The 64,972-nt window shown below is 47.0% G+C and overlaps 2 protein-coding genes and 1 non-coding gene across 23 annotated transcripts; 2 read left to right on the top strand and 1 right to left on the bottom strand.

Annotated features, from left to right (window-relative positions):
* Nucleotides 1-13,887: 13,887 nt before the first annotated feature.
* MGME1 (mitochondrial genome maintenance exonuclease 1) lies at nucleotides 13,888-25,761 on the bottom strand. Of its 6 annotated transcripts, none has more exons than XR_016216029.1 (5): nucleotides 24,403-24,536; nucleotides 23,252-23,867; nucleotides 18,389-18,608; nucleotides 15,413-15,545; nucleotides 13,888-15,030 (listed from the first exon to the last, which is right to left on the bottom strand). XR_016216029.1 is itself a non-coding variant. In XM_089307354.1 (5 exons), the coding sequence occupies exons 2-5, from the start codon at nucleotides 23,831-23,833 to the stop codon at nucleotides 14,872-14,874; spliced, it is 1,023 nt and encodes a 340-aa protein (XP_089163480.1). In that variant the 5' UTR covers nucleotides 23,834-23,867; nucleotides 25,648-25,761; the 3' UTR covers nucleotides 13,888-14,871. The 6 variants fall into 6 exon arrangements, 5 of the variants coding, with proteins under 5 accessions (XP_089163480.1, XP_089163477.1, XP_089163478.1 ...); XM_089307354.1 differs by lacking the exon at nucleotides 24,403-24,536 and adding an exon at nucleotides 25,648-25,761 and having other exon boundaries at nucleotides 23,323-23,867; XM_089307351.1 differs by lacking the exon at nucleotides 24,403-24,536 and adding an exon at nucleotides 24,551-24,682 and having other exon boundaries at nucleotides 23,323-23,867.
* On the top strand, nucleotides 24,712-48,456 carry SNX5 (sorting nexin 5). 16 transcript variants are annotated; one of them, XR_016216022.1, is made up of 15 exons: nucleotides 24,712-24,838; nucleotides 25,076-25,158; nucleotides 33,025-33,402; nucleotides 34,406-34,510; nucleotides 35,141-35,251; nucleotides 37,768-37,889; nucleotides 39,043-39,166; nucleotides 39,814-39,909; nucleotides 41,042-41,147; nucleotides 41,236-41,311; nucleotides 42,127-42,166; nucleotides 42,254-42,340; nucleotides 42,647-43,576; nucleotides 46,283-46,368; nucleotides 47,720-48,456. XR_016216022.1 is itself a non-coding variant. In XM_089307346.1 (15 exons), exons 3-15 carry the CDS (start codon nucleotides 33,142-33,144, stop codon nucleotides 47,768-47,770), a joined length of 1,425 nt encoding a protein of 474 aa, XP_089163472.1. In that variant the 5' UTR covers nucleotides 24,712-24,838; nucleotides 25,080-25,158; nucleotides 33,025-33,141; the 3' UTR covers nucleotides 47,771-48,456. The 16 variants fall into 16 exon arrangements, 9 of the variants coding, with proteins under 9 accessions (XP_089163472.1, XP_089163471.1, XP_069908222.1 ...); XR_016216024.1 differs by having other exon boundaries at nucleotides 42,085-42,166; nucleotides 43,417-43,576; XM_089307346.1 differs by having other exon boundaries at nucleotides 25,080-25,158; nucleotides 43,417-43,576.
* On the top strand, nucleotides 29,659-29,892 carry LOC127491239 (small nucleolar RNA SNORD17). Its single transcript, XR_007919825.1, has one exon. It is a non-coding gene; the product is annotated as a small nucleolar RNA SNORD17 (small nucleolar RNA).
* Nucleotides 48,457-64,972: the final 16,516 nt, after the last annotated feature.

The raw sequence follows: 64,972 nt of genomic DNA, 5'->3' as shown, positions 1-64,972 counted from the left end.
CTCAGCGCTGGTCCCAGAACACATTTCAAATCTAGCACCTTCCTGGCATCTCCTTTGCCATTCCTCTAGGCCAAGCCACTTCATCACTCATCTGGACCAGGAGCTGATGAACTTACTCTGTAAAAGTCCAGATAGTAAATATTTTATTTGCAGGTCACACAGTCTGCATTGCAACCACTTAACTCGGCCACTATAGGACAAAAGCAGCTGTGGACAAACGAGAATGAGTGAGTGATCCTGTGTTCCAATCAGACCTTATTTATGGGACGGGCATTGCAGCAGAGGAGGTTAAGTCTCCACTTGTGGCCCTGGCATCCCATAGTGGAGTGGCAGTTTGAGTCCTGGCTGCTCTGCTTCTCATCCAGCACCCCGCTAATGCACCCGAGAAAGCAGGGGAAGAACGTCCAAGTGCTTGGGCCCCTGCCACCCATGTGGGAGACCAGGATAGAGTTGCTGGCCCAGCCCTGGCTGTTGCAACTTTTTGGGGAGTGAAACCAGCGGATGGAAGATCTCTTTCTCTCTCTCTTTCTGCAACTCAGCCTTTCAAGTAAATTTGTAAATCCTTTTTAGAAAGGTAAAAACAATTCTTAGCTTACAGACTGTACAAACACAGGCAACGGGCTGGGTTTGGCCTATAGGCCATTTTTTGCTGAGCCCCGATTATGACTCTCATAAGAGACGTCCACCCTGTCCCTCTCTATCAACTCTTGCCCCCTGCAAACTGCTTTTCTTGAAAGGGGATAGAGAGGCCGGCACTGTGGTGTAGTGGGTAAAGCTGCCGCCAGCAGTGCCAGTATCCCACATGGGCTCTGGTTCGAGTCCCGGCTGCTCCTCTTCTGATCCAGCTCTCTGCTATGGCCTGGGAAACAGTAGAAGATGGTCCAAGTCCTTGGGCCCCTGCATCCACATGGGAGACTTGGAAGAAGCTCCTGGCTCCTGGCTTCAGATCAGCGCAGCTCTGGCTGTTGCACCCATTTGTGGAGTGGACCAGCAGATGGAAGACCTCTCTCTCTGCCTTTCCTTCTCTATGTAACTATTTCAAATAAAATAATTATTAAAAAAAAAAAAGAAAGGAAAAGAAAGGGGAAAGAGTGACTTTTCTTCCCTGATTACCTCCGTCTTCCCATCTTACTTAGAGTAGAATCCAGCCTCTGCCATGGCCCACAGAGGGTGGCACCCCCTGGCTCCCGCAGTCTGCAGTTCCCTTCCTCACTGCTTTCTGGCCGCTCCCATCCCTGTCTGCTGGGATGTGGTTCCTGTGGTCCATCATGATGCTGGCCACGTTTCATCCATCAGCTTTAATCTTACATGATTTTACTTCACAAAGCTCATGGAAAAATGGAATTAGAAGTATGAGTTTAAGAGCGGGCACTGTGATGCAGTGGATTAAGCTGTGGCTCAGAATGTGTGCATTCCATAGGGCAGTTCTGGTTCAAGTCCTGGCTACTTCACTCCCCACCCCCAGCCCAGCTTCCTGCTAATGCAATCCTGGGAGGCAGCCGATGATGGCTTACATACTTGGGTCCTTGCCATTCATTTGGAAGATCTGGCTGGAGTTCCAGGTTTTGGTCTGGCCCAGCCTTGGCTGTTGCAGGCATTTAGGAGTGAACTAGTAGACAGAAAATTCTGCCACTCTTTCAAATAAATAAAAGGAAATTTTTTTTACAAGAAGTATTATTTAGGGGTGGTGTTTGGCATAGTGCTCTTAATGCTAGTTAAGATGCCTACAACCCACACTGGTGTGCCTGGCTCATACCCAGCTCTGGCTCCTGATTCCCGCTTCTTGGACAATGTAGATCCTAGGAGGGACTGGTGATGGCTTGAGTACTTGAGTCCCTGCCACTCACATGGGATACCTGGATGGAGTTCCCCAGCTCCTGGCTTTGGCCTGGTGCAGTCCTGGCTATTGTGGGTATTTGAAGACTGAAACAGCAGATGGGAGCTCTCTCTCTCTCTCTCTCTCTCTCTCTCTTTCAATGTGTCTTTTGAATTAAAAAAAAAAAGCACGAATTTACTTTGGTACAACAAAATTGGGGATGCAAATTATTTTTTTCATAATACATGGGAAATGCCTATTTATGAAAAAGCTATGAATAGATTGCTAGGGGGCCAGCGCTGTGGCGCAGTGCGTTAAAGCCCCAGCCCGTAGTGCCAGCATCCCATGTGGACGCTGGTTCTAGTCCCAGCTGCTCCTCTTCCAATCCAGCTCTCTTCTGTGGCCTGGGGAAGCAGTGGAAGATGGCCCCAAGTCCTTGGGCCACTGCACCCATGTGGGAGACCTGGAGGAAGCTCCTGGCTCCTGGCTTTGGATCGGCTCAGCTCTGGCCGTTACTGTCATTTGGGGAGTGAACCAGTGGAATGGAGGACCTCTCTTTCTCTGGTTCTACCTCTCTCTGTAACTCTGTCTTTCAAAGAAATAAAATAATTCTAATAAATAAATAAAAACAAATATTTAAAAAATAGATTTCTAGAAAATTTTGTACCAAAATAAACTCATATTTTAAAATGTGTTTATTTATTTGAAAGGCAGAGAGAGAGAGAGAGAGAGGAGAGACATACAGAGAAAGATATCTTCCATTTGCTGGCTCACTCTTCCATACACACAGGGCTGGGCTGGGCCGGGCTGCAATCAGGAGGCTGGAACTTCATCTGGGTCTCCCACTTCAGTGGCAGGGACCCAAGTATTTAGGCCATCATCAGCTGCCTCCCAGGTGTATTAGCAGGAAACCAGATCTGAAGCTTTGGAGTAGCTGGGACTCAGACCAGGCACTCCAACATGGGATGCAGACATCTCCAGTGGTGGCTTAACCTGAAGTGCTGCAACACCCGTGCCAAGCTCTTATTTCAAACTCCATTTTTGTTTGAACATGCTGACATACCATCGTATGTCATCCTTGGAGGAGCCCCCTCTGACCCACAACCCAGACTTGAAATTCCCCTCGCTGGCTCAGTGAGTCTCCATTTCTTCAGGGCAACAGCCATTCTGCGACTTTCTTACTCATTTCTCCCTTGTTAGTTGTCTGCTCTCTTCTGGATGATGACCTCCCCATCTGTCTTGTATCCCCCGTGTTCTGCACAAAGCTAGCTCACGACATATGCAGGCACTTAAGTTTAACGTTTGTTGGGTGATAAAATGATTTAGGTGGCAGATTCATTGGATGGAGGGACACCGAGACAGCTGGTAAAGCTGCGATGGCCGGAAACTGGCATTTGGATCTGTGGACTAAGAAGGAAGACCCGCTCTCACCCACTGGAGCACCACCCAATCAGCTGAGGACCTGGGTGGAGGAACGGTGCCCTTCCCTCTGTCTCTCTCCTGAAGCCTGGAACATTATTCTCCTCCTCCTCCTCTTCCTCCTCCTGGAACATTATTCTCCTCCTCCTCATCCTCCTGGAACATTATTCTCCTCCTCCTCCTCCTCCTCCTTCTTTTAAAAGACTTATTTATTTATTTGAAAGTCAGAGTTACACACAGAAAGAAAAAGAGCCAGAGAGAGAGAGAGAGCCAGAGAGAGGTCTTAAATCTGCTGGTTCACTCCCTAATTGGCTGCAACGGCCGGAGCTGAGCTGATCTGAAGCCAGGAGCCAGGAGCCAGGAGCTTCTTCTTGGTCTTCACATGGGCACAGGGGCCCAAGGACTTGGGCCATCTTCTACTGCTTTCCCAGGCCACAGCAGAGCTGGATTGGAAGAAGAGCAGCCAGGACTCGAACCAGTGCCCATATGGGATGCTGGCACTGCAGCCAGTGGCTTTACCCGCTGTGCCACAGGGCCAGCCCCACTTTTTTTTTTTTTTAAAGATTTATTTTATTTATGTGAAAGAATTACAGAGAGAGAGATTAGAGAAAGAGATCATCCATCCACTGATTCACTTCCCAAATGGTCACAACGGCCATGACTGAGCCAGGCTGAAGCCAGGATCCAGGAGCTTCTTCCAGGTCTCTCACAATGGCGTAGGGGCCCAAGCACTTGAACCATCTTCCACTGCTTTCTCAGTCGCATTACCAAGGAGCTGGAGCGGAAGTGGAGCAGCAGGGACTCGAATGGGTGCCCATGTGGGATGCCAGTGCTACGGATGGTGGCTTTACCCACTAAGCCATAGCACGGGCCCCTGGAACACCCTTCTTTTCCTGCCCTTGCACATCAGAACTTGCGGTTCTCTGGCCTTTGCACTTTGGGACTTAGGCCAGCGGCCCGCTGGTTTTTAGGCCTTTGGCCTCAGGCTGGGACTTTCACGACGTGCCCTTCCCTTCTTCTGAGGCCTCCAGACTCAGACTGAGCCACGCTCCCTGCTCCCTGCAGTCTGTATTCATGGACTCTCTGGGGAAACCGACACAACTAACCCCCAATCCCGTGATTTTCTCAGCATCGCCTCCCCGTCCTGCCTCACAGCCCCGTTTCACAAGCCTTGGCTTACTGACTCCGATCTCTGCACTCACCAGGGAGCCCGCAGCCTTAGCTGTTCAGCACTAACCACCCCGACTCTGGTGAGCCACTCTGATCCCCCACTCTTTTTCTGCTGTTCGTCCCATCGGTGAGTTCTCTCTCTCTCTCTCTCTCTCAGATTGATTTATTTGAAAGTCAGAGTTACACAGAGAGAGAAGGAGAGGCAGAGAGAGAAAGAGAGAGAGATAGAGGTCTTCCATCCACTGGTTCACTCCCTAAATGGCTGCAACGGCCAGAGCTGGACTGATCTGAAACTAGGAGCCAGGAGTTTCTTCTGGGTCTCCCACGCGAGTGCAGAGGCCCAAGGATTTGGGCTATCCTCCACTGCGTTTCCAGGCCATCGCAGAGAGCAGGATTGGAAGTAGAGCAGCCAGGACTCCAACTGGCACCCATATGGGATGCTGCCACTACAGGCAGCAGCTTTACCTGCTATGCCACAGCGCTGGCCCCGACCTCTCTCTCTTAGAACATTCTTCGGTGGCTTTTGTCTACATGTTCCTCTTTCTTGACTTGGAATTCAAGGTGCACCCAATTCTCTCAACTTGTGACCACCTGTACCCTGTATCATGTTCTGCAGTTACTAGCCGAGCCTGGGATTAAGAAAAATACCCACATCTGACCGCTGATTGCAGTCATGGAAAATAAAGTGGTGGCCTGTAGGACAGCTCATTTAATAAGCAGTGTATAGGCATGCAAAGCATATGTACTGGGTGTTCCACGTCTGCCCAGCACTGCAGGTGTTTCCCATGAATGGGGACAGTGATGGACAGGTAGAACACAAATGTGAGTCAAAGTGGGCGGGGAAAACGATGGCACCATGGCGCTCAGGAGCTCCTAGGAGGAAGGAGTTACTACTTGCCTGGTGCCTACACCATGTGCAGCATTTGTCACACATTTTCCCACGTTAAATGTCCAGCAACGCTTAGGTCAGTACTCTCCCCAAATTACGGATGAGGAGACAGGTGTGGAGAGTTAACATGACTCACCTGACATGGCTGGGCTGGGATTTAAACCCGTGTTTATCTTACTCTGAGCCCCTGCTTCCTGCACTCCACCATCTTGTTTCCTGGGAGTAAGCGGGCAGGACATAAGCTGGACATCAGTAGGCTTGAGTTCAAGTTCAAGTCCTTAGACAATTCAGACATGGCTGAACAAAGGGAAGAAGGGAAGTTATTTTAGGCAAAGGCACCAGCATAAGCAGCAGCTTAGAAATGCGTAGGAGGGGCCGGCGCTGTGGCATAGTGGGTAAAGCCGCTGCCTGCAGCATCCCATATGGGCGCTGGTTCGAGACCTGGTTACTCCACTTCCAATCCAATTCTCGGCTGTGGCCTGGGTAAGCAGTAGAAGATGGCCAATTAGGGAGTGAACCAGTGGATAGAAGACCTCTCTCTCTCTGCCTCTCCTTCTGTGTGTGTAACTCTGACTTCCAAATAAATAAATATTAAAAAAAAGTTTTAAAAAAAGAAATGGGTAGGAGCTTGGTGCTGCAGGCAGGTGGGCCCAAGTGGATGCTTCTAATTAGGTGACCTGTGCTTGCGTTCTTTAGACTTCTTTTTTTTTTTTTTTATAACTTTTACTATCTCATTAGCTTTAGCGACAGTGTTTAAGCCATATTAGATAACAGTTCAGCAGCATTTTCCTTTTAAATTCTTATTTAAGGCAGTGAGAGAGAGATAACTTCCATCTGTTGGTTCACTCCCCAAACACCCATAACACCAAGGTTAGGCTGAAGTCGATAGCCAAAAACTCCGTATGAATCCTCCGCCTGGTGGCAGGGACCCAACCACTTGAGCCATTATCACCTGCTGCCTCTTGGGGTCTGCATTAGCAGGAAGCTGGACTTGAACCCAGCCCTACAATATGGGTTTCAGGCATCGTAAGCCGTATCTAAACTGTAATGCCGAATGATCACCCCAGCAGCATTGTTTTTTGATACCCTTTCATACGTATTTTTGTACATATCTTTTCAAATAGCTGTCTTTGAAGATTAATACATAGCATTTATGCACTCCTAAATCCTTTTAGACCATGCTTTTAGAAACATTCACGGCAGACTGTCCAAGGCAGCTTTGTTGTTTTTTAAAAATGTATATACATATGTATGCAAATATATATATTTATGTATACATATTTTTTCTTTCTTTCTCTTTTTTTTTTCTTTTTTACAGGCAGAGTGGACAGTAGGAGAGGGAGAGACAGAGAGAAAGGTCTTCCTTTGCCGTTGGTTCACCCTCTGATGGCCGCCGCGGCCGGCACGCTGCAGGCAGCGCACCGCACTGATCCAAAGCCAAGAGCCGGGTGCTTCTCCTGGTCTCCCATGGGGTGCAGGGCCAAGCACTTGGGCCATCCTCCACTGCACTCCTGGGCCACAGCAGAGAGCTGGCCTGGAAGAGGGGCAACCAAGACAGAATCCGGCGCCCCGACCGGGACTAGAACCTGGGGTGCCGGCGCCGCAAGGCGGAAGATTAGCCTATTGATGATACGGAATACTGGCAACCCAACGGGCAGCTGAACCTGCTGCACCACCCCCACCCCCTTTTTTTCCAAAGCAGATTTGGAGGGATTTTTTTTTTTTTTTTTTTTTTTTTACAGTCAGAGTGGATAGTGAGAGAGAGAGACAGAGAGAAAGGTCTTCCTTTTGCCGTTGGTTCACCCTCCAATGGCCGCCACGGCCGGCGCTCTGCGGCCGGCGCACCGCTCTGATCCGAAGGCAGGAGCCAGGTGCTTCTCCTGGTCTCCCATGGGGTGCAGGGCCCAAGCACTTGGGCCATCCTCCACTGCCTTCCTGGGCCACAGCAGAGAGCTGGCCTGGAAGAGGGGCAACCAGGAAAGAATCCGGTGCCCCGACCCGGACTAGAACCCAGTGTACCGGCGCCGCTAGGTGGAGGATTAGCCTATTGAGCCGCAGTGCCGGAGGGACTTTTAACTGGAGCTCCTGTAAGCACTTGGTTCAATCCTGTGTGGGGAATGTGTGATGGGACTGGGGGGTATCCATGTTGCCTCTCTCCCGCTGATGTGGCACTGCTCAAGAAAAGCCACCAGGCTGTAGCTACAGTCTCCTGCCAGTTTGCTAAGTAGGCTTGTTCCTGATTTATGTCTTCTCTTCTGAGCCAGTGACCCAGATGCATTTTTTTCTTGGGCTGTGCATAGTTTTCCTTCATCATGGACTTAGAGGAAAGGCAGTATTGTTGTAGAAAAAATGGGAAGGACAAACTGCCTAAAATAGGGATTAGATAATGGGAGAGTTCTCGTGTAGTTGAGCTTATTATTATTTTTAAAAAATATTTATTTATTTGAAAGGCAAAGTCACAGAGAGAGAGAGACAGGTCCTCCATCCACAGGTTCACTTCCCAGATGGCTGCAACAGCCAGAGTTGAGCCGATCCGAAGCTAGGAGCCAGGAGCTTCTTCTGGGTCTCCCATGTGGGTGCAGGGGTCCAAGGACTTGATCCATCTTCTACTGCTTTCCCAGGCCATAGCAGAGAGCTGGATTGCAAGTGGAGCAGCCGGGATTTGAACCGGTGCCCATATGGGATGCTGGTACTGCAGGCGGTGGCTTTTTACGCGCTATGCCACAGTGCTCTCCTCTTAGTAGTTGAACTTATTCAAGCTAGATCTGTGTTAACGACCAAAACGCCCAAATCATTCCAAAAGACAAGGTCTGCCCACTTTTGGCTTCTGCCCCATAAATGCAGTGCTTGCGCTTACCACTAGATGGCAATCCTGTTCTAAAGCAGATTGTATTCAAGGACTAAACTGATCCAAATAAAGAATGAATTTTTTTTTTAACCCATCAGGCCGGAGAGGCCAAAGAGTCTCAAAATTCTGTGTAAAAGACCATGTAGAAAATCAGGGCATTTCCTGACTGTTGATGAACAACTTAATACTTTATCCCTTCTAGTATTTTTTGTTTGTTTGTTCTACTTAATACAATTGGTTGAATTCTGTAATTAATACACAGTTATTCTTTAGTGTTGAAACTTAACTGAAAGGTGATCCCTGTTAAATATAAGAGTGGGAATAAGAGAGGGAAGAGATGTACAATTTGGGGAAAAAAAAAGAAAAGAAAAGAAAATCAGGGCATTTAAGATACCACCTGGGAGTGTATAAGCTGAAATCAACATTTCGGGGAGGAATTTGGTGGTGGTGTTGACGCGCGTCATCCAGCAGCAGGTCTAGGTCTGATCATTTGGTAATTGCAATGAAGGCAAACATTTTGTCCCTACTGTGCACCAGACACTGCTCTAAGTGCTTGCCTCATTGAATCCCCACAACTCCAAGAAGCAGGTGCTATTATGTTCCACCAGATTACAAATGAGGAAATCAGGCACAGGAAGGGCAGGTGACTTGGCCAAAGTCACAGAGCTGGTAGGTCACAGAGCCATGCACGTGCCTCATGTGTACTGGGAGACACATAGCGGTGTTCAGTGCAGCCCCATGTGTAGCAGTGAAACGCCGTTACCCTAACGGTCCCGGAGCATGGCAAGAAAGAACGAGGGAACATCGCAGAGTGGTAAAACCAATGCGTGGGGCTTTGGGGTGGTCACCTTGGGTATTTCTCAAAATCAGACGCCGAGACAAAGCAAAACAAACACTAAAAGCAGAAAGCAAAGCTGTGTTATTCACGGAGCCCAGTACATGGAGTCAAACTATAAAAAGGAGACACACCCAATTTATGATGGTGGCCGTCTCAGAGGGAAGTGGGATTAGGGAAACAGAGACAAAGGCTTGATCTTTAATGGTCTATTTATTTCATATTCTATTTATTTCATATCTGTCTATTTTTCTCCCTAGAGATTCCTCTTGAGCAAAAAGAAAAAAAGAAACAAAACCTCAAACCCTAACCCAGAATGGCATTTTTGATTGAATCTTCATAAACGTGTTACTCAAATCTGACAACTGTTATTGTCCAGGTGACATCCAAGCCTTTTGCTCAATCAGGGGGCTCTCCCCAGAGATTTCCTAAGGTCCCTTCGGTAGTCTCAGTAACTTCAGGGGATCAGAAGGTGAAACTTCCAGCAGTAGCATGTGTTTGCTTAACTTTTAGGCTTCTGCTGCTCCCAGAGTCAGTTCTGCCTTTTATTTGTCAATTGAACGGTTTATTTTAAGGCTGTTTTTCTTTATGCACCAGATAGAAACCACTTATGTGTTTCTTTAAAAATAGAAGCTCCAACTACTCCCTCGCTTCACTTACTGGTTGAGGGGGTAGGTAGGTTATAATCAAATGTTTAATTGCTCAGGTGGAAAGTCCCAGTTGTTAAAACAAATTACCCTTCCGGTTGAGTCCTTGTAAAGCCAGTAGGCAAACTGGTTACCTAGAAACACAATGACTTATGACTAACCCTTGTTCTGTATTTACTAGGTCAACACATATAAAACCTTAGGCCCTATGCTGACAAGTTTTCCTAGAAAGATAGTATGTTTACAGAGGTTGATGTTCTCAGACTATCAGAGCCTAACGGCTCCAAAGAAGAAGCCAGGTCTAAGCAGAGAAACAGCCCATCATTTTTGGGGAAAGACTTTTGAAAACTGGGGAGGCAGGTGTTTGGCACGGTGGTTAAGATGGGCGAGAACTGTAAGCTGATATGCCTGCATCCCATATCAGAATGCCAGTTTGAGTCCTGGCCACTCTGTCTCTGATCCAGCTCGCTGCTAATGTGCCTGGGAAGCAGCAGCTGATGGCCCAAGTGCTTGAGTCCCCGTCACCCATGTGGGAGAAATAAATGGAGCTGTTGGCTTCTGGATTCACCCTGGCCCAGACCCAGGTGCTGCAGGAATTTGGGGAAATGAACCATCAGATGGAAGATGTGTTACTCTCTTTCAAATAGAAACAATTTTTTTTTTAAGATTTATTTTTATTTATTTGAAAGAGTTCCAGAGAGAGGTAGAGACAGAAAGAGAGGGGTCATCCATCTGCTGGTTCAGTCCCCAAATGGCCACAATGGCCGGAGCTGGGCCGATCTCAAGCTAGGAGCCAGGAGCTTCTTCTGGGTCTCCCACATGGGTGCAGGGGCCCAAGCACTTGGGCCATCCTCCGCAGCTTTCCCAGGCGCATTAGCGGGGAGCTGGATTGGAAGTGGAGCAGCTGGGACTTGAACCTGCACCCATATGGGATGCTGGTGCTGCAGGCCAGCGTTTTAACCTGCTACAACACAGTGCTGCCCCTCAAATAGATAAAATCTTAAAAAAAGAGAAAGAAAGAAAAAGAAACTTGCATCCCATTTCAGAGTCCCTGGGTTGGAGTCCCAGCTCTGCTTCCAATCCAGCTTCCTGCTGATGCACACTTGCAAGGCAACAGGTGATGGGTCAAGTACTTGGGCCCTTCTACTCACCTGCGAGACCTGTATTGAGTTCCAGGCTCCTGTTTTCAGCCTGGCCCGGCCCTGGCTGTTGTGCATATTTGGGGAGTGATCCAGTGAATAAAAGATATTTCTGACTTTTTTTTTTTTTAAGATTTATTTATTTATTTGAAAGTCAGAGTTACAGAGAGAGGAGAAGCAGAGAGTTAGAGAGAGAAGTCTTCCATCCGCTGGTTCACTCCCCAAATGGCCGCAACAGCTGAAGCTGTGCCGATCCGAAGCCAGGAGCCAGGAGCTTCCTCCGGGTCTCCCACGCAGGTGTAGGAACCCAAGGACTTGGGCCATCTTCTTTTTTTTTTTTTTTGACAGGCAGAGTGGACAGTGAGAGAGAGAGACAGAGAGAAAGGTCTTCCTTTTGCCGTTGGTTCACCCTCCAATGGCTGCCGCTGCCGGCGCGCTGCGGCCGGGGCACCGCGCTGATCCGATGGCCGGAGCCAGGTACTTCTCCTGGTCTCCCATGGGGTGCAGGGCCCAAGCACTTGGGCCATCCTCCACTGCACTCCCGGGCCACAGCAGAGAGCTGGCCTGGAAGAGGGGCAACCGGGACAGATTCTGCCGCAGCGCCGGCCTTCTCCTTCTTCTCCTTCTTCTTCTTCTTCTTCTTTTTTTTTTTTTTTTTTTTGGTCAGGCAGAGTGGACAGTGAGAGAGAGAGAGAGAAAAAGGTCTTCCTTTGCTGTTGGTTCACCCTCCAATGGCCGCCGCGGCTGGCGCGCTGCGGCTGGCACACCGCGCTGATCCGATGGCAGGAGCCAGGTACTTCTTCTGGTCTCCCATGGGGTGCAGGGCCCAAGTACTTGGGCCATCCTCCACTGCACTCCCTGGCCACAGCAGAGAGCTGTGGGCCATCTTCTTACTGCTTTCCCAGGCCATAGCAGAGAGCTGGATTGGAAGTGGAGCAGCCGGGACTCAAACTGGCACCCATATGGGATGTCGGCGCTTTAGGCCAGGCGTTAACCCGCTGTGCCACAGCACTGGCCCTAATATCTCTTTTAAATAAGTTTTTTAAGAAACTGAAACTTGGGGGTTTTATGTTGTAGCATAGCCAGTTAAGATGCTATCTACAACGTTGACATCCCACATGGGTGCTGATTTGAGACCCTGCTGCTTCATTTCCCATCCAGCTCCCAGATAATGTGCTTGGGAAAGCAGCAGAGGATGGCCCAAGTGCATGGGTCCTTGCACCCATGCTGGAGACCTGGAAGAAGCTCCTGGCTTTGGCCTGGCCCAGCCCTGGTCATTGCAGCCATTTGAGGAGCGAACCAGCAGGTGGAAGATCTCTGTGCCTCTCCCTCTGTCTTTCTGTTGCTCTTTCAAATAAATAAATTTTAAGCAAATTAAAAAAAAAAAACCCTGAAACTTGGTTCAGTGCCAGCATGGTTTTGTGAGCTGTGGAATGTATCAGGAATGCAGAGGAAAAGGAATGCGGTTTGCTCTGAATCTTAGTTCATCTCTCCAGACTGTAGGGCTGTGCTCTGCTCCAGAAAGGAAGCAAAAATCTTCACTAGCCTTAATCGGACAGACTTGCCTTACTGTACATCTGCAGTTGCTTTTCACTGAAGTTTAGTGTGCTGTGTATCACTTAGGGGGAGGGGTGGTACCCCAAAATCCAGTAACACCTTGTCAGTTCTTGGAAAACTGTCTTTTTCTTCTCCTATGTCTTAGGAGTGCTGGTGACTTTTCATTGTCAATCCCTCTCGGGACTGACACTGCTGTTAATGGGTGAGATCCAAGGAGTGTGGGAACTGGTGAGCCCTTGAGTGGTCCAAAGAGTGTACCTGCTTTGTTCTACCGACCACAGCACCTCCCTGGGGCTCCTCTGAGGGCCCAGCTAATGGAACTCTTCAGGTCCCCGTTAGTTTGAGAGACTCCTGGGATGAAGTGATGGCTCTGAGGTGAATTTGGATTAACCCAATTGCAGAACTATATTAAAATGCTATTTTGCTGGGTCTAGTCTCTTAAATTCTGAGATGAGACTTTAACATGTCGCTCCCCCTCTTCATGGAGGAACGACACTAAGCCCTGCCTAGGCTTCATATCCGAGTCACGGCACCATTATGTCGCTCCCCGTCTTCACGGAGGAACGACACAGGACCCTGCGCTGTTCTTTCGTCTGCTCGGCCCTCCCCGGGTTTGCTGCTGGTTCTTCCCGGGTTGGCTGCCGTCCCTTCCACCTCTGTGGAAGGGCGGTTCCCCCTGGCCACTTTCCCCACTTCCGCAGGGGAGCGGCACACCGCCGGCCGGCTCTCTCAGGGCTGCACAAGGTGTTCCCCTTAGATGTTCCCCTTAGATGTTCCTGGTGCATGCCGTCTCTCTCCTCCTTTATAGTCCTTCTCTGCCAATCCCAACTCGGCTGCCCACACGCCGAGTACGCTGCTCTCCTCCAATCAGGAGCAAGTCCTACAGTTTATTGGCTGAACTGGAGGCAGCTGTGTAGAAGCTGTTTTCTCCTCTCCCAGCGCCATATTGTGGGAGAGCAGATGCATAGAATAAGTCTTAATTCCTGTAACTTAGTCTAGTCCGAGTTGCTCCCAGTTGCTCCCCACATAACAGAACAGAGTGGCAAAAAAAAAAAAAAATCTGTTAGTAGAGGCTTTGTCTTTGGCAATCACAGGGCCTGAGGGTGTATGCTGAAGGGTACTGAATGAACCCAAAGGCCTCCCTCAGTCCTCTCTTGTCTGAATCTTCTTTTTTGTCAGGGGACCATGGTGGAGAGCTCTTCTTCTTCTTTTTTTAATTAAAGATTTTATTATTTATTTATTTGAAAGCGTTTTAGAGAAGGGGAGAGACAGAGAGAGAGATCTTTCAGCTGCTAGTTCACTCCCTAAATGGCCGCAACGGCAGGGCTGTACCAGGCCAAAGCCAGGAGCCAGAAGCTTCTTCCAGGTCTCCCATGTAGGTTGCAGGGTCCCAAGTACTTGGGCCATCTTCCATTGCTTTTCCCAGGCTATTCACAGGGAACTGGAAGGACTCACCAAAGCTACTGGGCCAGTGGTCAAATTTTGAATTTAACAACAAAGTCCGAATAATTTCCCAGTAGACAGAATTAGCCTATAAACACAGATTTAAATAAACAAAAGCAAAAGCCTCATTGCTCATATCTTGTATTTTATTTCTTATAAACAATGACTAACAAAAGAAAAAAAAGTGATCATAGAAGTCTACTATTTTAAGGTAGCAACAGTAACTTAAATGCTAACAAACCCACTTCATAAAATAGGAAACCCTACCCCAGGGCTACAATGGGCACTTATTAGGTTTCCAAAAACCTAATAATGACTACCAATGACTAGCAATACTTCTTATTACATATCAAACACAGGCTTAAAAGCTAATGGATTTCTTTGTTCCTCTAGTAGCTGAAAAATGTCAGATGGCAAATTTCCTGTGTACACAGCAGAAACTGTCACTAAAACACCCACAGTGGCCTTCTGCAGACTGAGCCCTGGACACAGCTGTGGTCATTTGAGGGTGTGCCAAGGGATACTGCAAAGGAACACAGCAAATATGCTCCGTCTTTCTACACAGCAGCACTTACTCAAGGCGAAGCAATCACACGCAGAGTTCTTTTTAAAATGTTTTTCCCCTAGTGGAAATTGGAGCAAGCCCCACGTTTTGGGAGAGAGGAAAGGCAGGGCTGGTTGGCTGATGTGCGTTTGCCCTCCACACACACCCTAAGGGGTACTCGGTGCTTCCCTCCCTGTGAGCCCTGGGGAAACGCTAGGCACGCCAAGCCTCACTGCCTTCCGATCTCAACTCAAAGGCTGGGCATCCTGCCCGGGAGACACAAAGACATCAAGGTGACCGCCAATCAGACTGGCCCTCTCCTCAGGTCAACAACAGGGGTAGCACAGTTGGTACTTAAAGTACTGAACTACAGCTCTCCAAATCTAGGCTTTTCTGTCTTTTTGGTAGCAATAACTTTCAACAAATTAGTACTTCTGCTTACGTTGGTGTAGCTCTGGGCTCCGGCGGCACCTCCATCTTTAGATCACAGTAAACAGCAGTGTATCTTCTGGAACTACAGGAATGTGCTGCAATGTTTCCAAATGGCGCCCTGCCTCCTGCCCCCTAATCTGGCTTCTGAACATTCTGGTTCTTCTTTTCTGTGTATTCTTCTAGTCGAAGCAGCCACTTGGCCCAGTACTGGGCACAGAGTTCTGCATCCATGAAATGTGGGTGGGCAGGGGATCCGTCCTTGTAGGCCACCACAATCAAGCCACACTGAACCTAGGAGGAAACACAGGCAATTCCACAGTTCTCCATCAGGTTCATTTCCTTCTTACCCCAGGGCAAACTCAGTAGAGAACAATTGGCAGGAATATCTCCTACCCGATTTCTAAGGTGGGTTGCTGAAAGACTGCACCAGGATACATGAGAACAGAGAGGACAGATAAAACAATGAAGAATGGGCTGTGATCATTAAAGGAACTATTTTTAAGAAGCCAGGAAGAGGCAGGAAAAGTGTTTTAAAGTGGGAGAAGAAAAACAAAAGGGGTGGGGTGGGGTGAGAACAAGAAATAACAGAGTCAGCAGTGGGATAAGAGCAGAGCAAAGACCCCAGGGTCTTAGGTAGGCATAAATAAGCACTGAGCAAAGCCTGAGTCCTGACCTGGAAGCTATAGTTGGCGTCATAGTTTATGGCTCCCACATATGCCACAACTTGCAGTGGGTTGTCAAATGTATTTCGGAGAAAAGGCTTTGGTTTTTCTGATGTCTTCCAATCAATCACACACAGCTTGCCCCTAAGGAGAAACCAGAAGTCTCAGCAGATGATAGTTCAAACTGAAAAGTTCACGAGGTGAACTCTCCTCTTATGTATCATGTCTTTACTTGTCACCCGACTACCATTGCTTCTATTCCCCGTTTTCCAAACAGGCCATTAAAGGACCTACTGGGGGCTGGCGCTGTGGTATAATAGGTAAAGCTGCCACCTGCAGTGCCAGTATCCCATATGGGCACCAGTTTGAGATCCAGCTATTCCACTTCTGATCCAGCTCTCTGCTATGGCCTGGGAAGGCAGTAAAGATGGTTCAAGTGCTTGGGCCCCTGCACCCACGTGGGAGACCTGGAAAAAGCTCCTGGTTCCTGGCTTCAGATCGGCTCAGCTCCAGCCGTTGCAGCCAACTGGGGAGTGAACCAGTGGATGGAAGACTTTCTCTCTCTCTCTCTCTCAGCCTCTGCCTCTCTGTAACTCTTTCTTTCAAATAAATAAATAAAACTTAAAAAAAAAGACTCCATCGGGGGTAAGATGGAAAATGCATCATGAAAGGCATCCATGAGAGCTGCAGATGTGGGCCAGTGAGAGAGCTGAGAAACCACCTTTGTAGTTCAAGGTTCTAAACTTTCATGTAATTCTTTTGGACTTCCATGGCCTCCTCCCCTTTACCACTTGACAGGGAAACTGAAAACAGATCTACTGTTGTTTTGGCTGATTTCCTTTCAAGTATCTATGAGAATGAAAGACAACACATCAGTAGCAAAGTCCTCATAATGAAAGACTATGAATTTTGGCAGTTCAAATCAAAGTGGGGTTCAAACCCTCAACATTCAACAGACACCAATTTTATGCAGAAACATAAATAAGTTATTATTTTGGATCCTGCAGCAGTGAAGATGGTTCATGTCTTTACGAATTTAAAACCTGGGGGCAGCGCTATGGCATGGTGGGTGAAGCTGCTGTCTGCAGTGCTGGCATCCCATATGGGCGCCAGTTTGAGTCCCGGCGCTCCACTTCCAATCCAGCTCTCTGCTGTGGCCTGGGAAAGCAGTAGAAGATGGCCCAAGTCCTTGGGCCCCTGCAACCACATGGGAGACCCGGAAGAAGCTCCTGGCTCCTGGCTTTGGATAGGCGCAGCTCTGGCTGTTGCAGCCATCTAGGGAGTGAACCAGCAGATGGAAGACCTCTCTTTCTCTCTGCCTCTACCTCGCCATAACTCTGCCTTTCAAATAAATAAATAAATAAATCTATCATAATAGTTAAAAAAAAAAACAACTAAGATAGAGACATCATACTTCTTGACTGGTGGTGCAGCAGGTTAAGCCACTGCCTATGACATTGACATCCCACATTGGAGGGCTAGGTCGAGTCTTGCTTACTCTGCTTCTTATCCATCTCCTTGCTAATGTGCCTGGGAAAGCAGCAAATGATGGCCCGAGTGCTTGGGCCCCTTCCACACATGTGGGAGACCCAGATGGAGCTCTGGGCTCCTGGCTTTGGCCTAGACCTGCCCTGGCTGTTGTGGCAATTTGGGGAGTGAACCAGTGGATGGAAGATCTCTTTGTCTCTCCTGTCACTCTGCCTTTCAAAACAAATAAATATTCAAAATATATTTATATGATTGGAACAAAATAGCACATTATGGGTGTAATAGCAGACACACTGATCAATGGAACTGAATAAAGAGACCAGAAATAAACTCATGCATTTATAGTTATTTTCTTTCTTTCTTTCTTTCTTTCTTTTTTTTTTTTTTTTTTTTAACAGGCAGAGTGGATAGTGAGAGAGAGAGAGACAGAGAGAAAGGTCTTCCTTTTGCCGTTGGTTCACCCTCCAATAGCCGCCATGGCTGGCGCGCTGCGACCGGCACACTGCGCTGATCTGAAGGCAGGAGCCAGGTGCTTCTCCTGGTCTCCCATGCAGGTGCAGGGCCAAGTACCTGGGCCATCCTCCACTGCCTTCCCGGGCCACAGTAGAGAGCTGGCCTGGAAAAGGGGCAACCGGGACAGAATCCAGCGCCCCGACCGGGACTAGAACCCGGTGTGCCAGTGCCGCTAGGTGGAGGATTAGCCTATTGAGCCACGGCACCGGCCAATATAGTTTTCAACAAAGGTGTCCCAGCCTGTTAAATTTCTGGGTCCACAGGACTCTTGTCAGGTAGAAGCCAGTGATGGCACAAAGCTGTTAGGTTGTGGTCTAAGTGGTTTCCAGACTAATGATTATTCCATTGATCTTTTAAATTTAAACTACTGCTCCAAGGCTTACCCACAGATTTCCCCACCTCAACCTGTTCTTACTGCTCACACGCTTTATGTGGAATGGGGGTACCTGCAGTCGATAGCTACCCTTAGAGTCCAGAGTCACCGGGAAAAAATGAACACAGCAGCAATATGAAAACTGCAGGAAGCTTTACTAAGTTCAGAGTTCCTGTCTGTGTCAAACATTGCCTGGAAGCCAGGAAGTTGATTTTCAGGGCCAAGAGATCACAGTGCTATCTCTAGGAAAACAGGAAAGAAAGGCAGGAATCTCATGGTATGTGTCCTCCTGGGGGAAGGGAAAGAGAAATGCGGGTGGGAAAGCAGGCCATGCTACGGATATTGAACAGTACACCACTTCCCCACCAAACAGTTGACTTGGGAATACTAGTTGATGTGGAGTATGTAGGTGCTTCCCTCTGTATCTGTCTTCAACTCCTGGCCCACATCCAGCTCTTGGACATCACGTAGTTTTTGACTTTAAAGAGGCAGAGGCTTCAGTACTTATTGGCACACCCCGAAGCAGGAATTGAAAGAACCTTTTGATGGGCACCATCTGTCCCCGCTGCATTAATTCACTCCCAGCCTATGAGGAAGACAAAGTCACACTTACTGATACTCAGCCACACAGTCCAGCAGACCCGCGTACTTCAAGGTCTCATGTTGAACTGCACTTTCCAGAGCTCGCACTCCACTGACGTCTTTCAGAACATGCTGGACACTTTCGATGTAGCCACATTCGAGGAGATCCTCACCTCTCCCTTGGGAGTTCACCTGGGGTAGAAGTATGCTTTCCAAGGCTTCATGGAACCGTCTCCCTTGCAAGAAAATGTCTAAAAAGGAAATCAAGAGAAAAAGATAGTAAAAAATAATTCTAAAAATGATAAAATTAAAATTATACAGAAATTTCCTTTAAGTGACAATCTTCAAGACACCAAATTTCAGGGCCGGTGCTGTGGCTCACGTGGCTAATCCTCCACCTGTGGCTCCAGCATCCCATATGGGTGCAGGGTTCTAGTCCCGGTTGCTCCTCTTCCAGTCCAGCTCTCTGCTGTGGCCAGGGAGAGCAGTGGAGGATGGCCCAGGTGCTTGGGCTCCTGCACCCGCATGGGAAACCAGGAAGAGGCACCTGGCTCCTGGCTTTGGATCGGCACAGCGCCAGTGGTAGCGGCCATTTGGGGAGTGAACCAACGGAGGGAAGACCTTTCTCTCTCTCTCTCACTGTCTATAACTCTACCTGTCAAATAAAATAATAATAATAATAAAAAAAGACACCAAATTTCAGCCTCTTTTTTTTTTTTAAACAGGCAGAGTGGATAGTGAGAGAGAGAGACAGAGAGAAAGGTCTTCCTTTTGCCGTTGGTTCACCCTCCAATGGCCACCACGGCTGGTGTGCTGCGGCCGGCGCACCTCGCTGATCCGAAGGCAGGAGCCAGGTGCTTCTCCTGGTCTCCCACGGGGTACAGGGCCCAAGCACTTGGGCCATCCTCCACTGCACTCCCTGGCCACAGCAGAGAGCTGGCCTGGAAGAGGGGCAATCAGGACAGAATCCGGCACCCCGACTGGGACTAGAACCCAGTGTGCCGGCACCGCTAGGTGGAGGATTAACCTATTGAGCCGTGGCGCCGGCCTCAGCCTCTTGTAAAACCACAGGATGCACTTTGAAACCAAAGGGATAGAACAGTATATACAATAAAATGAATTTTTTAGAAAAATATTTATTTATTTGAGAGGCAGAATTACAGACAGAGGGACACAGGGAAAGAAGTCTTTCATCTGCTGGTTCACTCCACAAACGGCTGCAATGGCCGGAGCTAGGCCGATCTGAAGCCAGGAGCCAGGAGCTTCTTCCAGGTCTCTCATGTGGGTGCAGGAGCCCAAGCACTTGGGTCATTTTCTACTGCTTCCCCAGGCCATTAGCAGAGAGCTGGATCAACAGAGGGGCAGCTAGGACATGAACCGGTGCCCATATGGGATGCCAGTGCTGCAGGTGAAGGCTTAACCTACGCCATAGCTCCGGCCCCAGTAAAATGGCTTATAATGAAGTATTTATAGTAGAATTAGGACAAAGATCCAGGGGCTAAAGGTCCACACTTGTATTATCCCACTTGTATTTAACTGTAAACTTCAGTAAGTTAACTGATTGTGAAAAATAAAACCATTAAAACTTAGGGAACTGTGCTTCTGCTTAAAGTTCTTTTACAAACAAAAACTTACAATAACAATAGATGGGGGAATCCTTTAACAAACAGGATTAGTGACTGACAAGGAATGAAAATTAAGGCACACTCAAGTTAAAATAATGAATTGGCTATTATATGCAGTTTGCAGGGACAGGGACATTCTCCTGTACCTTTTTTGGTTTGTTTTTGGTAACAGGACAGTCTGACATGGTTGCCATGTCCTGATTTTTTCCCTCTCAGACTTTAAAGTTTAGAAAAGGAAATGCAGTAGATTCAACAAATCCAAGAAATACTACATATTCCACTTGACTTTTGGTGAGGGAATGAGAGAAAAAAAGAGGGAGGCCTTGTTAGGATAAGCAGTGGCCTTAGTGCCTTCAAAATATTATTTAGTTTTCAAACAACAATTCAGCAAGTTAAGGATCATCACCTCCACTTTCATGAATGAGGCCCTGCTCTAGAAAGTGCAGTTAAACTGACAAAAAGCAAGACGTCAGAACAGCAGCCTGGCACCAGGGTCTTTGTTCTTTTCAGTCCACCTTACAGAATAGCAAGGGGGGCAAACTCAGACATACAGAGAGGGAAATGCACAGGCTACAGTCCCATCCATGGAAGAGGAGGAAACAATCTCATCGAATGAGGTGACGCTAAACCATAATTACATTTGTCAGTCTTTGAAAGGTCAATTCTACTACGGGCAAAAACCAGAATCACTTCTGGAAAATTACTTGGAGAGTTAAATGGAATTCAGACAGAGAAACCAAGTTATTCTACTCCAGGTTTACTTGGGATTAATAGTACATGAAAGGCTTATAGGAAATTTAAAATCAATGAATTAAAACCTAGTAGGGGGCCGGCGCCATGGCTCAATAGGCTAATCCTCCATCTGTGGCGCCGGCACACCAGGTTCTAGTCCCAGTCGCTCCACTCCTCTTCCTGTCCAGCTCTCTGCTGTGGCCCGGGAGTGCAGTGGAGGATGGCCCAAGTGCTTGGGTCCTGCACCTGCATGGGAGACCAGGAGAAGCACCTGGCTCCTGGCTTCGGATCAGCGTGGTGTGCAGGCCGCAGTGGCCATTGGGGGGCGAACCAACGGAAAAGGAAGACCTTTCTCTCTGTCTCTCTCTCTCACAGTCCACTCTGCCTGTCCAAAAACAAAAAAACAAAAAAACAAAAACAAAACAAACCCAAAAACCTACTAGGGGGGAAAGGCGTTGTATCCCAAAGGATTAAGCCACTTGGGATGGGACACCTGTATCACATGGTCCCGACTCTTCCAGTTCTGATCCAGCTTCCAGCTTCCTGCTAATGCACACCCTGGGAGGCAGCACATAATGCCTCAAATACCTGGGTCCCTGGTATCCACAGCCCCAGCTGGTGTGGGCATTTAGGGAGAGAACCACAGTGGATGGAAGATCTTCCCTCACCCCCCCGCTCTATCACTCCACTGCTTTTAAATAAATAAACAGATCTTAAGAAAAACCAAAACCCTAGTGAAAACCAGGGTAGTATTTGTCTACAGCATAGCTTAATGAAGCATAAGACAAACATGTTAAAAACAGGAAGACTGCTGTATCCACGGCTACACCAACAACTGATTCCCTGCAGCAGGTCTAAGCCCTGCTAGGGTCTTCACAGCCACAGGCCCACAAGCATGCCAATCTACCCGATGGCACCCTTGGAATCTAAGGCTCAGAACACTAAGCATGATTCAATTGGTAAAAATAAAATAGAAAACAGTCAAGAAAAGACTCACTGTAGGTGGCATCAAGCTCGAGTATCCACTCAATTAAAGGGATGAAAGTGAAATGCTTTTAAGTCCCAGTATATAAAGTACATTAAAAACGTTCATACATTTCCAATATTCTGATGCTGGAGCTGACAAGATATGGCTTCTATTTTAGAATTAAAAAAATCAGCATACCAAAAACATTATAACAAATAAACTCCTGCCCTTTCTACTATGGTCAACCTTTATTATAAATTAGACTAAGTCAGACACTCTGCTTATCACCAAAACGGTGAACTGATGCTTGGGATATTGCTCAAGAGTTTGGAAGAATGCCAGCTCTGGGCACATCTCTGCGCTCTGGACTTCGGCAAGAGCAAGCAGGAAGGAATTTATCAATTCAGGCTTTTTCAGACTGCTCCTCTGGACACATTAATCAACTGAATTCTGATTTTACTTGTCTTCTCTTTCTTTTGACCACAATACTAACCTATACTATTTTCTAAAGAGTGATTCTGCTCATTTCTTTAAGGTTGATACTGAGATAAGGAAAACAGAGGAGTGCTAATTTTGATCAAAAAGCTGACTCTGGAATTCCTTGGGGTGGGGCTATTGGGGCTCATTCACATTCCAAACAGAAATTCCTCTCCTTTATGAAGAGGGCCACCAGCAAAACTTCCTTATTTTGTGTCAAGAGCTAAAGACTCAAACTATCAATTCTAAATTTTAGAGGTACATATAAAAATTCCAGATGTCACTGAACGATTTTTATGTTTCTTGTTTAGAATACAGAGAATTGTTTGCTTTGTGTGTCTGCCTCACACAGCTGAGGAATGCTTTAAGGGGCTAAGGTCACTTGTGTCATGTCCAGGACCACCTGTAAACTTAGCGTTTGTCTTTAGAACGTATGTGGCCACATGTTTAATGTGTTATACATTTACATACACAGTTGTTTTTAAGCTGTCAGAAAATAAGTACACTACTTGAAAAATAAAAGTGCTTGGGTACCACCGGGGCACATGTACTGCACAGGCGAAAGATTGATCAAAGTGAAACTTAATTTTGACAAAAAACACTGACACCATCCTTATAGGAGTAGCTATTTCATCCCTGCCAAATGGTTTTTGTTTTTAGTCAGACTCTCTTTTAAGGAAGCCATTTTTCTTACTTGTCTAACTTAGAGGTTGAAGGCTAACATCTATTTATTCTCAGTTCTTAATCAAGATCATTGGATTATCTCAGTTTACTAAGATCTAAATCTGGACCATGTGTTTTTACTGGATTCTTTACAGAAGCCTAGCAAATAACTAGAATTGTTATCAGGTGATCCACGTCTTTCCATAATCAAGGAAAACAAGCAATTCTAGTATTAAGTTTTACATCTCATAAAACAAATGAATTTTATGTATCACTGAGTCAAGTTACTTGACCTCACTGCTTCAGTTTCACCTGTAAAATGGAGACAATATTATCTATCAATATCTAACTCAGAACTTCAGGAGGATTGAGTTAATGATGTACACACAAAGCGCTATTTAGTGCTCATTATTTGAAAGCGATTCCTTACTAGCTGAACCCCGGTGCTCTGTATTCTAGAAAAGGCAGTGACCACGCAGGACCAGACTGTAAGCACATTACTTGAAGTATATTCTGCAAAGCCATCTTCTCCCAGTTCCAGAACCATCCGCTGTTTCCACCTCTCCAAATAGAAAACTTGTTGTGGTGTCATGGTGTGCTGAAGGATCCGGGTCACACTCGGAATCACTTTCTTTTGCAGGGGGATTTTCAGAGGAACCGAAGGGTCGCTTGCATCGGGTCTCACGTCCCTCTCCGGATTGAAGATCGGAAACCAGTTTCGCGGAACTTTTGCTTCCTTATCCTGCTTAGGGGGATGACGCTTACTGACAGGTCCGTAGAGCAAAGCGTCTTCCTCAAACAGAGATTCTGGGGTCTGGGCAGAGCCTCTGCATGACAACACAGAGCGTACTAAATCAGAGTATTTTCCTTGGTCCACTTCTTCGTAAGGGTTCATCTTTTTCTTCCGGCCAAAGCAGTAAGAGGAAGTGAAGAAATTCATCCGGGGAGCCGGTTCCCCAGGGAACCCCTTGGAAGGCCTGAGCTGCCTGCAAACGGCCTGAAAAGCCTTCATCTCTGATTTCCAGTCTTGTGTCCTTTTTGTCTTCCTATTAAAGAGAGAAGCAGTGTTAGGTACCAGACACGTCGAGTATCCGAATCACCCGGGCGGAAGCTGCATCAGAACGACATCGATCGCGCATCGAGAGCGCGGTCAATGAACTTTCCCCGCACGTTCGGACAAGGCGGTAACCCACGAAAGGGTCATCACTACCACAAGGGCCAGCGAGACGACCCCAGTCCCTTCATCTGAAAGAGGACGCCCGGAAAGGGGAGGCAGGGGCGACTCAACGAGGGAGCCCGCCCCGCCGCGGCCTCGGGTCCCAGGTTAACAGTCCCCTGCCTCCTAAACACTGGGCTCTTCGCTAAATACTCCGTGTACGTGACTCTGAGGACTTTGACAACCTCGTTTGACAGACGTGGGATTCCAGCTGCCGGAGCAGGGTTGGAGCAGGCAAGTGGCGGGCGTCCCCAAAAAGCTACTTCCTGATGGCGCCGGCAGGATGGCGGGGGCCCCTCGGGCAGGAGTCTGAGTTAGGGAAGAGCTCTAAATGGAAAACCAGCCTAAAGCATGGGGGTCGGTACCTCAAAAGCCACCACGCTTCGCTTAAGTCCCGGAGCCCCAATAACCTCTCGGGACCCGTACTTTCATCGGTCCCGCGCTTTGGTCTGGAATTAAGCCCCGCCCCCAGACAAGACAGCCCCAGCATGCACTGCGCTACTCACGCCCCACCTCCTCGCCTCTCGTTCACCTCCAAAGTCGCGCGCTTTGTGGGAGGCACCGCCTCTGCCCCTCCCCTTAGGCGGAAGCGCGGGCGCTTCCAAATCGCGCCCGTTCGCGCTCTCACGAGATCTTGAGTACGTCACCGCTCGTCGCCATCTTGGACTCGGGCTGAGTAATAAATTCGCCCGCAGCAGAGCGCGCTCTTTCTCGAGACGTGCCTCGCTCAGAGAGTGCCCGTGGCTCTGCGTTCTCGTCGCGGTCCTGCGGTCAGCGGCCTCCGCGTGGTGCGGAGCGAGGGTAGGCCCCGCGTTGCTTCTTTGCCCGGCTTCAAGATGGACGGCAGCGGGGACGGGGGAGGCCGCTCTGGGGGAGCACGTGGCGCGCCTCCCGCCCGCTCCCGGGGCTGCTGGGATGGTGGCGGAGTGTGGCGGCCTCCCGCTGCCGTCGTGCCGGGAGGCCAGCGGAGGCGGGGCCGCGGCCGCCCCTGAGAGGCGCCCCGGCGGCGGCAGCCCAGCCTCTTCTTTCCTCGCACAGCCAGGCGGCACCTGCTCGAGGCCCGCGTCGTCATGGCCGCGGTTCCCGAGTTGCTGCAGCAGCAGGAGGAGGACCGCAGTAAGGTGAGGGCTAACCCGCCGACTTCCAGGGGCCCCCCACGTTCCTCCCTCGACCCTCCCCGGGGGGCCCTGCCCGACGCGGGAGGCACCCGTGAGCTTGGGGCAGACCCCGTGGACCCCAGGGAGAGCAGAGACGCGCGGCCTTGCTCAGAGGCCAGTTCCCGTGTTAATCCCTGCAGGCTCCAGTTTTTTCTTTTCTTTTCTTTTTTTTTTTTTAACGCAAAGATTACCAAACTTCCCTTGATAACGTGGTGGCTGGAAAGGGGATGTGAGATCCACTTGACATTGCAAAAACGACCCGTTGGGCCTGTTGTCTCCGAATTGGCGCCATCTCTCCCTTTTTGGAGAAAACGATCTCTTGGCTCAGACCACTGGGCGAATTCCCATCAAATCAAGTATACGAACCACGCTTCCTTCAACTCGATAAACACCAAACACCAAACGCATTGTCGTGGGGATTGTGTGGGCTTTAGTAGGTGCTCAAATACTCACTGAAGTCGGTCTTAGGTTTTGAAGTCTGATGTGTCTGGATAAATCGCCCGCAGGCCGCGTGCTGAGGGTTGAGCGGTTACTAGCGTAATTAAATGAGGTTAGCGTAGCCAGTTGACGGTCCAGAGGCTTGCCCTGCGCTCCTGTTGGCTCGTGCGATGCTTACGGTTTGTGAGTCAGGACTTTGCGTGCACAGTCGTCAGCATCATAGATTTTGGTGATAGAAGGAATAACAGACCCTCAGGGAGCGGTCTTAAAACTCGCATTTCTGGAGCAGTCAAAGGCACCTTCCAATGGTGACACCTTCCTGTGCGTGCACAGCACAGTTGGGCCCAGAGCGCTGGACTGTAGGAACAGGAGTACCCTGTGTCCCTTAACAAAGTAGAGCGTTGTGCTTGGGAGCATCTTGGTTCTCTTTTGAAAGTTGAAAGAAGTTTTTTTTTTTTTTTTTCTAAAACTGGAAGTCAGAACTTTGAGACTTTTATTTTTCCCCAGAACACTTTCCCTAAAGTGTTGGGACTGGATATGAATTTTTAGAGCCATTTGTGTTTTACTCTTTCTGGAACTTAATTCCTTCTGGCTGTCCTGAGCCAGGAGCAGTTAAGGAAAAGGACTTGATTGCCTAAGCTCCATCTCCTTACTTGTTGCAGCTTTGGTATAAAAAGACCTCCTCCCCCAGTCTGATTCAGCAAAATTTGCAGGCTGCCAGGGACTTTAACTGTCTCCTGGTTTTAGTGGCTCAGAAACTTCTGATTTTTTTTGAATTACAGAAATGAGATAAAACTAAATATTAGCCTTTTTGCTTCCTGATCTATGCTTACAGTAGTGCTGTGATTGATCAGATCTAGGGAGTAAGGGTGCGTATGAAGTGGTAATGAGAGGCCAAGTCATGGGCTAACTTGCCACATTGCAGTTCTGTCAGTTCACCGAAATATTTTGTACTTGTTTAAATATTCTGATTGTATGCTTTGGAATTTCCATGAGGGTGGATTTCATGGATTTGCTCACCCCACCCACCATGAGGTTAAAAATAGGGAATGCACTGGATTCTTGAGTTTGAGCGCTGTTGAGCAATAGTCATTTTGTCTACTTCAGCAGAAGACTTTCATTTTGTAATATCATTTAGCCAAAGATGTTGGGATGTTTTTCCTTCCTCAAAAAGTGGATTTCAAGAGAGTTAAGTAGTTAGTGTAGTTCTTAGTTCTCTACTAATGGTAAAGAGTGTATATAACGATAGAATTTAGAAAACCAGAGTTTAGCCAATACGTAAATTCTGTTGATGCTACCTGGGTCTCCAGGCTTTGAGTTTGCCAATAGTCATGGAGTAAGCAGCTGGCCCCTATATTTAGGTGACCCTCATGGATTTAATGTATACCTTGAGGGATTCTTTGGGGATGAGTCATTTCTGTTAGTCTAGCAAACACTTGCAAATCAAATGTAACATTGTAGTTCTTGGAGTCCTGCCCCTTGGCTTTTCTTGATTATGAAAACTTAAGATTTCTCTGCTTTATAATTGCAAATGGGTGGAACTAAGTTGAACTCGTGGAAAGGTAAGGCTCTGCAGGTGCTGGGCCCTGGGCCGGGTGACCTAAACTTTCACAGGTTGATACATGGCTTTGGGTTGATACATGGTTCATGTTGGCGCATGCGTGTGTGTGTGTGTGTGTGTGTGTGTGTGTGGTTTTAAAGGTTTTATTTATTTGAAAGAGTTACAGAGAGAACTTCCATCCACTGGTTCACTGCAGGTAGCTGCAATGGCCAGGCAGATACCAGGGACTGGAAGAAGCTCCTGGCTGTTGGCTTCAGATTGGCCCAGCTCTGGCTCTGGCTGTTGCAACCATTTGGGGAGTGAACCAGCAGGTGGAAGACTTTTGTCTCTCCCTCTGTAACTCTGCCTCTCAAATAAATAGATAAAATCTTTTTTTTTTTTTTTAAAGGAGCTCCCTGGTCTCCCAAGTGGGAGCAGGGGCCAAACACTTGGGCTGTCTGCTGCTGCTTTTCCCAGGCCATTAGCAGGGAGCTGGATTGGAAGTGGAGCAGCCGGGACATGAACTGGTGCCCATATTGGATGCCAGCACGGTGTTGGCAGGCAGTGGCTTCACCCCTATGCCACAATGCTGGCCCCTGCAAGTATAGTAGTTTTTTTTGTTTGTTTTTGCAAGTATAGTTTTAAAAAACTGGTAAGGAAGCTACCTCTTAAGGGCATCAGCTGGGATGAAGGTGTGTCTGATTTGTTAGTATGGAAACAGTCCTGAATTTTGACCAATACTGCATGAAGCTCAAACTTACCAGTTCTTATAGACTGAAGTTTCCTGCTGTATTCAAGACTTTTTTTAATTCAGGAAGTGTGTCTTAAGCACTGCCCACACTGACAGTTCTGCGTCAGTGACTTGCACACAGCCAGCATCTTAAGGCCCCTATTTGTGAGTGCTACATTAGCATTCATGATCTGCTCACATTTCTAGTTTTGACTTATTCAAATTCTCAATCAGTGAGACCTAGAAGGTGACTTACACTTAATCTGGGACTTTAGTTTAAACCAGAGTTTCTCAGTCTGAGCAGTGTTGACATTTTCTTTCCTAGGGATTGTCCTGTGTTGTAGACTGTTGAGCAACATGGGTGGCTTCCTACATGACAGCAGCCTTCTCCTGTTTTTTTTTTTTTTTTTTTCTTTAATAATTTTTTCTTTAATTTTTTCTTTATATAATAATTCTTTATTTTTTCTTTAAATAATTTGCGAGTCAGAGAGAAAGAGGTCTTCCATCTGCTGGTTCACTAGATTGGTGCCTTGAATGTCTCGGGTAGGTCAAGAAATGGGCAGTGAGGTTAGATGCATTCCATCCCCTAACTTGTAGTGAGGGCATAGACGTGTCTCCCCTGGATGTGGTAAAGTGAAGTACAGAAGTGTCTCACCTGTGGCTGTTGTTTTCTGACTGGCTGTTGAGTTACTCTGAGATGCCTCTCCTAAAAGAGGAACATGGAATTGAGTGGTTTTGCAACTTAAAGGCAGATAATAAATACAGCAGAGAAGTGTGTAAGTTGCAGTTGGAGGGCCAGAGGAACTGAGCTGAACAACAGTTTAAAAATTAGGTCTTTGGCTTGACTCTTCCCCTTTCTGCAGATTGACGTAACTTTTTCAACTGCTGCATTCCGGTCTGGAGAGTAAAGTGTGATTTTCTGCTTTTGTTAGCCTGAGCTCTGTCTGAAGGGCGTGCTGGTCAGTGAAGAGTACAGATGCGGTAGCTTCAAGTCTGGGCTTTCAGTGGTCTTCAGAGAAGAGCAAGCCAACACTGGGGCACTGTGCTCATGGTTACCAAGGAGCTGGTGGGTGATAAGTAAGCTTTGGAATATTTGCATCTGGAAAATGACCCTCATCATGCTCAGTCCGCCCATAGAGCAGGCAGCCTTCTCTCCATGCTGCCATTGTGTCTTGAACTGCGAGATGGCTGGTAAGTTTTAAATTCCTATAGTTCTGCCGTGCTCCTGAATTACCTTTCTTAGTAATGAAGATAAATGTTTTCATCTTGGTGATCCTGAAATGAGATCACATAAAGGGCTGGCAGTGAATGTTCTTATACTCGCTTCCACTTGAGTAACCAGAACAGTGTGTCAGCTTTGTCACAGATGTCCTCCAGTTGAAGAACCTGGGAAGGAAGGGAGGTAGACTTGAGGGCATCTACTGTAGGGGAACGGCTTTAGCACTGAGTAAAGGAAGAAATTAGTTTTTTCTTTTATTTTGGAGTTGCTTTCTTTGCTGCAGTGGTGTGCTAATTCCCATTAGGATTTCTGTGCTAGGGAATCCAGACAAATCATACATGGGGACTTCAAACGCTCTATGGAAAATGGGACTTCCATGAACTTTATGAAGACCCCTTTGTATAGCTGAAGCCTTTTTGTGAAATGATTTGACAATCCAAATGGGATTTCTGGACATGATTTAGTTACTTAGGGTAGTCATTTAGTTGATTTCTCTCTCCATGTTGAGATTCAATTAGCGCATGGGCTTGCAACCTTGTGAAATGATGATTCAGTTTATCCATTCGCTGAGTGCGCTGTACTGACCGTCTTCCAAACCTCAGTTCCTGTTCTAGGAGCTGGGGCTGTGCAGCCTCCAAATGCCCTGCAGCCTGCAGTGTTCTACTGTGGGCTGCTCGGGTGTTGGTTGGCTGCTGGTGAGAACGGCTAGTGACAGCAGGGGTGAGGCCCTCTGGGCCCATCTCACCAAGATGAGTGGTAAAATCTGATCACTTGCTCGCAGCCCTTCTAGTTTTTTTAGGCTTATTCACGAGAAGTTTTCATAGCTATATGTTAGTAGACAGAGATCTAGAAGTCCTTAGTTTTTGGTTTTTTTTTTGTTTTTTTTTTTTTTTTTTTACCTTTAAGAATTAAGATACATTGCAGGTCTGAGATACTGGAAGAACGCCAGCAGGGCACAGGGAATGGCCTGTAAAGGCAGAGTTAATGTATTCTTATCGTTAATGTAATTGTTTTTCATTTGCTAGCGCAACAGAAATCTGGGATAGAATACAGGTAAATTAGCTTTTGATTGTTTGCGGGATGAGGAAGAAAACTGTTCTGAGTACCAGTTCTTTGAGACATTTTAGCCGTTTAGTATCAAAAACTTGAGGCATAAGGTGGAGTTTGAGAGAATGGAAATTTACTTTTCTTGGGGCTGATGCTGTAGCACAGCAAGTTAGCTGGCATTCCATATGGGCATGGATTTGAGTCCTGGCTGTTCCACTTCTGATCCAGCTTCTTGCTAATGTCTTGGGAAAGCAGCAGGGGGTGACCCAAGCGCCTTGGGCCCCTGCATTCATGTAGAAGACCCAGAATAAGCTCCTGGCCCAGCCCTGGTCATTGTGACCATTTTGGGGGGGTGAACCAGTAGATGGAGGATTCTCTTTTTCTCTGCCTGTGTCTCTGTAACTCTGATTTTAAAATAAACAAGGTTAATTAAAAATTATTTTCCTTGTGTGGTGAAACAGTAACATGATAGTATGTTTCCTAGGTGCTGTCTTGTAGATCTTTAATGTGTACAGAAGTTAATTCAAATATGGAGTGTTATAGATTTTATTTTCTCACCAGTGATCATTAGACAAGGTGTGAGTGATAGCATACCTGCTGAGATAGACTCTGCCTTTGCTTTTTATGATGAAAGGAAAATTTGACCCAAGCCGCAGGCTTTTCACCTAGACATTGTGAACAGATCCTCATTGGCAGTCTTGGACAGACATCTTAAGAGTGAAGGATAACAGGCCGGCGCCGCGGCTCACTAGGCTAATCCTCCGCCTAGCGGCGCCGGCACACCGGGTTCTAGTCCCGGTTGGAGCGCCGGATTCTGTCCCGGTTGCCCCTCTTCCAGGCCAGCTCTCTGCTGTGGCCAGGGAGTGCAGTGGAGGATGGCCCAGGTGCTTGGGCCCTGCACCCCATGGGAGACCAGGAAAAGCACCTGGCTCCTGGCTCCTGCCATCGGATCGGCGCGGTGCGCCGGCCGCAGCGCGCCGGCTGCGGCGGCCATTGGAGGGTGAACCAACGGCAAAGGAAGATCTTTCTCTCTGTCTCTCTCTCTCACTGTCCACTCTGCCTGTCAAAAAAAAAATAATAATAATAATAATAATAATAAAAAATAAAAAAGAGTGAAGGATAACAAAGCAAAATCCACAGAGTAACATTTAGAAGGGAAAGCAGGAATGTAGCATGTGCTAGCTAAGTACCTTTCTTAGCTTTGGCAGTAGAAACTAGAAAATCAAATAGATACAAGTTGTCTATCTGGTAGTTTTCCTTCTAATATTCAAAGTGGAAACAGTGGTCTGGCATTGTATGTTATATATACAGCTGGCTAAATTTAAATGACTATTGGACTAGCCCCCATCTAGCTTACCAGTTACTGCAGAATTTATTTCTTCCAACTGTGTCCTGTTGCCTTGGTTATATAGCATTAGTCAAACAGTTTGCTGGTACCACAACAACTTAGATTTATCATACTTTAGTTTGTATTTTCTCTGTTCCCTTTGTGGGTTCTGAGTTTTGGGATCTCCTTTTGTGATGTTCAGCTTCATAGGTACCTTTTGCCATCTTTTGAGTCTTTAAACCTGTTTAGGGAGAGGGGGCACTGCTGGTGGTGTTACATGTGTCACATGTGCCAGGGTGAGTCATGAGATTTGGACCAAAAGTGAGTACTTGAAGACAGCTCTGCAAGGTCTTGGGGTGCCCCAGCTGGGGGGTTGTTGATCAGGTGAGCAACTGCATAGTGAGTCATCCTCTGAGACATTTTCTGGGGCCTGCCCTGTGGCACGGCAAGGTAAGTGAGCAGGTTAAGTCACAGCTTGGCAGTGCCAGCATCCCCATATGTGCGCTGGTCTGAATCCCAGTTGCTCCACTCCCAGTCTATAGTTTCTTGCTAATGTGCCTGGAAAAGCAGTGGAGGATGACCCCCTGCATGCATGTAGGGGACTTGGATGGATTTCCAGGCTCATGGTTTTGGCCTGGCCCATCCCTGGCTGTTGTGGCCATTTACTTAGGGACTGAATCAGTGGATGAAAGATTCTGTCATTCCCTCCCTCTCTCTGCCTCTCTAATTCTTTTTTTTTTTTAATTAATTAATTTATTTGAAAGGCAGAGTTAGAGAGGTCTTCCATCTGCTGGTTCACTCCCCAAATAGCTGCAGTGGCTGGAGCTTCTTCCGGGGCTCCCATGTGGATGCAGGGGTCAAAGGATTTCCACTGTTTTCCCAGGCCATAGCAGAGCGCTGGATCAGAAGTGGACCAGCCGGGACTTGAACCGGCACCCATATGCAATGCTGGTCCCTGCCTTTCTAATGGATAAATCTAAAAAAAAGAAAAAGAAAAGGAAAAAAGAAACCAAACCCCCAAACCAGTACTTTGGTTATCTTGAGATTAGGGAATAGTGAGTTGGGTGGCAAGAGTGCCACCCACCTTCTTAAGCAAGTATGGTGGTAAGGGGTTGTGGAGTTAGTGTCCTTGACTAAGCATCTGCAGGAATGCAGAACTTTGCACCCCACTTGGTGCTTCTGGAGTGAGGGCACGAATGCTGACTTAGAAACGCCAAGCATTTCACAACCCTTTATTACTCTTGGATGTTCTGTGCGTCATTTGGAGGTTATAGGCTATGATATGAGAAAGTTCATTTAGCACAGGGCTAGAGACTGAGCCTGGATGCTCACATTTTGCAGCTATATTTTAGACAATCCTTTAAGACCCAAATACAGGCTGTTTATTTGGTGGTTGAAGCTTTATAAAGTGGTAGGGGTTTGCTCGAATCCTTTCTAGTGTGGGTGCCCGATACCCTGTTAGTCATCAGGCTGCTAACAAAAGCATCAAAAGTTAGTGATTCTGTATTCCTTTGTGTCTTTTTTGACAGGCAGAGTTAGAGACAGAAAGGTCTTCTTTTCCGTTGGTTCACCCCCCAAATGGCTGCTACGGCCGGTGCGCTGCGCCGATCTGAAGCCAAGAGCCAGGTGCTTCCTCCTGGTCTCCCATGCGGGTGCAGGGCCCAAGCACTTGGGCCATCCTTCACTGCCTTCCCGGGCCACAGCAGAGAGCTGGACTGAAAGAGGAACAGAACCTGGGGTGCCGGCGCCACAGGCAGAGGATTAGCCAAGTGAGCCACGTTGCCGGCCTCCTTTGTGTCTTAACATGCATGCCCGAAAAACTATACTCATCAGGGAGGAAGACACTTCATAAAAGAGTTAAGCGTGGGAACCAGAAGATAATCGTTCAGTGGAACAGAAGTTGGCTGGTAAAGTTCATTGTAGCTGTAACTGTGATACTTATGAGATACTTATGAGGAGTGTGTTCATTTGGTAACACCTGCTTTGTCTTTTCAACCCTCATTTCAAAAGTTGGGACAGGCTCCCTCATGGGGAGTTGGACAGGCTCAGCAGCTTTGCTAGGCTTATAGCACGGGAAAAAAGGAATTATCAGCCAGGGTTTGTAATTTCAGGAAATGGAATTGGCTAGTTTTGGGGGATGCATTTTAGGCCTATCCTGTGGGCTGTCCTGTCTCTAAACAAGTGTTCATTGCTACTCTTACACTTAGTTCATTTTATTCCTCTGCGTGGGCCTGTCTGACCCCTGGCAGATAGAAACATAAGGTAGGTGAAGTGGCCAGTGTTGCTCTGAAATCACATTTTGGTTTGTTGTACCCTGGTATTTTTGAAGGTTGTATTTGCCCCATGGAAACTTACTTGAAGAAAGGAAGCTCTTACCAGAAATAAACCAGAGCTGGAGTCCTTGTTGTGATAAAAAAGAAAAAAAACTAAAACTCTTTAAAAAAATAAGGGCCAGACACTTGGGGAATTCTCTTGCCTTCCCAAATACATTAGGAGGAAGCTAGATTGAAAACAGCAGTGGGGATTTAACTTGGTACTAACAGGGGATGTTAGCAACACAAGGTAACCTACTGAGCCTTGTTAATACTTCTTGAATGTTCTTTGTACTTTGGCATTTATGTAATAAGTTAGGTTTTGTTCTTTCTAGGCATCCAAGCTGTCTTAACATACAGTTAAGTATTTGGCTAAATATTTCTCATGTAGTTATAAAGTGTGTGATGTACACTGCATTAGAAGCATATTACAGGACTCAGGCACGTGAAGAGTGAAGTTTTCGCTTGAAGTGAAGATCTCAAAACTTACTTTGTTCTAAATGATCTAATGAAGACTACTTTTAAGTAGTTCCCATGTTTGAAGGGTAATTTTGGGGGCTAAAACATTAGAGACTAATATAAAACAAATGTATTTCAGCTGAGATCTGTATCTGTGGACCTGAATATTGATCCTTCACTTCAGATCGACATACCTGATGCACTCAGCGAGAGAGATAAGGTCAAATTTACAGTGCACACCAAGGTAAGTGACTGCGTAATACTAAGAGTTCTGTCTTGTACCAGCACCACGTGAGGACCTGTCACTTGCAGTAAGCATCAGCTACTTGCTGATGCTTCAGCTTTCTGCTTCCCTGGGGCTGAGGGTGCTGCTGGTCGTTAAGTGTGGTCTGTATTCTTGAGAAAGCCTAACAGGCAGAGTAATGCAGCAGTCACCCACCTACACAGCCCAAGGCTTCCACCTTTGGTTTTTTGTTTGACTCTAAGGGAAGTGTCCATCTTTCCCTAATTCCTGAGTTTAGAAGGTCTTCTCCCCTGTTGTTAATGCCTCTGTGACTTGGTTGCCACATCTCACTTGATAAGGAGGCAATGAGAAGACAGGCAATGGGATTGATTCTCTGCCTGCTTTGTGCTGATGAAAGCAGATGAAAGAAGCGTGCAATTCTGGCCTCTGGGTGGTCATTGCAGGCTTTAGAAAACTGTTTTGTGTAAAGAATTTTCTTAGAGATGTGGTTTGATCTTAGTCTTCATGGGGGAGTTTATTTCTGCTTTGTTCTTTGTGAATACAGAATTTTCCCATAGGCAGCCCAGGAAACCCAAACCGCTTTATCTAAGAGTGGTAGTTACCACTTAAATTTCTCTCCTTTCTTTACAGACCACACTGCCCACGTTTCAGAGCCCAGAGTTTTCTGTTACAAGGCAGCATGAAGACTTTGTGTGGCTACATGACACACTCACTGAAACAACAGAGTATGCTGGGCTTATTGTGAGTGCTTTTTAGAAAACAAGTAATTGAACTAGTTTCTTCTTTTTATTTTAATGGTTCGTGAAAATCTTATTTTATCTGCTTGCTAGGATGTTTGCTAATTCTTTACTGGTAAAGTTTTTTTTTTTTTTTTAAAGATTTATTTTATTTGAAAGAGTTAGAGATAGAGAGAGAGGTAAAGATAGTTCTTCCATCTGCTGGTTCACTCCCCAATTGGCCGCAACAGCCAGAGCTGTGCCGATCCAAAGCCAGGAGCCAGGAGCTTCTTCTGGGCCTCCCACGTGGGTGCAGGGACCCAAGGACTTGGGCCATTTTCTACTGCTTTCCCAGGCCATAGCAGAGAGCTGGATTGGAAGTGGAGCAGCCAGGTCTCAAACCGGTGCCCATATGGGATTCTGGTGCGTCAGGCTAGGGCTTTAACACTTTGTGCCACAGCGCCGGCCCCTACTGGTAAAGCCTTAAAATGTACATGGAGAATAAACAGCTATGAAGTGAAGCATAGTGTATCTACTACATGTACAAGGGTAAAAAGCTGAATACTTTAAGTCTTGATGCACTTGTGTATATGTTTTTTCCTCTGGCATTATTTATTTGAGAGGCAGAGAAAGCTCCCATCTGCTGACCCAGTCCTCAGATGACTGGTGGACTGAGACTAGGCCAAAACTGGTAGCTGGTAACTACATGCAGGGCTCCCAACAAGGCAGGTGGTGATGGTGTTGATGGCAGCAGAAACCCAACTACCTGAGCCATCACTGCTGCCTCCCAGTGTCCTTATTAAATAAATAGGAAGTTGGTTGAACCCAGATACTCAGCTGAGGCCAAATGCCCTGTGGTCGTTTCTCTGGGATATCTGTAGAATTGATTTCTGGAAACCTCAATTTTGACTTATCAGAAGTGCTCCAGCAGTAAAGGAGATAGTTGTCAGCCTTCAAGTTAATTCTTGGCCATAGGAAAAAGGACTTCATATGAAATTTACATGTCTTGTCTTATCGCACACCAAATCATTACCCTTTTTAAAGATTTATTTATTTATTTTTTCTTTTCTTTTCTTTTTTTTTTATTTAATGAATATAAATTTCCAAAGTACGATTTATGGATTACAATGGCTTCCCCCACATACCGTCCCTCCCACCCACTACCCTCCCCTTTCCCACTCCCTCTCCCCTTCCATTCACATCAAGATTCATTTTCGATTATCTTAATATACAGAAGATCAGCTTAGTATACATTAAGTAAGGATTTCAACAGTTTGCTCCCACACAGAAACATAAAGTGAAAAATAATAGATGATTTTTTTTAAATGATGATGAAATCAGATCAGACCTATTGTCATGTTTAATCCCAGTGAGAGTCAAGTTGGGAGTTGATAATTTCTTTTTTTTTCTTTTTTTTTTTTTTTAACAGAGGATCAGTTTAGTATACATTAAGTAAAGATTTCAACAGTTTGCACCCCCATAGAAACACAAAGTGAAATATATTGTTTGGGTACTCGTTATAGCATTAAATCTCAATACACAGCACATTAAGGACAGAGATCCTACATGAGGAGTAAGTGCACAGTGACTCCTGTTGTTGACTTTACCAATTGACACTCCTGTCTATGGCATCAGTAATCTCCCTATGCTCCAGTCATGAGTTTCCAATGCTATGGAAGCCCTCTGAGTTCTCCGATTCTTATCTTGTTTAGACAAGGTCATAGTCAAAGTGGAGGTTCTCTCCTCCCTTCAGAGAAAGGTACCTCCTTCTTTGAAGACCTGTTCTTTCCACTGGGATCTCACTTGCAGAGATCTTTTGCCAGAGTGTCTTGGCTTTCCATGCCTGAAATACTCTCATGGGCTTTTCAGCCAGATCCGAATGCCTTTAGGGCTGATTCTGAGGCCAGAGTACTATTCAGGACATCTACCATTCTATGAGTCTGCTGAGTATCTCACTTCCCATGTTGGATCACTCTCCCCTTTTATTCCATCGGTTAGTGTTAGCAGGTACTAGACTTGTTTATGTGCTCCCTTTGACTCTTAGTCCTTTCATTATGATCAATTGTGAACTGAAATTGATCACTTGGAATAGTGAGATGGCATTGGTACATGCCACCTTGATGGGATTGAATTGGAATCCCCTGGTATGTTTTTAACTCTACCAACCCAAATGACTTCTTAGTAACTGAACAAAACTAATACTGACACTTGTATTTAAAAATATTTACTTCATTCTAAATTAGACTATATTTTGATTATCCTTTGGAATTAGAAAAACATCTTGATGGTTAATTCCCAGTTGTAAGCATTGTCACAGTAGTTTCAGGCTGACATTGAAGCAATACATTCTCGTGCTTACTGATTGTAATGGGTGAACTGAACACATAATGTGGTCGAAGTGAGTGCCTGGCTGTAGGGAGGACACTGCTTTTTAAATGGTCAGAAGGAATAGGTAAAGAGAAAAACAGGAGTGGATTGGATGGCTGGCTTCTGTGTGCCAGCCAGAGCAGGGTATTCATGAGTTCTGCCTCTCTGCTACAGATTCCACCTGCACCTACAAAGCCTGACTTTGATGGCCCTCGTGAGAAGATGCAGAAACTTGGAGAGGGTGAAGGGTCTATGACCAAGGAAGAATTTGCCAAGATGAAACAAGAACTGGAGGCGTAAGTGGATTTTTTTGAACTCATCTTGTGAGAAGTAGAGAAAAATGGTGCCATGTACAGAAATAAGTAGAAGCTGACAACTTTTTAAAGCCATTCTCTAGCAGAGTTTTGGGGCAGACTATGAATGTACTTTGAAGAGATGCTGATCTCTTAGGGAAGAAAGACAAATTGATGTCTCTAAGTAATTTTTCAAGCTGCTGCTGATCTAGTTTGGTTACTGGAAGGAAGTATTGGAGGAATTTGATCACAGTGAATGCTGTTACAGAGAAGCATTCTGAATAAGTTACTGGCTGGTCCTCAGGTGGCATATTTTTGCCTTGTAATTTTAATTATTTCAAGGAAATTTTTTATTTGTGTCAGTTCTAGGTCTGTGTTATAGAGAACTGAAAAATACCAAATGTTCTTGAAGTAGTACTTGTTTCTCTAAAATCAAATGTGGACTCAGACCACATACCATAATATCTGAAAGGGTAGGCAAAGAATAGTGTATACTTCTCCTTTTACTTCAGTGAGTTTTTGGAACATTTCTTATGAGATCTTTGGGCTTCTTTATCTTGGCTCAAAAGCACTTTCCCCATCAGCCTTTTAGAATTGGGGTGAATTTCCTGTTCATTACCTCTGCAGCTCTGCCTCAAGCCCTTGTTACCTGGGGCTGTACTCACACCCTCATCATGGAATCATTCAGTACATGCTTGCATGCCTGGGCTGACCAGGTCTGGGGTGGAGCACTGAGCCCAACAGACCAGGTTCCTTCCAGCAGGAAGTTTAGAGATCTTTAATGCCTGTGTTGACCTAAAGCTGCTGTGTAATTTCTGCTCACACCGTGCTTTATTAGATGCATGCTGTGCAACATGGCTGTAGGAACATGTTCTGGGGCTGTTAGATAACAGCAATATTAGCATGTAGTTTTGGAACAAACATGTGATCCATCATCCAGCTATATCATTGCTTTCAGTGGTTGGTTCATTCCACAGATTCCAAAATTGCAGTTACTTTATACCTAACTAGAAACCAAGTTGTACCAAAATATTTTGGTTCAGTTGTGCAGTTTTTTACTTAGTACCGTAAGCCGAACCATGAATACATCTGGGAGTAGCCTTGGTTAGGCAGTGTAGTGATGCCAACTGAAAGCTGTGTGCACATCTCTTTTCAGTGAGTATCTCGCTGTCTTTAAGAAGACTGTGTCCTCCCATGAAGTCTTTCTTCAACGGCTTTCTTCTCATCCTGTTCTCAGTAAAGATCGCAACTTTCATGTTTTCCTGGAATATGATCAGGATGTAAGGCCTTTTAATTCCATTTCCATGATCCAGTTTAAAAAATGTATAAGATCTTTACAGTTTCTGAAAGTTCTGAATTTCTTTTCAACACAACAAATCTTTTAGATGCCACACCCAACCCCATTATTTAAGTCAGTTTTTAAAATTCTGCTCAAAGAAAATTTTAATCTTTTGTTCTCCTTCCCTAATTAGTTCTCAGTTTAGTTTGGGATATTAGTAGGAACTTAAATTGATCTACATTTGTTTTGTTCTGCTGATAGTAGCCTTTTTGTAGAAAGGAATTCATATTGTAGGTTCCTGCTACTTCGTGTGAGCCATGCCCTGACTTTGAAATGTCTTCAAACCCATGAAGCTTAATAAACAGTGTAAATAAAACAGAACAGTAGTAATTCTCACAAGGATTTAAAAGCCACCAAGACTTTGTGCCTAGATAGTTATTCAAAATATCTCCCAAGTTACCCTTTAGAAATGAGATAGCCTATTAGCTTTAGCTATTTGTTTGGTATTTTACATTTGGTTGAGACAGAATTAAAGATTCGTCATACATATATCCATGCTATTAAAGAGTATTGCTTGTACTGTAGAGCTTCTAAGAGAACCTAGAAAAATGTATACCTTAACTGCCGTTTTGGATTTTCTTCTTTTAGCTAAGTGTCAGGCGGAAAAATACCAAAGAGATGTTCGGTGGCTTTTTCAAAAGTGTGGTGAAAAGTGCTGATGAAGTCCTTTTTTCTGGAGTTAAGGTCAGTGGCTTTTGGCTGTTTTGAGAAAAGTGTTTCATGTGAATAGGTGGCCTATTGTCTTGGGAGAGTGATCTATGAAATGAAGAGTGTTAACTTAAGAACTCTAAATTTCCTTCAGATGTTTGGTTATTTTTGTATACTCATTTAGTTTTCACTTATTTTCCGAAAATACCTTGTTCTCTCAGGAAAGGTGATAAGAACTTTTCATCATTTAACTCTTCATTTTCTCAAATGTTGCTGTAAGGAGAGGGGTTAATCAATTTTATGGAAGAAAGTAAGCTTACGTGATCAGGTTTCGTGCTATTCTGGCAGAATTGAAGTGTCCAACAGCCACAGTGTCAGGTAGCCTGGCCGTTAACAGTTAGGGAACCAGGTTGGGTTGTGTGTGTGTGTGTGTGTGTGTGTGTGTGTTTAAGATTTATTTGAGAGAGGGTAAACATCCACCAATCTTCTCCCTAAATACTGGCGGTGGCTGAGACTAGGACAGGTCAAAGCCTAGATACAGGCATTCGATAGAAATTTCTCACATGGATGGCAGAAACCAGTCTCTTGAACCATCACTGCTGTCTCTCAGGAGCCAGAGCCCAGTATCAAACCTAGAAACTAAGATGTGGCCTAACTAGCGTTTAACCACCAAGCCAAACCTTTCTTGTAATTGGACAGACTCAACAGGTTCTATGCATTGTCTGACTTTGCTGCTGTAGGATCTGAGTGGGAAGACCAGAGTACATGTGTTCCAAGTAGAAATTTGGAAACTCTTGGTGCAATTTAAAAGGTGTGGGATTATTCTCTATCCAAGTTTTGTAGGATATTTGATATCCTTGACCACTGCCTATCCAGTGCCAGTGTTGCCTCACAAATTAAAAAATAATAATAACCCATATATACAGCTGCAAGTATCTAAGTTACATCCCACCTTGCAGAACCACTGCACTCAGTGGAGTTGCTGGATCGTAGAGTGAGATCATAGTTTCCTGGGCATTACCAGGATGCTCATCAGAATGGTTCTCTGTTGATGCTTCCTGCCAGTCTTACAAACAGGCAGTTCTCTGTGTAGTGTTAGACTTCATAAGCTTACTTGTCATAATGCATCTTTGGAATTCTGCTTCAAGTTTCTTTTCTTCCGTTCTAGGAGGTAGATGACTTCTTTGAGCAAGAGAAGACCTTCCTTATTAACTACTACAACAGGATCAAGGACTCCTGTGGGAAAGCTGACAAGATGACCAGGTCTCATAAAAGTAAGCACTGTTGACGCACGAGCCACTTGCAGCTTTGCTGACGTGCCTGGCTGGGCTCATGTTGAATGGGCTGTCCTTGTTTCTGCAGATGTTGCAGACGACTATATCCACACTGCAGCTTGCTTGCACAGCCTGGCTTTGGAAGAGCCCACAGTCATCAAAAAGTAAGCTTGTTAGAAATGCATTTTCCCATATGTCCTAGTGGAGACTACAAGTGGTGTAAAAGAAATGAGTAATGACTACATGGGTTCAGTTCTGATCTGGAGTACATGCTCATCTCCAGCCATCAAATCTTAACCCACCCACTGTGTATGGAGAGACACTTAGAGGAGTCATAGAGATGAACACACGCCGTGGCTGTTGTCATAGCCTTTCCTGTCAAATATCTCCAGTCTTTTGCGGATTATGTTAATGCTGGAATTGTCTTTGAGAGGAGTTTGCTTGGGTTGTCTTGGCAGTTGGGGCTTCCTGTTATATGTGCTGATGCCCTGGAGTTTCTTAAAGAACTGTGGTTGTAGTGGTCATGAGAATAATAGGACATCAGTCTGATTTTGCACTTATTTTTCAGTTTCCCCATCCCGGGCATTTTAGTGTGAGGCAATATTCTGCTTCCTGGGCTTAGTGTAACAGGATAACAAGTGACACTACATCTGACTTGCAATCGATTGTCAGGGCTGATGGCAGAACCAGGGGATGAAATGACACTCGTGGTGGTTAGTTATAACCTGACTTTCGTTAATAAAGCATTAGCAGCTGATAGAAGTATGCTGGACAGGGTAGGAGATGGTGTGCGGGCTTCAAGAGAACCTGATGCCAGAGAATGCGATACTGTAAATGGTTTGATTTTTGTACCTTTGTGCCAACTGATGTGAAAGTGTTAATTGGATAATAATCCTAAAGTAGCCATTCCTGAGAGTATTAATGCAATCTTTTGTAGGTGATTTGAGGCTTTAATCCAAAGTCATGTGTGTGTTTTTAGGTACCTGTTGAAGGTTGCTGAGCTGTTTGAAAAACTTAGGGTAAGACTTTTTATCTTGATCTTTCAAATGCATATTTTGTAATCTGTAGATTTGTGCCTTGATGGTGACATGTCCTGTTTTAAATAGAAAGTAGAGGGTCGAGTCTCATCAGATGAAGATTTAAAGCTCACAGAACTCCTCCGTTACTACATGCTCAACATAGAGGCCGCAAAGGTAAGACACTGAGTTCCCTCATCAGCATGGGGCAAGTCCCCCTTATTGTGACCAGAGTCTAATGGCAAAGAAGCAGTTGTTTTGATAAAAAGGAAGGTTACTTTACACTCACGTGGTTAGTAAGATTTATTTGAGAGATAGAGTTAAAGACAGAGGGGGAGAGAGACAAAGCTCTTCCTTCAGCTGGTTCATCCCCCAAATGGCCGCAATGGCTGGAGCTGGGTCGGTCTGAAATCAAGAGTTTTTTCTGGGTCTCCTACGCAGGTACAGGGGCACAAATACTTAGACCATCTTCTGCTTTCCCAGGCCATGGTAGAGAGCTGGATTAGAAGAGGAGCAGCCAGGACACAAACCGGTGCCCATGTGAACAGGTGGAAGCTGAGCCTACTATGCTATAGTGCATATGTCCCCAGTGTCCTGAGCCACAAACATACTTCTGTTTTCATTTTATTTGAAAAGTGACGGAGAAGTCTTACACAACTCAGGACTGACTTTTTTTTTTTTTTTTTTTTTAAGACATTGTATATTTGAAAGGCAGTATTACAGAGAGAGGTCTTCCATCTGCTGGTTCACTCCCCAAGTGGCTGCAGTGGCCAGAGGGGGGCTGATCTGAAGCCAGGAGCTTCTGGGTCTTCCACACAGATGCAGGGGCCCAATGACTTAGACCATCTTCCGCTGCTTTCCCAAGACATAGCAGAGAGCTGCATCGGAAGTGGAGCAGCCGGAACTCAAACTAGAACCCATATGGAACGCCAGCACTGCAGGTGGCAGCTTTACCTGGTACGCCACAGTGCTGGCCCCACAGATAATGTTTTAATTGCCTATTTTAGATACTGTGAGATTGAATAATCTTCATTTTAAATAACAGTGATACAAGGGTTGCTCATCCCTGCTAAATCTTGAGAAAAGGAATGAGGGGCAAGATGCAGAGGCAGATTGATTCTTGTCATCTACCATTTCAGGTTGTTGCATTGGCACCATGGGTACTGGGTTATTTATTTTCTAAACCAGTTGGGATACTTCGTTCTTCTGTTTTTCCCCTGGAGATTTTTATGTTGTACCTGTTGACTGCCCAGGACCTCTTATACAGACGTACTAAGGCCCTCATTGACTATGAGAACTCAAACAAAGCTCTGGATAAAGCCCGGCTGAAAAGCAGAGATGTTAAGTTGGCAGAGGCACACCAGCAGGAATGCTGCCAGAAATTTGAACAGCTTTCTGAGTCTGCTAAAGAAGGTTGGTCCAGGATATTCTTCTGTACTTGTTATGTGTAATTTCATGCTTAACAGAGAAGAAAGTTACACAGGTGATGCAAAGAACACCCTTAGAATCCCTAAGAATTCCCTAGTTGACTAGGTGTCCCCATGTGCATTGTCACTTGTACACCCGTCTAGCCATTGCATGTGTTTATAAGCACATGCCTTGTTTATTTTACTGTTTTTTTTTTTTTTTAAAGATTTATTTATTCATTTGAAAGAGTTACAGAGAGAGAGAGGGGTCTTCCATCTGCTGATTCACTCCACAATTGGCCGGAGCTGAACTGATCCAGAGCCAGGAGCTTCTTCTGTGTCTCCCTCGCGGGTGCAGGGGCCCAAGCACTTGGGCCATCCTCCACTGCACTCCCTGGCCACAGCAGAGAGCTGGCCTGGAAGAGGGGCAACCAGGACAGAATCCGGCACCCCGACCAGGACTAGAACCCGGTGTGCCGGCGCCGCAAGGTGGAGGATTAGCCTAGTGAGCCGTGGCGCCAGCTGGTAATTTTGATTATGCAGTCAGATATGAGCCAGATTTCTCCTGCTTAGTTACACCTCCACAGCCATGGTGATGTAATTTGTGTCCATGGGTGTATCTATCTGGTTATCAAAGCTTTCTTCCCAGATTTAGCATGTATTGATGATTCTTACTTGAACCAGTCTTTCCTCTACTCTGACTGCAAAATGGTAACTTCTAGGGCTGACATTGTGGTGCAGTGATGCCTCTGCCTTCAGTGCTTGCATCCCATATGACCCACAGTAGGGTTCTCCCAAATGAACCCTGACTGAATCTGTGAGGTAGGCTGTGTTGAGTTTATGAGGAGATGAAAGAAAAGAATACAGTGCTTAGTTTTGCCATAGTTTCCGGTAAGCCTATAGTCCTGAATTCTGATGGCAATAGAAAGGAAAAAAGATAGTTCCACAGATCATATCTGGTGCAAAAGCACTTTTTACCTTTTTTTTTAATTATTTATAATTGTATTGCATTTGTCAAGTAAGGTAATGGTTTTGATACAGCGTATACAATGTGGAGTGAGAAAATGAAGGAAAAATGCGCTTTACATTTTGTTGACATTCAAAATTTGATTATTTTGAAATACATAATATGTTATTGACTATTTGGTCACTGTCATGCAGCGAATGTAACTGCTCCTCTCTAGCTAAGACTTTATGCCCTTTGGCCAGCAACACCCTATTCTGCTCCTCTAGCTCCCAGCTCTGCTAACCATCATTTTATCCTTATGCGATGGAAGGGAACTTATAGATTCTGCTTGTGAGGATGCAGCATTTGTCTTTCTGTGACTGACTTCGGAATTCGTACAAGTTGTCCAGATGACAATTTCATTCATTTCTTTGCTCTTTGTTGTGTGTGTGTTTTAAAAATTTATTTTAAGACAGAGACGTCTTCCATCCCCTGGTTCACTTCCCAGATGGCCTGAACATCTGGGCCTGGTAGAACCCAGTAGCCCGGACCTTTATCCCATTCTCCCATGTGGGTGGCAGGAGCTCAAGCCATTTTCCACTGCTTTCCCAAGTGTATTAGCAGGGAGCTGGATTGGAAGTGGAACAGCTAGGACTGGAACTGGCACTCTTGATAGGAGGCTCTGGTGTCCCAGGTGGTGGCTTAACCCACTGCACTACAACACTGGCCCCATTTCTTGCTTTTTTAGTATTTATTTATTTGAAAGCCAGAGTTAGACAGTAGGCCTTCCATCTACTGGTTTGCTTCCCAAGTGGCCACAACAGTCAGAGCTGGGCTTATCTGAAGCCAGGAGCTTCTTCCCAGTCTTCCATGTGGGTACAGGGGCCCAAGAGCTTAGACCACCTTCTATTGCTTTCCCAGAACATTAACAGAGAGCTGGATTGGAAGAGGAGCAGCTGGGACACGAACTGGTGCCCATGTGGGATGTAGTCACCGTAGGTGGAGGCTTTAACCTACTATGCCACAACACTGGCCCCAGCCCTTTGTTTCTTAACGCTGGATAGTATTCATTGTATATGAGAATATACCCCCCCCCCTTTTTTTTGTTAATGGACACTTAAGATGACATCTTGTCTATTGTATGTAATGCTACTATAAATATGGGAGTACAGATGTCCCTTCTTCATATTGATACATGATGAGTCTTCAAAAAGTTCATGGAAGAATACTATGAAAGAAGTATGCATAGATTTCAAAAGTCTGGGCCAAACTAGTTTTAGTTTCATTTTCCATGAACTTCAGTTCCCTGAAGTCATGTTGCTAGATCTTTTTTTGTTTGTTTGTTTTTGGACAGGCAGAGTGGATAGTGAGAGAGAGAGAGACAGAGAGAAAGGTCCCCTTTGCCGTTGGTTCACCCTCCAATGGCATGTTGCTTGAGATGAGCTTTCACTGGTTTAAAGCTATTGGTGATGTTAGTCACACAAACCCTCCTGGCCTGTTGGCTCCTGCAAGGTAAAGGTGAGGCTGCATGTCACAAGGCCCCCGAGTAGTTGGTGCCCTCTGTTATCCTTCCAGTTGTACTTGGCGATCCGGTGCTTGTTACCTACTGAAAAGTATTAACCTCTTCACAGTGGTCCTGCCCTGTGTTACTGCTGAGTTAGAAAAAATGTGAGAAAATAATGGTGGCTTAAGAAATACTTTTGAGATCGTTTACAAGAGTAATACTAAAAGTGAAGGTCAAATTTGTAAACTTGTCCTCTCTTACAGAACTGGTAAATTTCAAGCGGAAGAGAGTGGCAGCATTTAGAAAGAATCTAATTGAAATGTCTGAACTGGAAATAAAGCATGCCAGGGTAAGTAATTTCTTTAATTCAGTAACATTTTAGTGGTTTTAAAAAGTTGTTTGCCAATTCACTGTCTGGTGTCATCAAGTCAACCCGTTGTTGAAGTAATTTTGAGGAGATTATTCTGACCTACCCTGCAGGCCACTCTGAAGAACCTGCCATAGTGATCTCACCAGTGAGCTCCATGGAAAACTGTTTTAGAAGTGGTTGCTTTCTAGTTTACTGAGTATCTTCTGGTGTTCCCATTTGGTTTAGAAAGGAAGACAAACTTCTATTCTCTCCGTAGTGCGTGTTTAATGGCTGTAGCTTAATTAAGCACACAGGCGGTAGAGAATGGTGCTTCTCAGTGCTTGGTACACTTTAGATCTACAGGGATCTTTTTTATTTAGAATCCTTGGGAGTGGATCTTTGGGTGTCTCCAGGGACGCACCTCTGGGGAGCTATCTGGTCAGTGTAACTAGGCCAACCCTTGCATCAGGGTCCATGGGGATAAACCCTTGATTAAAGCAGGGAGACCACAAATGTATGTGTTTTGAAATTATTTTTATTGATTATAGAATAAATACCTTTACTCACTTGCTTACTTTATCAAAATCCTGTTGTATATGGCTTTAAATTGGAGCTTTAAAGTATTTTACATACATCACTCCCAAAATGTTTCTGGATGTAGAATCCTTTATGAATGTTATTTGTACTTTCATTTTTACTTTACCTATAAGTTCTAAAAATTTGGCAATGTGACAGAGAAGGAGAGGCAGAGAAAATCTTTCATCTACTGGTTCACTCCCAGAAAGCAGCAATGGCTGGGTCTGGTCTAGTCTAAAGCCAGGAGCCTGGAGTTCCATCCGCATCTCCCACTTGGCTGGCAGAGTCCCAAGTACTTGGACTATCTTCTGCTGCTTTCCTAGACTGTTAGTTGGGGAGCTGAATCAGAAGGAGCAGCCAGGAGTCAAACCAGTACTCAGGGCATGCCGGCATCACAGGCAGCAGCTTAACCTGCTACCACATAGTGCCAGCCCCACCGGCAGCTTTTCATCTAGCCTTTCCAGGGCCATCAATTTCATCACATTCATTTATGTTATATTTAAATGAAGGAATTAACAGTAAGCAGAACTGGCTTGGGTGCATTTGGTAGCAAGTTGGTTGTAGACATCACTGTTGCTAGAGCCATGTCTGTTAGCCCCTTTCACTGGGAGTGTTTGAGTGAAGAGTAGATTGGGTTTTAATTGGGATTTAAAGGAAAAGTACCATCTAATTTTACCTGGCTTTGCTGGCTTTGAATCCTGTGGGGAAAGCTGTGTCTAGATTTGTGTGTAACCTTTGCAGGTCTTAAGACTCTCACTTTTGGGTTTTTTTCCAGAATAATGTCTCCCTCTTGCAGAGCTGCATTGACTTGTTCAAGAACAACTGATCTACCTTTACTCTGAAGGAAGGAAATGAATGTGAAAGAAAACCAGCATCACTTGCACTTAAATCATTACCATGGAAGATTTATTAGCTTTGACTTTAGTTAAAAATTATGTGAACTATTTTGATTTCTAAAAATCTTTAACACTTAACCATGTTGGTTTAAAAATATTTTTATTGCATGCTATTTGGATATAACTAATCTTTTCCTTATGCATTCAATACCTCAAAGTGGGCAAGATATAAATACTGGATACTTCTGTTGTTTGTCTTTCATTACCAAGAGGGTGTAGGAGACATGTGCCTTCTGGAAACCAATAGAAGCAATCACCTGGCACATGTTTCTCCATGTGCTCATGTCCACACAAACTGATTTTGTCAGGCGCCAATTCCAACATAGGTAACAGACATTCCATTCGTTAATTACATAGTTCTCACTCCTTATTACTCATGTTTCTTGAGTCACCTGAAGTGTTTGTATTAGACAATGGCAAGAAAATCTCATTTATCTTTGTATACCCTTTGCAGCTCCATTTTTATAGTTGAGATGAAATGTTCGAGGATAGAGCTATATCTTGGGATACCCATAGACATGGCTACATGAAGGAAGACTCTGCCTACTAGTGGTTGGGGGGTGGTGGATGTGTTTTGGGACTTTTGTCTTCAATAAAGCATATAATGAACAAGAAACAGTGCTGTTGTGTGGAGTGTTTTTGTGGACAGCAAAGCCAGGCTGTGCCCCAAGAAGGCAGTGACAGCTAAGCCTTGACTAGGAGAAGTGTTTCTGCCCAGTGTCCTGTGGGCTTCCATTCTACTCTTTAAAGGGTTTTTTTTTTTTTTTTTTTTTTTTTTTTTTTAGTTTATTTGAAAAACAGTTACAGAGAGAGGTAGAGACTGAGAGAGAGGTATTCCATCTGCTGGTTCACTCCCCACATGGCCGCAACGGCCAGAGCTGTGCTGATCAGGAACTTCTTCTGAGTTCAGGGGCCCAAGGACTTGGGCCATCTTCTGTTGCTTTCACAGGCCATAGCAGAGAGCAGGATCGGAAGAGGAGCAGCTGGGACTAGAACTGGCACCCATATGGGATGCTGGTGCTTCAGGCCAGGGTTTTAACCTACTGTGCCACAGCTCAGGCCCCCAGGTTTGCATTTTAACATGAGTAGTGCTGGGTCCTCTGGGGAGTGTGTTGTCCCTGTACTTCTCCACTGGAGGTTACTTTTTACCCCTGTAGTGACTGACTGGGGGAGATATTCTGATACTATGTTAAAATAAGCTACACTACCCTACTTTTGAAAGGCAGATCTTCCATTCTCTGGTTGACTCTCCCGATGGCCACAGTAGCTGGATCTGGGCCAGGCCAGTCTGGAGCCCAGAACTCCCATCTTTGAGTCTTGTGGGTGGCAGGGATTCAGGTACTTGAGCCATCATCTACTATTTCCCAGGTACATTAGCAGGTACCTAGACTTAAAACCAGCACTTTATAAAATTTTTTGAATTTATTTTGTTTATTTGAGAGAGTTATAGACAGAGGGAGACAGAAAGGTCTTCCATGTGCTGGTTCACTCCTCAAAACGTCATAACAGCCAGAGCTGGGCTGATCGGAGCCCATAAGCTTCAGCTGGGTCTCCCACGTCAGTGCAAGGGCCCAAGCATTCGGACCATCTTCCGCTGCTTTCCCAGAGATCGGAAGAGGAGCAGCTGGAACACAAATGGAATGTGGGCACTGCTGGCAGAGGCTTAGTCTACTATGCCACAGCGCTGGTCCCTAAACCAGCACTTGCTGATACAGGATGTAGACAACCCAAACAGCAGCTTAATTCACTGTACCACAGACAGCTGTGCTGTCATATTGCCTTGTTCCTTTGCAGTGCATACTTGGGAAACAACCCACAAAATGAGTGGATTTAATTAGGTATAGCAGTTGTGACGCCTGTGCTGCTTTCTAACCACGTCTGATCTTCCCTGTCACCCCAGCACTGTGGGTGAGCAGGGTAGTAGAGCCAGCACCCCAGTGTGAGGAACACCAGTGAGGTCAGACCTGGTTCACAGCTCTGGCTTCTGGCCCTGGAGCCTTGTGTGTGCATTTTGTGTGAACTGAGAACTCTTGCTGGATAGAAAGGCAGCCAGGATCGGGTGTGCTGCTCTCTGAGTGGCCTAAGCAGGGCCCCTTTGAGAAAGCTGGCTACAGTGTTTTAGGCCACCCTCAAGTCTTGGACCTGTGATCTCTGTGAGGCCCTGCTGCGTTGCCAGATTTTCTGCTTGCTTAACTGCACCCTGTCTCAAGGTCTCAGGTCAACTCATGGAATTTCATGGGGGCATGAGAGTCAGGGGTGTTTGTAGTCCTTTTTCTCATTTATCTGTGTCATCCAATGAATTTATACCGTCTTTGTATGCAGTATTCTATGAGTACACTGGTAGTCAACAGTATTGGTGAACTGGCAGAGGTGGCCAGCATTTTGGAAACACCTGAAATAAACACTGAGCATGATCGGATTGTGTGCCACTGGGCAGATCCCAGGGATGCTGAAGCTGAGGCCAGGGAAGGCAGGTTCTTTGTGGGCCTTTTGAGAAAGAATTCCATCAACAAACCTCAGAGTCAATAGGTAGTTTGTTTCTTAAAGTTCCAGTGTTTGGGGGTGTGCTTTTGGGTTGTAGATTTGTTCCTCTAGGAAAACCTTATGTGGGGCTGGCGCCTGCATATGGGTACCAGTTCAAGTCCCAGCTGCTCCACTTCCAATCCAGCTCTGTGCTATGGCCTGGGAAAGCAGTAGAAGATGGCCCAAGCCCTTGGACCCCCGCACCCTCGTGGGAGACCCGGAAGAAGCTCCTGGCCTCCTGGCTTAGGATTCACGCAGCTCTGGCCATTGAGCCAACTGGGCAGTGAACCAACGGATGGAAGGCCATTCTCACTCTGCCTCAACTTCTCTGTGTAACTCTGACTTTGAAATAAATCTTAAAAAAAAAAAAATGCACATGTGCTTGATTTCCTATAGAACACTTCTTGAAAGGTTCTAGGAGTAACAAGGGGAGTGTGAGGTGCGAGCCAGTCCAGCTGGCCAAGTTGCATTGTAGCACGTAAAGCCCTTTGCTTCACAGGTAATGCATATTCCCCGCCCTTGCAGAAAGATGTCACATCAGTCCACTCTTGGTGACAGCACAGCACGGGGCAGCTCACCTCCCATATACTGCTTTGTTCCACCTGTTTTCCTGGGTCTATTTTCCTGAACATTTGCCTCATTAGGATTTTGAAGGTTGTTTGAGCTAACCCTGGGGAGGTGTTCTCTGTACACAAGGAAGCAGCTTGCACCATCAGCCTTCTGCCTGTAGGGGGCAGAGGTGATCCAGAGTAGCCACTTCGCCTCCAACTGGTGGGGCTTCCAGGTGCCCCTGAGAGGGGCACCTGAGGGACCTGCCAGGTGCTCCCACCTTCAGCCTGCTGCCAAGGTGCCAATGGGAGCAGGGAGTTCAGCGTTGGTGCTGAGATCAGTGGTTCTGGATGGGTAGCGTCCTCCCAGGCCTGTAGCCCCCTCTCAGGTTTTTGTGGGCCTCAGATCTGATTACCCAAGACAGCCTCTGTTGCTGAGCTCCTGTTCCAGAAACTCGCTGTCTGGGCCTGGTGTCAAACTGCTGAGGAAACGAAGGGTCTAAGCCAGGTCACATAATACGTTAGGAAGGCAGGGAGGAGGGCCACAGCTGGGTGGTGACTGGTTCCAAACTGCACACACAGAGCAGAGGACTAAGGTCCAGGGGCTGCCTCCTGCATCTGCTCCCACCGCCTCTGAAAGGTTACACGTAGGTAGGCTGCCCAACATGATAACTTACTGTAGGTTTCGGGTGTCCCCATTCAAAAGTGTTGACTTTGTTTTTCATTTATTTGAAAAGCAGAGTTAGAGATCTTCCATCTGCTGGTTCATTCCCCAAATGGCCACAAAGACCAGTGATGGGCCACGCCAAAGCCAGGAGTCAGTAGCTTCATATGTGTCTCCCACGTGGGTGCAGGGCCATCTTCCTTGCTTTCCCAGGCGTATTACCAGGGGGCTGCAGCAGGAGTGGAGCAGCTGGGAACTTTTAGCACCCCATGGGTGGCGGTGTAGCAGGTGGTAGCTTAGCTGTTTGTGCCACAACGCCAGTCCTAGGTGTTGACTTTTTAAAGGATATTTACTTTCAATTATAGATGTAAGGAAGTGCAACGATACACATACAGGACATAAAAAGAACCCTTTTTTACGGTTAACTCCGCATATTTCATTGAAAGCTATTCAGGGTGTTGCCAGCACTGGGCTTAGTTTCTAGAGGCTTTCAGCTGTTGGTTTTCTCTCCCTTGGGAGTAGTGGAGACTCACGGAATGCTCTACCAGAAGCTCTAGAGCAATTTTTGCTTCCTTGCCCTCAGCTGTTCTAGGAAGACTTTCATTTTGACTGAGTCTGATACATGCTTTTACTACATTCCTTTAAATCTTGTTAAATTGTGGGGACCTATGATATTTGAAATACTGTTTGCTAACCCAGCCCACTGCTGGGTCGTCTCCCAGCCCTCTGCCAAAGTGCCATTTGCAGGCATTTCTAGCATCAGTCAAATGGAATTGGGAGCTAGGTGGGTGGGCATAGGGCTTCCTCTGAAGTTCACTGCAGACGCTGACGTGGGAGGCTGGCAGCTGCTACTGCTTCAAGTCCTGTTTATTACTGGCCTTTAACTTGAACTGCCACATTGCAGAATCCTTTCCTGTCATTTGGTGGGGTTTGGAGGTGGAGTGGGGGTTGCGTGTCCGTTGCCACGTCCCAAACCGCATCGCAAAACTGCAGGAGGGACAATTGGTGCTCCTGGCAGTCAACCTAAGACAAAAGAATGTCCCACAAATAGCCGAGGGGAGTGCGGCTGTGCTGATGCCCGTGGCTGGCCAAGTGCCAGCTCCCCGTGGTCCTGCTCTGCTGAGGTGAGGGACATTTCTGGGAAGCCACTGAGCACCTCCCGCAAGGGTGGAAAACTTCAAGCCAGAGCCAGCCCTGGAAACTCTGGCTGGATCCAGCTGTGACTCTCTGGCCTCCCCTTGGATTTGCGGACTGGATCACGAAACCAGCATTCAGATGTATTGGGAGGCAGGTGGTCTCGCATCTTACCTGGGAGCAGAACAAGAAAGTGGCAGGAGTAGGAAGAAGAATCTAAAGGGGGACAAGGAGAGGGACCAGTTTGAGATGCAGGGTTTTGAAACCCCTTCCTTCCATGCAGCTGGCCTTGGCCTGGGAAGACAGGAAATCCCCAGCATGTGGCCTCGAGTGGGACTGATGTGTGTCTGGTGGTTGTCCGCAGTGCTTTGACCTCTTTTGAAAGTGCTTGTTGTACTGGAAGAGGGCAGGGGGATGGGGCTTGCTCCAGAGTTGGGGGCAAGGACCCTCGTTGGGGTGAACTCAAAGCGAAGTGGGGTACACAGGCCAGGAGCTTCAGGCCAACTCCTCCATCACCAGTGACTTGGCTCAGGTCTGAGGTCAGTCTAGCTCAGGGCTAAATCTACCCCTGGTCCCTCGCTTGACCCTGTTTTTGTCTTCACACACAGCAGCCACAGGGATTTTCTTAAGAGCATAGGTCAGATCAACATTTCCTTCGAAAACACCCCATTTAGCTCAAAAGCCCAAGCCCTAATAATGACTGCAAGGCTGCTTAACTTGATGCCCCCTACTCCAGGGTTCTATTTCCAAAAGCGTCCCCAGCTGTGTCCCGCCCTGTGTGCTCATGTGTTGTGGTCTGGCCACTTCCCCACCAGAGGGAATCTCACTTTCCTCCTCTTGCATCTGGATGGGCCTTAATGGCCCACGTATAACCTGTCAAAAGGGACAGAAGTGACCCTGGGTGGTTACTTCCAAGTGTGGAGCACAGGAATCTTTGCTCTTGGGTCACCCTCAGAATCCCAGTGGCAGCTGTGAGGAGCCCAGGAACCAGATGTCTCCGGATTGACTGTCCCATAGAACTTTCTGTGTAGTTGTTTCCTTCTACACCTGTGCTCATGCAGTGGCTGGTAGCCACACGTTAGCTGCATCCTGTCAAATTGGAATTTCAGACATATTTACTTACACTAAATGGATGATGGGTGGTCAATCTGAAATTAACATTTCTCTGGGTGTCTCGCCTTTTTACTGGCCCTGGTCTGTACTAAACATCTGGAATGTGGCTAGTGATTGTTAAATTGTGTTAATTTGGAGCCCTGGCTTTGGCCTGGCCTAGCTCCGACTATTGTGGCCATCTGGGGAGTGAACCGGTGGATGAAAGACCTCTCTCTGTCTCTCTCTCTCCCTCCCTCTGTGTCAGTCTGCCTTTCAAGTAAATAAATCTTTAAAAAATAATTTTAATTACATTGAAATATCCACCTGAGAGGGCGTATCAAGCATTGCCCTTTGGAGGATTCTGGGTCCAGTCATCTTCAACACTCGCTCCAGCTAGGGCTGGAATCCCAGATGTGGGGGACAGGGAACAGGAGACAGGCCAAGTGTGGGAAATGGTGCTGGGTTTGTGACCGGCAGGTGTGGTTGAACCCCTCCCCCTCAGGTTCGCTCTGCTCTGCCTCCCCCAGGTCTTCCTCTGCCGCAGGCCCTTTGCTCCACGGCCCCTTTGCCCACGCCCTCGGTCCCATCCTGAGAACCGGGGGTGCTCATCAGCCCCATCTGGGCGGATGAGAAGAATGAGGTTCAGGAGAGGCTAGTCAGATTCCCGGAGTCAAAGGGTGAGAAAGGGTGCCTCTGGGACTGCCCTGGTGCCCTTCCCACAGTGAGGAACCAGGCAGAGGCCTGAGGCCGCCGGCCCACCACCCCCACTCTTAGCTAATCAGGCAATGAAAGTTCCCAGCCCCGCCCTCTCCCACTCTGTCATTTCCTCACCACCCTTCTCCCTGGTTTTCCTGCCTGGTCAGCAGCCTCCAGAGAACTGGGGGATCCCAGCGGCCCCTCCCTGGCTTAATGAAAGACGCAGCTTTCCTGCAGCTGCCTGGGGAGGGGGTGGGGCTCATAGGCAGAGCCCCTGGGGCCTGTGGGGCCAGTGTGGGGGGAGCAGAGCTGTCCAGGATCGAGCAGAGCAGGAGCAGAGCAGGAGCCGCAAGCCCTTCCTGCCCTGTAGGTGCTAGCTGAGATGCTGCCGTGGTGGGTGGCAGAGACCCCTAAGGACAGCGGAGGCAGGGTCCTTCTTCCCAGGACGTTTGGGCCTGGGGTGACTGGCCCTGGGCCCTTGCTGCCTCTGTTGCTGTCTTAACTTCGCAGGGACTTGTTTCCCCACCCACATTGTGGACTCGGGGTCACCCTGGCCCCCTTAGGTGTAGAATGGGAAGAAGAGTCAGTCATTGATGAGTCTGGGCCCTGGCCTGCCCTCACGAGGTCCGTGGAGTATCAGCCTGGTCTCCAGTGAGTTGGAGGGGCTATGACAACCAAGGGAGGGAATCCATGCAAAGCCATGCAGCAAGTACTTAATGAGCGTGCATACCGTGTTGGACGACTGGTCTCTGCCCAGCTCCTGCACACAGTGGGCTCTCTCGGCCAGTGCCGTCTGCACCTTGCCTGTGGAGCCGTTGGTCTGGGGACTAATTCTGGAGGTCCCAGGTCTGCAGACAAGCAGCTCATGGCTTCCTCGTCACTGCCAGCAGTGACTGCTCCGCCAGGTCAGGAATGCCGGGAGTTAGCCCTGGGGAGGCCCTTGACCCCTGTGGATTGCAATCAGTAGGGGATACGAGAAATTCATTCCACAGCTATCTGAGCCCTACGGTGCTGGGTACTGGGGATAGCAGTGGACGAACCAGGCAAATCCTTACCCTCCTGGAGCTTTTAAGTCCCTTGTGCATGTTGAGGGAAGAGAGTCAAACATGGGAGTGCATGCAGAGTGCGGGGTTAACTGCTGCAGAAGTGGGTGGGCTGGGACTCTCAGTTCACACCGCGTTGCTCCATTAGCCATGGCAACTTGCAGGGCAGCCTGCGTCCCTGGACAGGAGGAACTGCAGATCACACTCACTGCTGCCTCTGACACTAACTCCCGTTTATCACACCGGAAGCCTGGGCTCAGCCAGGAAAGGGCACAAGCCCCTTGCCTAAGGTCAGACAGCCACCAAGATTCAAACCCATGGTTTGTGCCTTTTCTGATGCAAACTGCCTCTTGTCCAGCCATTGAGTTTTTAAAAATTAAATTCCCCCGAATTGATGTTAAGGATGAAAATACAGAAAAGCAAATAAAAGATCTAAGGTGATCTGCCAAAATATTCTTCCACCATTTTTCTCCACACATGCGTGTGTGAACTAATATGCCCAGCCTAACACACATATACATGCACACGTACAAATACACACGTATACACAAATACACACAAATATGCATACACATGCGTACACACATACGCACACACATAGTATATCTCACATGGAAATGAAAGGGAGTAGTGACAAGTACTTTGAAGAAGACCAGAGAATTTGAATATCTTTATATTTTTTCTATTACAAATAATCAGAACAAAAAAAGTCAGGGCGGGCTTATAGGTAAGGACTCAAATGCCAGGAGAATTTTGGGGTCCAGATTTAGATGCGCCTTCAACCTGAGAGATTTTTTTGAATGGCAGATAATAGAGAGGTGTTAGAGAGAAATCTGGTAGTGTGGTCCCTGCAGGGGGGACCAGCAGGTGTCAGGCCTGCCAGGCAGCATCATGAGTAGCATCTGGAGTCCATGAGGTAGAATGCAGGACCCAGGACGCATGCGCAGCTGTGAGGAGAGTGGGGTTTGGTGTGGCTGTCGGGGGCCCGAGAGCTACCAGTGCACCCTTGCAGGGCTGTGGGCTGAATGAAGGAAGAGGCAGAATCAGGTGTGATGGGCAGGAGAGACAGAGAGACAGGCTCTCACTCAATTCAGAAGAGCTGCTTGCTTTTCAAAAAATATTTATTTGAAAGTAAGAAATAGAGATCTTCTATGTGTTGTTTTACTCAAACGCCAGGGCTGGGCAAAGCCGGGAGCCAGGAACTCCATCCTTGCCTCCCCATTGCGTGGCAGGGTCGCAGGTACCTGGTCTATCTACCTTTGTCTTCTCAGGCACATAAGTGAGAGCTGGATCGGAAGTGGGGCAGCTGGGACTGGAACTGGTGCTGGACCCAGTGGGGGATGCCTGCAACACAAGTGGTGGCTTAACCCGCTGTGCCACAACACTGGCTCCGTGGAAGAGTAGCCCTTGTAAGATGAGGGGCGGTGAGGAGGCCTGCAGTGGACAGGTGCTGAGCTGTGCCTACCCAGCTGCCCCTTTGCCTTTTGGTAGAAGCCCCTTGCCTCTCCCCCAGGGGGCCTCTGCTCCATTCTCAGTCCCTGCCTGCTGGTGGCGCTGGCCCCACTGTACACACGTGTGACCAGGAGTCCCTTCTGCATTGACTGGGTCACACACAGGACACGCCCAAATGGGCCAAGGAGATGCAACCCTGTGGTATGTGCTGTCAGAGTCATGGGGCTGGAGGGGGGAAGGCGGGACTGAGGAGAGGGGCCAGAGCACCTGCGTCCAGCTGTGCCCACTGTGGCTGGACACCCTGCTCGTGTGGGGCTGTCAAGGACCAGTGGTTAGCTGCCCTCTAGGGTGGCCTGCTGGTGCCCGGAGTGCAAGGAGCGCCGGGGACAGGCAGGGCACCTTCCCTGGACTGGAGGGGAGGGCCCTGAGGAGTCATCTCACAGGAAGTGCAGAGAGCTGCATGGCACGGGGGTTACCCAGTCGGAGTCTGTGAAGAGCAGTCCCACAGAGGGACAGCAGCAGGTCAAGGTCAGCAGCTGTGACAGCAGCTGTGTCAGGTCGAGGAGAAGCCAGGATGCCCAGACTCTCCCACGCTGGCTCTCCCTGTGTGGCCAAGGAAGTTGCGTCCCCTCTCTGGTGGCTGCTTCCTCTTCTGTTTAATGGATCTAATGGCTTCCTACCTGTACAGGTATGGGCAGCACCAGAGAAGGTGGGACAACTGCACCTTCCTGGGCCGTATCCCAATGCCTCAAGGGGGCGTTGTGGAGCATGTGGGGGTGCAGGACTGGGCCTCATTACCCAGCGCCCCAGGAGCCTCTGATTAGACCCTGTGCCCACACTCTGAGATGGCTCACCCCGAGAATGCCAGGGCTTTGGCTGGGGCACGCATCCAGCACCCGGCTGACGCAGGACGGGTGACTCCAGGCCCTTCTGGCTGTGACACCTGTCAGAGGTGGCAGATGTCTACCTAGGGCCATGCCTCAGCTGGACAGGAGCCGTGAGCCCCTGCTCGGCTGAGCACCTTGGAGGCCTCATAGGGCACAGGGTCTGGCAGTGCAGGGCAGGGAGGGGATCTGTGGGGGGACCTCTGCAGGGGTCCCCAGTTCCCTCTGAGCTCCCTTGACTCCTTCCAGGCCAAGCTTTCTCTGTGGCCCAGCCACTGGGCTTGCTGCTGTTCCTCGTCTTTGTCAATATTGATTTGTTCCCTGGCCTCAGCCTGCCTGGTGTTTGCTTAAAGGGCCTTGCCCCCTGCTTCCTGGTGTTTCTGTGTGTGGGGGCAGCCCCTTCTAGGCAGGTAGGCTTCCAGACAGACTCACCCTGGCCCTGGCCCTGCCCCGGGGCCCGAGGCCTTGCCAGGGCTGTCTCACTAGTTTCTTTTGTTTATTTATTTTGAAAGAGTGAGAGAGATGGAGAGATACACACAGAGAGATCTTCAATCTGCTGGTTCACTCCCCAAATGGCCATAACAGCCCGGGCTACGCCAGGCCTAAGCCAGGAGCCAGGAGTTTCTTCCAGGTCTCCCATTTGGATGCAGGGGCCCAAAGACTTGGACCATCTTCTACCGCTTTCCCAGGCATGTCAGCGGGGAGCTGGATCAGAAATGGAGCAGCTAGGATTTGAACCTGCATCCATTCGGAATGCAGGCATTGCAGGCAGCGGCTTTGCCCACTATGCCACAGCAACGACCCCTCACTCCGCTATTGACACCACTTCCTCGGTCACACTTTGGCCTGGCCTCTGGCTCTACCCCTGTCTGGTCTGCAGGCCTAGAACTACAGTACTCAGCTCTATGTCCCCCCAAATATTCCAGGCTCCAGCACTGGCTCCTGGTCCCAAGTCACACAAGCTACCAAAAAACTGAGACAAAAGGTAATTTTTTTTAAAACATTATATTTCAGAATAGTTTGAAATTCACAAAGAAAAAAAGAAGTAGTAATACAAAGGTATCTCATGGACTCCTCACCCCACATCCCATGTTAACATCTTAAATTAGTCACATTAATGAAATACCCAGCTTCTCCTATTTTTTTTACTCAAACTCCTTCTATTCCTTTGACCCCTCCCATCCTCTGGTCATCACCATTCTGTGTTCAGATGGAGTTTTTGTTTTTTGTATTTTTTAAAATTTATTTATTTGAAAGTCAGAGTTACACAAAGAGAGAAGGAGAGGCAGAGAAAGTATTTTTTTTTATACACCCACATATAAGGGAGAACATGCGGTATTTGTCTTGTGTGTCTGGTTTATTTCAATCAATATGCTGTCTTCCAGTTCTATCTTGCTGCAAATGACAGGATTTCATTCATTTTTATGGCTGGATAGTATTCCACTATGTGTGTGTGTGTGTGTGTGTGTATACCACATTTCTCTATCCATTCATTTGATGATGAACAACTTTGGTTGATTCTATACCTTGGCTATTATGAACAGTGCTGCTATAAACACGGTGGTGCAGGTGTCTCTCTGTTGCAATGAGTTCAAGGCTCTTGGGTATATACCCAGGAGTGAGATCCTGGGTCATATGACAGGTCTGTTTCTAGTTTTTAAAGAAATCTCCACACTGGTTTCCACAGTGGCTGCACTAATTTGCATTCCCACCAACAGTGTCTATGAGTTCACTTTCTCCACATCCTTGCCAGCATTTATTACTAGAATAGCCCTTCTGACCAGGGTGAGTGATACCTCATTGTGGTTTTGATTAGCATTTCCCTGATGGCTAGTGATGTTGAGCGTTTTTTCACTTATTTGTCAGCCATTTGTGTTTCTGCTTTTGAGAATTGTCTGTTCATGTCCTTTGTCTATTTCTTAACTGAATTGTTCGTTTTTGTTGTTGAGTTTTTTTACGGTCCTGATATATCCTGGATATTAATCCTTTGTTGGATGGGGCCGGCACTGTGGCATAGTGGGTAAAGGCGCTTCCTGCAGTGCTGGCATCCCATATGGGCGCCGGTTCGAATCCTGGCCACTCCACTTCCGATCCACTCTCTGCTATGGCCTGGGAAAGCAGTAGAAGATGGCCCAAGTGCTTGGGCCCCTGTACCCACATGAGAGACCCGGAAGAAGCTCCTGGCTCCTGGCTTCAGATTGGATCAGCTCTGGCCATTGTGAACCAGTGGATGGAAGAGCTCTCTGTCTCTCCCCCTCTCTCTCTGTAACAATACCTCTCAAGTAAATAAATCAATCTTTAAAAAAAAATCCTTTGTTACATAAGTAGCTTGCAAATATTTTCTCCCGTTCTTCACTCCAGTGTTTCCTTTGCTATGCAGAAGCATCTGAGTTTGATATAATCCCATTTGACTAGTTTTGCTTTTGCTGCCTGGACTTTTGGGGGTCTTATTCAAGAAATCATCACCTACACAGAATGTCTTGGAGTGTTTCCCCTATGTTTTCTTCTAGCAATTTCATAGCTTCAGGCCTTACATTTAGATCTATGATCCATTCATTTCTTTTTGTATACGGTGAGAAGTGGGGATCTCATTTCATTCTTCTATATATACACATCCAGTTTTGCCAGCACCATTTATTGAAAAGATTATCCCTTCTCCAGTGTAAGTTCTTGGCATCTGTGTTGGAAGATAAGTTGGCTGTATGTATGTGGATTAATTTCTCTGCTCTGTTTTCTGTCCCATTGATCTGTGTCTTCGTTTTTAGGCCAGTTCCATGCTATTTTAATTACCATAACTTTGTCGTATGCTCTGAAAACAGGTATTGTGATGCCTCCAAGGAGATGTGGCTTCAAACACATCTTTTCCTGTGAGATCAGATCCCAGTGTTGACTGATGCCAGGGCTTGTGCCTGGGAGACCCAAAGAGGAGAGCAGAGTGGCTGATGTTATTAGTAAGCGGGTGATGGCCTTGAATGGGACACTGGACATCTTTTCCACCAAAGCAGTTCAGACAGGGTCTTGTCATTGTTGCCTCCTCTGGAACCTCAGAGGGTGTTTACAAGAGAAAGACTCACCCCTTACACACACACACACACACACACACATTTCAGAATGTGTGTGTCCATGGCCCTGGTTTTGAGCACAGTTCAGATCAACACAAATGTGATAATCGTTGCTTTTCTGACAAAGACACTATGAAAAGCTGGATATTTTTTTAACTTTGTATTTTGAACTACCTTTAGAAAAATAGTAGTAGGAAGAAATGGTAAAAAGTAGTAGAAACATTGCAAAATCATACAGAGAGCCAGTGTTGTGGCTCAGTGGATTAAGCCACCACCTGCAGTGCTGGCATCCGTACTGGAGTGCCAGTTTGAGTCTCAGCCGCTCTGCTTCTTGTCCAGCTCCCTGCTAATGTGCCTGGGAAGGCAGCAGATGATGGCCCAAGTACTTGAACCCTTGCCACTCACATGGGAGAGCAGGATGGAGGTCCTGGCTCATGGCTTCAGCCTGGTCCAGCCCTGCTGTTGCAGCCATTTGGGGAGTGAACTAGCAAATTGAAAATCTCTCTCTCTCTCTCTCTCTCTTTCTCTGTCTCTCTCTCTCTGCCTTTCAAATAAATAAATATTAAAAATGCTTAAGAGCTTCTCTAAATCTTTGCCCCACTCTCCACACAATCTCCTCACAAGCATAACAAATTTTACAAAACCGTAGCATAATGATCAGACTTGGGAAGTTCACCTTGATGCACTGCCTGTAAACCAAAGGCCCTGTGCAAAGCTCACTTCTCTCCTGAACATCCTTTTCTTGCTCCAGGATCCCAATCAGGATCTCCCTTTGACATCTAGTTGTTTTTTCCTTTCTGCTCCCCTGCTGTCTGCACAGCTTTGTAGTCATTCCTTGCCTTTTGGGACCCACATACCCCTATTTTATTGTATTTATTTGAAACACTGAGAGACATCTAGATGGACAGTCAGAGAACTCCCATCCAGGCCCTGGCTTAGGCTGAAGTCTCCCACATGGGTGGCAGAGATCCAACTACTTGAACCATCACCTGCTGCCTCCCAGGGTGTGCATTAGAAGGAGGTTGGAACTGCCAGCAGAGCCAGGGCTTGAACCCATGCACTCTGAGATGCCCCAAGTGGAGTCTTAACCACTAGGCTAAACACCTGCCCTGAGACCTGGATGCCCCTAGAGGTAGTGATGAGTTCCTGCGCTGAAGTGGCTCTGCTCAGGCGCAGCTGGGGCTTGTGGTGCTTGAGTGCAGGCAGTGTGTCCCGGGCATCACAGACGCAGGGCTTGTTCTCTGTGCATTGTGTCTCAGGGAGGCCCTTTGATGTGTTACCACTGCGACAATGGCCTTGAGCTCCTGGTGAAGTAGTCTCCCCGGGGGCTTTTCCTATACATCTCTCCACCCCTGCCTTGTCAACAGACCTCCTGGCAGAGGAATCTTGAGACTTTGAAATCTCTTTTCTTCTCAAGCTTCCATTTGGTTCTGGCATCTGTCAGCACATCTTGTCTGCAGCCATCACCGCGGCGGAGTTTGCCCAAGACCATTTTCTTGTCCTCTCCTTCCTTCTGTGCTGAGTGACTACATTTCCTCTGCAGGGAAGTCCTGTCCTTTCTCCTCTTTCAACTTATTTAATTCAATATGTATTCATATCAGAATGGACTCATGGCTATTTATTTTATGTTATGGGTTATGGTTCAACATTATCACTATTTGATTGTTCAAATTGTTCCAACCTTGAGGCCAGCGTGGTGGTGCAGCAGGTTAAGCTGCCTCTTGCAACACCGGCTTCCCGTGTTGGAGTGTTGGTTCAATTCCCGGCTGCTCTGCTTCTGATCCAGCTTCCAATAACACACCTGGGAAGGCAGCCAAGGATGACCCAGTTGCTTCATGGGAAACCCTGAAAGGAGTTCCTGGCTCCTGGCTTCTGCCTGGCCCAGACCTGGCCATTGCGGCCATTTGGGGAATGAACCAGTGGATGGAAGCTCTTTCTCTCTCTCTCTCTCTCTCTCTCTCTCTCTCTCTCTCTCTCTCTCTCTCTCTCCCTTTCAAATAAATGAATAAATTGTTTTTAAAGACTTGTTTTTATGTATTTGAAAGACTTACAGAGCCGGCGCCGTGGCTCAATAGGCTAATCCTCCACCTTGCGGCGCCGGCACACCGGGTTCTAGTCCCGGTTGGGGCGCCGGATTCTGTTCCGGTTGCCCCTCTTCCAGGCCAGCTCTCTGCTATGGCCAGGGAGTGCAGTGGAGGATGGCCCAGGTGCTTGGGCCCTGCACCCCATGGGAGACCAGGAAAAGCACCTGGCTCCTGGCTCCTGCCAGGATCAGCGCGGTGCGCCGGCTGCAGCGGCGGCCATTGGAGGGTGAACCAGCGGCAAAGGAAGACCTTTCTCTCTCTGTCTCTCTCTCTCACTGTCCACTCTGCCTGTCAAAAAAAAAAAAAAAAAAAAAAAGAAAGACTTACAGAGAGAGAAAGATCTTCTACCCACTGGTTCACTCTCCAAATGGCTGCAACGGCCAGGTCTGGGCCAGGCCGGAGCCAGGAGCTTCATCCAGTTTCCTGTCATGGATGTAGGGTCCCAAGACCTTGGGTTGTTGTCCACTGCTTTCCCAGGCAGATTAGCAGGGAGCTGGATTGGAAGTGGAGCATCCATGACTCGAACCAGCACTCATATGGGATGCTGGTGTCATAGGCAGTAGCTTAACTTGATATGCCACAACACCATGCCAGAATGAATAACTTTTTTAAAAAAGTGTTCTAATCATAGCCATTGGAGTCTCCTTCAGGGCTTCTGTGTTTTTTGAGCACCGGGTCCCTCATGATGGTCCCAGATTTGCTGCTGACTTTGCTGAGTTACTCCCTTTGGGTTCTGTGTAGTGTAAGCTACCCAGGCCACAGGTCATGCCATCTGCTTGATGTCCATTTCAGGCCCCAGGATTCTCAAGACGCAGTCCTTAGTTGATTGGCACAGCTGGTTCTTCGAAGTTGGAGTTGGAAGTTGATGATTGTTGTGTTGGGAACAGTTAAAACTAAGCAGCACCCCAGGAGGCTCCGGTTTTGCTGCCTTTTGTGGCTTCTGTTCCTGCCACTTTGAGGTCTCCGCCTGAGCACCTTGAAGTCAAAAGCCCTAGAATGCCCACCTCAGATGGACTTGGGACTCCCTTTGCTTGGCATGCAGATTTTATAAGCTTGACCTTCATCTTCATCCAAGAGCTGCCTCTGATCTTAACAGCAACAATACTGGGAGAAAATTGGGAAGTTTCTTAGTGTGGGTTTCCCCAGAAGCTGACCCTATTACAAGGATTCAATGCAGGTACTTTATACCAGGGGTGGTCCAGGGGGTGTGTGGAAGTTGAGATATCAGACACATTGTCACAGTGGACAGCAGGAGCTCAGACTCACTGGGGAGCCTGAGAGTTGTGCTACCCTCGGGAGCTGGAGTATTTATACAACTCCTTGTTGTATAAATGTTTGACGGCTGCCCCAGGCATGTTAGGCACACAGGCAAAATTAAGTGTGGGGATGGTAAGGGGCCACCAGAAACAGACAAGGCACAGCAACACCCACCATACACAGACTGCCATTTTGCAAACGAAGAGATGCAGGTGCAGAGAATCTAAGTGGTGTCTCTGGGGCCTAGGCATGGTACTGAGAACCGACACCTGAACCCACGAATTCGAGTAAAGACTGGTTTGGATGGCTCTAGGCCTCTACCCAAATCTGACATCTTCTCCCTTGGCCTGCTCCTCCCCTGCTACACGCTTGCTTGACATGCCATGGAGATGGGTCGTTACTGCTCACCACCCATTGTTCCGGGAAATGGCCTCCCAGGCCTGGCAGGGCGAGTGTTTGCACAAAGGCACACCCGAGCAATGTGAGTGATGGTTTGGCCTAATGTCTTGGTGGTGGTTGCAAGTTCATTGTTTGAGTTGGATGGGAGCAAGCGCCTGTATTATTTCAAGAAGCTTGAGTTACATCACCCACACCGACAGGCAGTGTTGAAAGATTAGGCAAATAGAAGAACCGCCCGGCTGCTGCCTTGCTCAGACGGTCGGGGTAACAGAGACTGTACTGATCTCTCTGGTC

The sequence above is a fragment of the Oryctolagus cuniculus genome, chromosome 11 (genome assembly GCF_051225735.1).
Source record: "Oryctolagus cuniculus isolate XC-2025 breed Fujian yellow rabbit chromosome 11, ASM5122573v1, whole genome shotgun sequence".
Taxonomy (NCBI): domain Eukaryota; kingdom Metazoa; phylum Chordata; class Mammalia; order Lagomorpha; family Leporidae; genus Oryctolagus; species Oryctolagus cuniculus.
The sequence above is the reverse complement of the archived record's forward strand: the minus strand, read 5'-3'. Positions and strand labels throughout refer to the sequence as shown.

Excerpts from the sequence above, each read along its gene's own strand:
- MGME1 (XM_051845360.3), bottom strand. The coding sequence starts at position 24,527 with ATGCTGGGGCTGTCTTGTCTGGGGGCGGGGCTTAATTCCAGACCAAAG. Across the intron at positions 18,609-23,322 it reads CTTTGCAGAATATACTTCAA|ACATTTTCTTGCAAGGGAGA; the intron begins GTAATGTGCTTA and ends TTTCCTTTTTAG. Across the intron at positions 15,546-18,388 it reads GACTGTGTGGCTGAGTATCA|GGGCAAGCTGTGTGTGATTG; the intron begins GTAAGTGTGACT and ends GTTTCTCCTTAG.
- SNX5 (XM_089307346.1), top strand. The coding sequence starts at position 33,142 with ATGCGGGTGCAGGGCCCAAGCACTTGGGCCATCCTTCACTGCCTTCCC. Across the intron at positions 35,252-37,767 it reads CAGAGTATGCTGGGCTTATT|ATTCCACCTGCACCTACAAA; the intron begins GTGAGTGCTTTT and ends TCTCTGCTACAG. Across the intron at positions 39,910-41,041 it reads TCCTTTTTTCTGGAGTTAAG|GAGGTAGATGACTTCTTTGA; the intron begins GTCAGTGGCTTT and ends CTTCCGTTCTAG.